Source organism: Apodemus sylvaticus, chromosome 10, assembly GCF_947179515.1.
Source record: "Apodemus sylvaticus chromosome 10, mApoSyl1.1, whole genome shotgun sequence".
Taxonomy (NCBI): Eukaryota; Metazoa; Chordata; class Mammalia; order Rodentia; family Muridae; genus Apodemus; species Apodemus sylvaticus.
This window is the reverse complement of record NC_067481.1, coordinates 50,988,333-51,060,421: the sequence shown is the minus strand read 5'-3', so window position 1 is coordinate 51,060,421 and position 72,089 is coordinate 50,988,333. Positions and strand designations below refer to the sequence as shown.

Sequence of the window (72,089 nt, the reverse complement as noted above, 5' to 3'; positions counted from 1 at the left end):
AGGGAACACAAAATAAGTGTTGGAGAGAGCTTACAATATCAACTATAATCTTATGATCCAATGGAAAAGCTGATACTTTGAAGTTTTCTAATATCTAAGGAGACTGCTTAGGATGATGGTGGGTGGCACTGTTAAAATTTTCCTAGCGAGGATAGAAGCTAGAAACAACTGAATATGGTACAAATCCAATTTCCTTTTCAACTTTGGCTGGAGGAAGAATTGAGCATGAAGTGGCAGTGAATTTTTTCTTATTCTCATCCTTGTGTGTCTTCATATGCTGAGGATTTCTCTTACCTGAAATATGTTCATGGGTAGCTTAGTTTCAGTGAAAGATTCTGCTACTCTTGAAATGTTTTTGAAACATGTGTCTTTTTTTGTGGTATTCAAAGACCACTGATAGCTTTTTGTAAAAAAGGTAAAGCCTATGCCTTAATATTTTTAAGATATTTTAGAGCCTTCACATTAAGCTCCTTATTTATTTTTAGGTTTCTCAAACAATTTCCCCAGATACAGGATCCAGCATACAGGACTATTGTTGATTCCCTAGACAGACAATGAGTAAGAATCTCTCAAGGAGTTGCTTGCTATCCCCATGGCCCCCCAAATACTGTACCACATTATCAGTGAGTAGTTAGTCACTGCTACAAGACTCCAGATTTTTCCTAGAGGTGTCTTGACTAATTAGTTTGTCTTATTTAATGAATTCCTCCTGGATCTAGACTCCTCTGGGATACAGAGCCCCTTAGGCCCCGGAATGAGCAGAATGAGAAATGTGAGGAGGGATGGAAGAAACTCAGGTGATGACTACAAAGGCTGTTTTTCCTCTACCTACACTGAATAGATGGGAACAGGATCTTGGACCATGCCACGAGAATCTCATAGACATTCTGGGTAAGTTGGCAGGAAGGTGAATGAGCTAGGGCCTTTGTTTCCCTAAATTTAATTGAAGACTTTAATTTCCCAGTCTTATGATACTCTGCAAGATTTTTTCCATACTTTTGGAAAAAAAGTACTTTGCCTCTCTGTGCTTCCAAGGCTCTTCCCACATTATATAGGTGTTCTGGTTAAACATTGCCACCTGTAACATTTTTAGTATAGCATTCTTTACTATTTCTAGGCAGTGTGTTATCACAAGATTGTATCATGCCAACAAAAGGGCATCCCTCAAGGAAAGCATTTTATACAAATGTTCTTGTTATATATTGGATTATTCAAGGAATTTATAAAGGCATAGATAATCCCCTCGAAGAGATTATAATCACAATTATTGGTGAGCAGTGTAAAATATATTATTTTAGAAAGTGTATGATTATCAAAGTGTGGTTCACAGATTGGCAGAATTAGCATCACCAAATGTACAGTTTGAATATTTAAAATATAGAATTTTGAGCCCACAGAAGACTTACTGATCAGAATCAGAATTTATTAGGATAACCAAGTGTTCTTTTGTCCAAACCTAAGCATTTTGTTATTTTTCTGTGCAGTTTGGACTGAGAACTGAACAGGTACAATATGAGAAAAATGAGGGACACCATTACGGAGCCATTAAAACCTGGGTGTTGATCAGAGGCACCATGTGCAAGTAGTGTCCTTGCTATTTGCTATTCTTCATGACAGCCTCAGTATCACAGGTGTATCCTGTTTATTCTCAGGAAAGCTTCATCCTAAGATAGGTGTATAAAATCTTATTGGTGCTTTTCCAAATGCAACACTGGAAGATCATGTCTAAATGTAAAAACTACTAGTATGGCAAGATTAAATAATGTTGGTAAGGTGAAAATTCCAGCAACTGGGCTTAGCTCTGCCTCTTTAAGGGAGGAACTTCTCATCTACCTTAATGGTCTTCTTTTCCCTTTTAGCTTTGAGGAAACTGACTTATGAATACATGGAAACAAACTGAAATGAAGCCCCCAAATCATTACTTATTTCTTTCTCTCCAAATCACTTATTAACTTACTAGTTCTCATCTAAGTACCAATGAATCATATGGACATTGTTACTCAAGAAACAAAATTCTCATAGCTTCACATAGCAGGTTGTCTGGTTGTCTATTTAGAATAAATTTAGTGTATTGGGTAGCCTAATATTTTCCCTGGGTCTGAAGTTACATTGGGAATTCTTTGACACTGTCAAAAGCTACATGGTTCCAGGCTAGTGAGTCTGAGAAAACTTACAGGTTGGTTCCCACCCATGGCTTAGCCCCCAAGTACAGCCCCCAAATATTCCTGAAACTCTACTTACATCCAGGCAGCATGCCTTGTAGCCCTACTGAAAGATGAAGAACAACACAGCTTTTCCTGTCTGAACACAATATGGCGAGAAGTCAGTTCACACCGGTGATCATGGCATTGAGGTTGTGGAGCAGAAGGAGGGTACAATGGAAACTAAGTGGTCTCACCTAGGAAGGAACCAAAAATTTAGTGGCTTAAGCCATATACTGTAGAGTAAGCCTGGTGAAATGGGAGCTATGAGAAGATGGCAGTAGACAGTAGGAATAGCAACTGTGATGGGCTGGTGTTAGGACATAATGGCCTTATAGTGTTGATAAAAGTAGGATATGAAGGTTACTGTGTGGTAGGAAAGGATAAGTTTCTTTTTGTGTGTGTTTTTAAAAGGAGTTTTGGATCTTGAAAAGAAAGAGACTCACCATCTACATTAGAAGAATGTAGATGAGTTTCATTTCAGATAGTCACAATGTGAGAAGTCTGAAATAGAGTGAGGAAGGAAAGAGATGAAATGTTCTAATAGGGCACTGAGGCCATCCAGAAGGGATACATTTGGCAGCTACAATGGCAATCAGAATTAGCATGGATGACTAAGAAAGAAATGAAGCAACAGAAGCTATGGAACTTTCTAGATTCAATGTTGATTGTCCTGGGAGTGAATGGATGAATAAAAAATTCCAACACCTTTTAGATGAGCCTGGATTTCTTCCCTTGAGATATGAGAACCTGGTGAAGAAGACTGGGAAAGGAATAGGATGAGTTTTACAGGTATTTGATGTCTACTGAGCTGAAGATAGGCATTACACCTGTGGAGAAATAAGCAATAAGCAGTTGGTGGCAGAGTATACAGGTAACAGTGGTTCAGCTAAGAATTTTAGGTGATCATGAATGCCATGGAAATAGGTAACCATTTGTAGGGTTATAGCCATAGAATTATAAGAGGAATGTTTAGTAGGAAGTTCCAGGAAACAGGTACAGTAAGAAAAAAACCAATTCCAATCATTGAGAGTAAATGGCCATTGATGAACAGCTGATCTGTGACTGTTTAAGGTAGGAAATAAGAGCCAATACTATCGTACTGTCTAATAACCAGTGACAATGACTGAGAAGTGGCTTAGATTTAGTCATGGAGATAAGTTTAAAACGTTTAAACCAGACATGGTAGAGTATGCCTTAAATCCCAGCACTCAGGAATCAGAGACCCTGTCACACCTGGTCTATATAGGGAGTTCCAGAACAGCCAAGGCTAAGAAGAGAGGCCCTGTGTCAAAACTGCATACAAATAAAAAAATTAACTTTCTTTATTTCAGTTGATGAGGGTGCAGTCAATAACTAAATAATTAGAAGATGGATATCATAGACACGTGTTCATTTTTATTTGTATTTAAGGGGACTATTAAATTTTCCTCTTAAAGATTCTGGTGACACAGCATGCCAGAAGGGAACCAAACTGGTATCTCCCAGTTTCTTCTCCTGGGCCTGCCCATCCCCCCAGAGCACCAGCACCTGTTCTATGCCCTGTTCCTGGCCATGTACCTCACCACTGTCCTGGGGAACCTCATCATCATCATCCTCATTCGACTGGACTCCCAGCTCCACACACCCATGTACTTGTTCCTCAGCAACTTGTCCTTCTCTGACCTCTGCTTTTCCTCTGTCACAATGCCCAAGTTGCTGCAGAACATGCAGAGCCAGGACACATCCATCCCCTATGCAGGCTGCCTGTCACAAATGTACTTTTTCTTACTTTTTGGAGACCTTGAGAGCTTCCTCCTGGTGGCCATGGCCTATGACCGCTATGTGGCCATCTGCTTCCCCCTTCATTACACCAGCATCATGAGCCCCAAGCTCTGTGTGAGTCTGGTGGTGCTGTCCTGGGTGCTGACCACCTTCCATGCCATGCTGCACACCCTGCTCATGGCCAGATTGTCATTCTGTGAGGACAATGTGATCCCCCACTTTTTCTGTGACATGTCTGCTTTGCTGAAGCTGTCCTGCTCTGACACACATGTTAATGAGTTGGTGATATTTGTCATGGGAGGCCTCATCCTTGTCATTCCATTTGTGCTTATTGTTGTGTCCTATGCACGAATTGTCTCCTCCATTCTCAAGGTCCCATCTGCTCGAGGCATCCGTAAAGCCTTCTCCACCTGTGGCTCCCACCTGTCTGTGGTGTCACTGTTCTATGGGACAGTCATTGGTCTGTACTTATGTCCATCAGCTAATAACTCTACTGTGAAAGAGACTGTCATGGCCATGATGTACACAGTGGTGACTCCCATGCTGAACCCCTTCATCTACAGCCTGAGGAACAGAGATATGAAGGGAGCACTGGGCAGAGTTATTAGTAAGAAGAAAGTTTTCTTCTGGCTATGATGGTAATGATTGAAATTATTTAATAGATAATTAATATCTGGAAATTATTACAGTATGACTTATTTATTCACTAGGGATTTTTTTATTAAAGTAATATATTGTATAATTGCCCCACATTAAAAAAGCAGAAGCAGAATTGTATAGTTGGTTAAGAAGGGCTCCCAGTTTGTTGATTCAAGGTGACCATGAGAAGGAATACATAAACTATTTTAATATATGCTGTGGGCCATCAGGGTTGTTCAATATGTAAGGACATTTGCTGCTGATCCTGATGACATTAGTTTAACCCCAAGAACCTATATGGTGGAGGGATAGAACCTACTTCCACTATTTGCCTTTTGACATTCATACATGTGCTATTGTGCATAGATATACACAAGCAAACAACAAATAGAGAAATTGTGTAAAAAGTAGTTGTTTCTGCCTGTTAAAATGTTAATGTTAAGTAATTAAAAAACTATAACTGATTTAAATCATACTCTGTTGTTTCACAGTGAGACTTTAGTATTACATGTCTCCTGTTTCTTAGTCTAAAATTGAGCTTTCATTCATAAATAAAAATTCTTTACTCTTCCAAAAAAGCTCTGATTATCCCCTCTCTTAATCTATATTAATTATGCCTTGCTTTGATGTGTATTATTGATATTTTTCATTGGTTTACATTTCAAATTTGGTTTCTGTTTTTTTGTTGTACATTTTAATTTGTATTTCACAAATTCTTATATATGCTCATTTTTACTTTGTGTTGTTTTTGATATTATTATATTTATAGACTTGCAAACAGGAGTACTCACCATGGTTGATGGTAACCACAGGGCTCTTATTGCATCCTGGGATAAAGCATTTTTAACTAAGTGATGACAAATGAAGAGACATATTTACAGTTTTCTATAGTCTTAGTATGATTCTTAAAAATAAAATAGAAAATTTAAGCATTTAACTTGAAATATAAGTGATAAATAGAAACAAAATTATACACATTTATTGTGTTCCATGTGATGTTTGTGCATGTATACCCCATATAATGGTTAAATCAGGTTAAATGTGTATGTGTGTGTGTGTGTGTGTGTGTGTGTGTATGCATGTGCATGTATAGGTATATGCGTGTGAATACCCATTAGCAGATGTTAAGTGTCCTGCTCTATCAGTCTCTACCTTGTTCTCTTGTGACAAGGTCTCTTACTGAACATGAAGTACACCAGCACCCAGAAAGCTCTGGTGATCCTCCTGTTTCTACCCTACATGTTGCTGGAGTTATAGGCACATGACCATGCCTTTTTTATGTGAGGGTTGGGGAAACACTCTGATCCACCTGGGTATGTAAATCTATTCTACATTCTGTTTATAGGAAGCTGATGGTGCAACTGCACACTGAAGCTACTCATGTCATTACAGGGTAGAGGCCACTTGTCAATTATCTCCCTGCTCCTCCCCTTTACTCTCTCTACCACCTACCAGCAAATAATTTTACATAGTTATAGAGTATAATGTGATATTTTAGTGTATGTTATATTATGCAGATGGCCATGAGGATTAGAGGTTGGGCAGGTTCCTGGAGAGACAGATAAGAAGAGGCTTCTATGACTAGGTCATAAAGATGGAGAACTTCCAAGACTGCTGGCTTCTTTCTCATCCTCCTGACTGGAGACAGAACATGGAGGTTTAAAAGAAAGGCCCCTTGGGTGTTTTCTCCTGTGAGTAGTCCTGCTGATGCACTGGCCCAACTAGTTCAAGTCCAGGACATGTTTACACAACAGTTGTGAGACAATCAGTCATCCTGTCTTTGTGACCAAACCTAAGTTAAGGGAGGAAGTCCCTTCAGAGACTTAGAAAAGTGCCAGCCCTCTAAAAGAGGCTATGCTTTGACTTCCTTTGTGAGGGTCTTTTTCTCATGTGTTTGCTGAAACAAAAAAAAATTTCTGTTTGCTTTATTAGTTTTTTATTGGATATTTTCTTTATTTACATTTCAAATGTTATCCCCTTTTCAGGTCTCCCCTCCAGAAACCGCTTATCCCATCTTCCCTTCCCCTGTGTCTATGAAGGTGCTACCCAACCCATCCATCCGTCCAACCTTCCAGCCCTGACATCCTCCTATACTGGGGCATCAAACCCTCTCATGCCAAAGGGCCTCTCCTCCCAATGATGTCCAACAAGGCTATCCTCTGCCACATATGCTTCTGGATCCATGGGTTCCTCCATATGTGCTATTTGCTTGATGGCCCAGTCCCCAGGAGCTTTGGGGCGGGGGTTGGCCAGTTGACCTGCCATGGGGCTGCAAAACCCCTTAGCTCCTGCAGCCCCTTCTCCAACTCCTCCATCGGGGACTGCTCACTCAGTTCAATGGTTGGCTGTGAGCATCCTTTGTATTTGTCAGGCTTGGGAGAGCATTTCAGGAGACAGCAATATCAGGCTCCCATCAGCAAGACTTCCTGGCACCCACAATAGCATCCAGGTTTGACAACTGTATATGGGATGGATCCCCATGTGGGGGCAGTCTCTGGATGGCCTTTCCTTCAGTATCTGCTCTACACTTTATCTCCATATTTCCTCTTGTGAGTATTTTGCTCCCTCTTTTAAGAAGCACTGAAGCATCCACAATTTGGTCTTCCTTCTTCTTGAGCTTCAAATGGTCTGTGAATTCTATCTTGGATATTCTGAACTTTTGGGCTAATATTCAATTATCAGTGTGTGCATACTGTGTGTATTCTATTGTGACTAGATAGTTCACTCAGGATGACATTTTCTTTTTTCTTTTCTTTTCTTTTCTTTTCTCTCTTTTCTTTTTTATTGGATATATTCTTTATTTATATTTCAAATGCTATCCCCTTTCCAGGTTCTCCCACTCCTGGAAATACCCTATCCCATCCTCCCTCCCCATGCTTCTATGAAGGTGTTCTTCCACCCACCCCACTCCCACCTCCCACCCTTGATTCCCCTACACAGGGGGCATCTATCAAGCCTTCATAGGACCAAGGACCTCTCCTCCTATTGATGTCTGATAAGGCAATCCTCTGCTACATATGCAACTGGAGCCATATGTACCCCTTGGTTGATGTCTTAGTCCCTAGGAACTCTGGGTGGTCTGGTTGGTTGATATAGTGGTTCTTCCTATGAGGTTGAAAACCCTTTCAGCTCCTTTACTTCTTTCTCTAACTCCTCCAATGGGGACCTCACACTTAGTCCAATGGTTAGCTTTGAGCATCTTCCTCTGTATTTGTAAAGCCCTGGCAGGGCCTCTCAGGAGACAGCCATATCAGGCTCCTTTCAGCAAGCATTTCTTGGCATCCACAATAGTGTAGGTGTTTGGTGATTGTATATGGAATGAACCCTAGGTGGGACAGTCTCTGGATGGCCTTTCCTTCAGTTTCTGCTCTACACTTTATCTACATATTTGCTACTGTATTTTATTCCCCTTCTCAGAAGAACCGAAGCACCCACACTTTGGTCTTCCTTCTTCTTGAGCTTCGTGTGGTCTGTGAATTGTATCTTGGGTATTCAAAGTTTTTGGGCTAATAAACACTTATCAGTGAGTGTATACCATGGGAGTTCTTTTGTGATTGGGTTACCCACTCAAGATGATATTTTTAAGTTCCACCCATTTGCCTGGGCATTTCATAAAGTCATTGTTTTTAATAGCTAAGTAGTATTTCATTGTGTAAATGTACTACATTTTCTGTATCCATTCCTCTGTTGAGGGACAAGTAGGTTGTTTCCAGCTTCTGGCTTTTATAAATACAGCTCCTATGAATGTAGTAGAGCATGTGTCCTTATTACATGTTGGAGCATCTTCTGGGTATATCCTCAGTATTTGTACAGTGACAGCAGGTAGATTAATGGCATAGAATTGAAGACCCAGAAATGAATCCACATAACTATGGTCACTTGACTTTTGACAAAGGAGCTAAAACCATCCAGTAGAAAAAAGACAGCATTTTCAACAAATGGTGCTGGTTCAGCTGGCAGTCAGCATGTAGAAGGATGCAAATTGATCCATTCTTATCTTCTTGTACAAAACTCAAGTCCAAGTGGACCAAGGACCTCCACATAAAACCAGATACACTGAAACCAATAGAAGAGAAAGTGGGGAAGAGCCTTGAGCACATGGGGCAGTGGAAAATTTCTCTACAGTACACCAATGGCTTATGTTCTAACATCAAGAATAAACAAATAGGATCTCATAAAATTGCAAATCTTCTGTAAGGCAAAGGACATTGTTAATAGGATAAAATGGCAACCAACAGATTGGGAAAAGATCTTTAGCAATCTTCCATCTGATAGAGGGCTAATATCCAATATATTCAAAGAGCTCAAGAAGTTAGAACCCACAGAACCAAAAAGCCATATTAAAAATGGGTATAGTGCTAAACAAAGAGTTCTCAACTGATGAATATTGAATGGCCGAGAAGCACTTAAGCAAATGTTCAACATCCTTAGTTACCAGGGAAATGCAAATCAAAACAACCTTGAGATTCTACCTCACACCAGTCAGAATGGCTAAAATGAAAAAACTCAGGTGAACAGCAGATGTTGGTGAGGATGTGGAGAAAGAGGAATACTCCTCCATTGTTGGTGGGATTGCAAACTGATATAACCACTTCTGGGATCAGTCTGGCAGTTTCTGAGAAAATTTGACATAGTTACTACCTGAGGATCCAGCTTACCACTCCTGGGCATGTACCCAAAAGATGCTCCAACATATAGCAAGGACACATGCTCCACTATGTTCATAGCAGCTGTATTTATAATAGAAGCTGGAGAGAACTCAAATGTCCTTCAACAGAGGAATGGATACAGAAAATGTGGTACATTTACACAGTGGAGTACTACACAGCTATTAAAAACAATGACTTCACAAAATTCATAGGCAAATGGATGGACCTAGAATATATCATTCTGAGTGAGATAACCCAACCACAAAAGAACAGACATAGTATGTACTCACTGATAAGTGTATATTAGCCCAAAAGCTCTGAATACCCAAGATACCATTCACAGACCATATGAAGCTCAAGAAGGAAGATCAAGGTGTGGATACTTCAGTCCTTCTTAGAAGGGGGAACAAAATACCCACAGGAGGAGAAACAGAGACAAAGTTTAGAGCAGAGACTGAAGGAAAGGCCATCCAGAGACTGCCACACTTGTGGATCCATCCCATATATAGTTACCAAACCCAGACCTTTTTGAGGATGCTATGAATTGCTTGAAGACAGGAGCATGCTGTAGCTGCCTCCTGAGAGTCTCTGTCAGTGCCTGATAAATACAGAGGGGGATTCTCACAGCCAGCCATTGGACTGAGCATGGGGTCCCCAATAGAGGAGTTAAAGTACTGGAGGAACTGAGGGGTTTGCAACCTTATAGGAAGAACAACAATATCAACCTACCAGAACCCCCCCCCCCCCCCAGATCTCCCAGAGACTAAAGCACCAATAAAAGAGTACACATGGAGGGACTCATGGCTCTATATGTAGTAGAGGATGGCCTTGTCAGACATCAATGGGAGGAGTGGCCCTTGATACTGTGAAGTATCAATGCCCCAGTGTATGGGAATGCCAGGGCTGGGACGTGGGCGTGGGTGGGTGGTTTAGCACCTTCATAGAAGCAGGGGTAAGGGGGATGGCATAGAGGGTTCCAGGAGGGAAAACCAAGAAGGGGAATATCATTTGAAATGTAAAGAAAATATCCAATAAAAGAAAAAATAAAAATGACCCCAAATACCACAGAAAATAATTCAAATAATTGGCAAATGGGGGTTACAGGAAAACAAGATGCTTCTGTAGTGCAAAGGAAATAGTGTTAGCACCAAGAGAAAGCCTACAGACTGGGAGAAAACAATTTCCATTCATATATCTGACTGGAGACTAATAGCTAGAACTTCAAAATTGCCCCAAATCTGAACCATTTAACAAATAGACAAGGCTATTGAATAGACAACTGTTCAAAAGGAAATATAGATGGTCAATAAATAAATGAAAAAATATTCAATTTAAAACACAGCCATTAGTTATTTCTGAAAATTTCAAGATAATTTTGGATCATAACTCATTGTCCATTGGTTAAACCATGGAAAATTGAAACATAACAAGGGAGACTACTGTATGTCTAGATTGATATCTTTAAAAATATAAAATGATGATTTAAGAATAGAATAAAAGATAGTGATACTTTTTTCTGCACTAGAATACACATGTGCATATGGCAGATTCTTTGTAAATTCATTTTGAGAGTTAACAACTTACATTCATAACCTAATGGGCATTATTGTATACAAATTGAATGCATGATAATAAAAATCTATTTGTAAAAGCACAGAAAGTGAAAAACAATGTCAGTTTTGGAAAAGAACAAAACAGGTGATCTCGGAGGCTCTGATTTTCAGTCTTGTGATTGGGGTTTAGGCTTTTGGTTCTAAAATAAACAAACACACTGAGAGTAGGGATATCCTTTTACTTGAGGTGAATGATACTGATTATCACAGGAAACTTGAATGTTCTGTCTTGTTAATATAATCATAGAATTCTATGTCTGAAATCTTGTGGAATTCTTAATATCTTTGTGCCTCCTAATTGTTAATTTAAATGATTACAACCAGATAACTTGACAAGGATGCATATTTCTAAGTAGCAAATAAACACCCACCATCAACTTCTACATTCCTACCATTTTCTATGTATAGTCATGTATGATCAGGGTCTATGATCAGAAATACAGGCCTCTGAGAGAATTGGTTCTAGATAGAACTTGGATAATTACTTTTTAAAAATTAGTTCCTTTAGGACATAGACTCCTCTGGGACTCAGGGCCCCTTAGGCCTAGGGATAAGCAGCATGAGCACTGTGGGCAGGTGTGGGACACACAGGTGATGCTGTTGAGACCATCCTTTCTATACTTACGATGCATAAATGGGAAAAGGATTTTAGATCAGGGTCCTGAATCTACCATGAGTTATTTCTGGGTAAGTTGGCCAGTGTGGTGGGTGGAGGGGATGAGTGATCTGATGCCTCACTGTCCTTACAACCTGAGAGTCTTGATTTTACTGGTTTATGGCATTCTATAGGATTTGTTTATGTAATTTATTAATGAAAACATTCATTAATGTATGTATTCTCACAAATGCATTCCCCCAAATTTATTCACTTCAGCATGATGGTATCTCTGTGAGAAAGACAGTGAATAGGTTTTTAGCCCCTGGCTATATTATTAAAATACTCATTTGTCCAGAATACTTCAGAATACATTGGACTGTCTCCCTCCAAGAGGTTATGGTCATCAAATTTATTGGGGAATTGTTTAAGTTTGTGCTAAAAAATTATATTATTTTATTCCCCTGAGTGTGGTTAACAAAACAGCAGAGCTATCATTAATTGTAAAATTTGAATTTCTAACATGTAGAATTAGGTTCTATCTAAAGCCTACAATGCTAAGATCAGCATTTAGCAATGAAACCAGCTTCTTTATATGTAAAATGGGTTTTTAGAAACCTCTGTGCTTCATTTGTTTTTCAGTGCTGGGGACTGAACTGAGTGTCTTGGGAATGCTAGGCAAGCACTCTACTACTGGGTTGTATCTCCAGCTTGAATCTCTTCTGTTTATGACTCTCATGTGTAGCCTTGACTGAGAACTACATAAGAAGCAGGTGAGGGAGATGAAAAGCACTGCCATGGAAATGGCTCAAACTTACACTCCTAATGAGTAGCGCTATCTTTTAGGTGCTATCCCTTGCTTGTGATTTATTATTACAGCTAGATGTCAAATCGAAATCTTCCCCATATTTTAGAAATAGAGTTCCTAACAAAGTCACATAAACAAAATTTTATTCATGCTTTTCCTTATTGTGGTAATAGCACACAATGTCTAAATATGCAAACATTATCAACATGCTAGAATAAACAGCACCACCAGGACAAAAATTCTTGCATTTGGATTCAATTATTTATCTTTAGAGGAAAAAAGTCCCATGTGTTTCATTATCCTGACATACCCAACATGTGCTTATTTCTGAAAACTAGCTGGAGCATGGTCTCAAGGGTAGAAATTGCACCCTCTCCTTCTTATCAAATAAGTAAATCTATCACATTACTTTCATTCTAATATCAACACGATGGACAAAATTTATGTGTATAATGTATAATAGACTCCCACGTCATTTAGAATGTGAAGGTAGTTTGTTTAGGCAGAATATTTTCCATGTTACTGAAGTTGTACCCAGGAATTATGTATTAAGATGCCCAAAGCTTCCTCTGAGAAGGTATAATAATTGTGATCAACTTAGATGAGTGTTTGTAACCCTTGAAGTTCAAGGAATCTGTGTCTTAGCCTGAGGCACAACTGAGAAAAATTTCTTAAACCATGCTAGGTGCTGTCCATGCCACAAGGTGGTGACACAGTCTTTCTTGCATGGAGTCTGCATGAAGTCAAACTCATGATCAGGGTCTTGAGTGCTGTGGGATAACATAGGGTGCTGTGGAATTATAAAGGGTGCTGTGGGAACATGGCAGCTAGTCTCACCTAGAAAGGCATGAAAAATTTAGCTCATTGAGTTACATGTAATATACAAGGAGGACAAAGTGAGGGTAAGTCAGGTGATGTGGAAGCACAGGGCAGACAAGCCCAGGCAGAAAGAACAGCAACTGAGAAGCTGGTGTAAAGAGACTGGCTGATAAGTTACATAGTGCTATGTAGGACATGTCAATGCAGTGGGCCACATGATAATGTGGAGGTAGGCCAGGGACAACTCCTGAGGAATATTTTGTCTTTTGTGCCCTTAAAATATTTTTACCTTCATCTTAAAAGTAATGAGCTGTTTTAACCATCCAGATATAATATTTGCCTGGTCCTAATTTGGGAAATGGGATAAGCATAGTTTGGTTAGAGAAACAAAGCTTGGCACAGCCTTACAGATAGTCCTAACATTCTGGAGGTGAAGACAGGAGACTGGTCACTTTGAAGCAAGCATGGGCCCACAAAGCAACTCATTTCCAAACAAGACATTCTTACTATCCTCTTGAAGGCTGCAGGAACATATTGGAGGAGAGGAAGAAAAGAATAAACAGAGAGAATATAGGGAAAAGGGCTGTGAAATTCCACCTTTTGGGCCATTGAAATCATGAACTCTCAACAATTACGAATGACTGCCCACCAACAGGCAAACCTGGATAGGGCTCTACCCTTCACCCCTGAATTACTCTGTACTTATAGATTCAGGGAAAGGGCCAACATTGACTTTGGTTGCCTACACACTGAAAATCCCACTACACACTTACGTATAGTTTCAATCCAGTGGTCACACAGATGGCCCTGGATAAATTATTAAGTCACAAAACAAAACAAAAAGTCATGAATCTGTGAGAGGGACAGCTAGGAATAGAAGAGATGGTTGATTGGAGTGGGAGGTACAAGGGAGAAAGTGGGGGTGGGAAAGAAGGTACCTAGTGTTGGTACTGGGACCTCTGACACCTGTGACATCACATAGGTGACAGTGTTACCTATACTCCTGTTGCCAAGGCAACAGCCGCCATGTACCCAGAGTCCATTGGGCTCACCTTTACGAGTGACCATGTTACCATCTGTATAAATCAGAGTACTGCCTCCCCCCTTCCCTCTTCTCTTTCCACTGCCACCTTTGCCCTTTCCTCAATAAACCCCACTCTTTGGCCTGGTGTGGACTCTCTGCTGCTGCTGCGGATGTTTGCCCACTCTGCCACTGCTGCCACAGTCACCTGCTGGTTGTAACAACTAGAATTCATTATATATATGAATCAAATTATCAAAGAATGAAGTAAATTAATAAAAAATAACAGAACATGAAGAGAAGAGAAGTGGGGAGGAAATAATGAATCAGGGATAGGAAAGATACAGGAAAAAAGCAGCACAGAATCTATTGAACTTTCTAGATTGCTAGAGAAACAAATACAAGAAGGAGAATTCTTAGGATTCTGACTTAAGACTAGATTGCTTTCATTTTGAGATATAAAAGGTGGAGGAGTGGGTTAGGAAAAGGTCAGTGGGAAATGAAGTCTGTTGATCTGAGGATGACCCTGATAAGTCTAGGAAGAGCTAATCACTAAGCACTTGGTGGATTAGTGAAGGAGGTAGGTGTGCCCTTGAAACTTAGGTGTCAACTGATGGCATGAGAGTAGCGTGAGGGCTGGAGCTACATTATTACAGAATACTTGGGAAAATGCTCCAGGACACAGTGGTATGGAACATATTGTTAGAATAATAGCCACTTGTAGTTGCTGAGAGAGAATGGCTGCAACATCGTCAGGAGAACTGAAGACCACAGAGCTAACCCATAAGTATGTTTTAGAAAGGAGTGAAGGAGTCAGTGTTGTTTCTAATGCAATTGGAAAGAAGTGTGCTAGGTGGCTGGAATTTAGTCATGGTTTATTTCTGATTGCAGATTTATCTTTTAATATGAAAATGAGATTAAATGTAGAACATGTTCACAGAAAATTTGTCAAGAACATATATTTGCTTTTATTTGGATATTGAAGGGTCTTTTATCTTCTCTTAATTATCTTAGATGCAGGGGAGCACAGAAAGGAATCAAACTGCTATCTCCCAGTTCCTTCTCTTGGGCCTGCCCATTTCTCCAGAGCACCAGCACCTGTTCTATGCCCTGTTCCTGGCCATGTACCTCACCACCATCCTGGGGAACCTTATCATCATCATCCTCATTCGACTGGATTCCCATCTCCACACACCCATGTATTCTTTTCTCAGCAACTTGTCCTTCTCTGACCTCTGCTTTTCCTCTGTCACAATGCCCAAGTTGCTGCAGAACATGCAGAGCCAGGATACATCCATCCCCTATGCAGGCTGCCTGACACAAATGTATTTTTTCTTATTTTTTGCAGACCTTGAGAGCTTCCTCCTGGTGGCCATGGCCTATGACCGCTATGTGGCCATCTACTTTCCCCTTCATTACACCAGCATCATGAGCCCCAAGCTCTGTGTGAGTCTGGTGGTGCTGTCCTGGGTGCTGACCACCTTCCATGCCATGCTGCACACCCTGCTCATGGCCAGATTGTCATTCTGTGAGGACAATGTGATCCCCCACTTTTTCTGTGACATGTCTGCTTTGCTGAAGCTGTCCTGCTCTGACACACATGTTAATGAGTTGGTGATATTTGTCATGGGAGGCCTCATCCTTGTCATTCCATTTGTGCTTATTGTTGTGTACTATGCACGAATTGTCTCCTCCATTCTCAAGGTCCCATCTGCTCGAGGCATCCGTAAAGCCTTCTCCACCTGTGGCTCCCACCTGTCTGTGGTGTCACTGTTCTATGGGACAGTCATTGGTCTGTACTTATGTCCATCAGCTAATAACTCTACTGTGAAAGAGACTGTCATGGCCATGATGTACACAGTGGTGACTCCTATGCTGAACCCCTTCATCTACAGCCTGAGGAACAGAGACATGAAGGGGGCCCTAATTAGAGTTCTTTGCAAGAAGGAAATTCTTTTCTGCCTATGATTGCCCCGACCTGCAGGACAGTCAACAGCGTCCCCGGAACTACCTAGGGAAAGGCAAGAGACAAGAGACACAAGAGACAGACAGCAAGTCTGATTCTGATCAAGCCGTCAAATTTTAATTTTTACACAAGGCAATATAAAGGCAAGCAAGCAGGTGTGGGGAGGGGGGAAGGGAGAGAGTCATTGTATTCAGGGAACAATCATGTCTCAGGAACAGTTTCTCAGAATTGTCTCTCAGAATCTCAGGGAAGAGTTGGCAGGTGCAGTACGAACTTGGCATCATATTTCGATCATGAGGAGGTGAGGTGGAAAGGAGTTGTTATGGTAACCCAACCACAGGTGAGCTTCGTTTGTTCGAGCCCACTCGGGTGAGCTCTGTATGTACTGACCATCTAGCTTACTTGGCTAATCTTTAAACTAGTATATTTCCTTCTAAAAGTAGCCTAGAGAAAGCAGGCTAAGAAATGGCCAAGAGAAGGGGGTTTCTAGATCTCTGTGAGAATGGCTCCTAGCATATGATCATAAATATTGGAATTTAAAAATAATGTATTCAGTAATATTTTAACCTTGATTCATGAGTATTATTGTATATTCTTTGTTCCCATCATAAAACTTGCTTCTAAAATGAAATAATTCAGGATTGTTCAGTACATAATGTGTCTCCAGAAAGAACCCTAGTGTATAGGATAACTGCATGTCACATAAGTTGCTATTAGAGGTTGAGTGTGCCAGATACAGTACCTCTGGCCATCCATTTCCCAACTGGACAGTGTTTTCAGGGCTCAGAAAAATCTCTGATTAGGGTTAGAGTATACCTATTAATTATAAACATTTATGATTTTTTTTTTTTAGCGTATGGTTTTGTGTATGACTCAGATCGTCTGAGGCCATAATCCCCACTACCACCTTGATCACAGATAATGCTCTGAATTAAGGTTTGCATCAAGTCTGTGCCAAACTTGCAGTCTAATATAATAGGACCATGGAAAGCCAGATTGTGACAACTTTAGGAAAATTCAACTCCATATATGACATGAAAGATTTAGTCTTTTGATGGTTAGTGCAAATTCCAGATAGGGTTAGATGTTAATTTATATATCCCCTCAAGAACTGTACACTAAGTACTCCTGTGTAGCTGATGGACATATGACTCCCAATAACTTTCTGGGGAAGTTTTTCATACCCTGGTTAGCATAATGTAAAATTGTTTAATTTAATTTCTTTTTCGATCATCATAATACAGGCATTAATGATGCCTTATTTTCCCATGTCAAAACTAACTTGACTTAAATACTCATGTCTTGTGTTCACTCTTCTTAAAATATTAAAAAGTAAATTATCAAATAAAGTAGCCTAAATAATATTTGAGCCAATGACTCTGAGAATCAGTCCATAAGAGCTCATATCTGCAATGCACTGACTCATATGCACAGTCACATATAACAATTTATGCTCATTTCCCTAAACAAAACCTGGCTGTTGAAAAAAGCTTTACTTACCACTTCTGAGAAAACATCCTTACTTTTCATTCCTTTACTTTTGTTTCCATTCCTGATTTGTCTATTTTCTTTCACCTGGTCTCTACTTAGAGTGAACTGTTTACATTGTGGTAACAGTTTGATTTATGCTTGCCCAGGAGCTGATTTATTCCAGGGCCTTACATGTCTATTTCTGGCCACAAAACAAAGAAGTTGGAGTCCATTTACCATTCTGGGAGATTTTCTTTCCTACCTTATTATTTCAAACTTATTGATAAGCTTAGCAGAAATGCCTTGTAGTAGTCTGATGTTTACATGGAGGAAAGAGAATCTTTGCAGAAGATCAAAACAAGTGTAATTGGAGTTTAGCAGCATTCTGGTGTGAGTTAGTAGTGAATCAATTTAAAAGCTCAAATTATTCAAATCTGGAGATTTCTCCAAACTTCCCATAGCCTGAAGAATAGGGCGAATGGCCATTCATTATTTAGTCTTAGCTGCATAAACATCATTGTTTAAGTCTCCTTGGTCCATTTATTTTCTTGTTGTTGCCTCTAAGTAATGACATCCAAACCATCATTTCATTTTGCTGTAATAGTTCACATTGCTACAATCCAGACCCACTCCTCTCCCCACTTTAACTGTCTTCACTGATGCTTTATGGCAACAAGGAGTGGAGCTCTTCATTATCTACCCCTTTGTTCTTTGTTCTACATTCCACTTCTCAGTTCTCATGGTCCACTATGCATTTGCCCTAGAAACTGTATACTTCTGTATTCATATATATGTGTGATATGTGAATATACACACGTATTAAAAATGGGTTAAAATTCACAGCCACATGAAATAAGCAAAGTTGGACTTGTATTTTACAACATGAACTAATATTTTCCTTGAATAAGTTAAAGACTATGTGATTGACATTTGAGCACATATGAAAGACTGAAATGTGGCCTGATTTGAGGAACTGCTGGTATAGAAAAAGAAGAGAATTTGAGAATAAGATGACAGATTTTGCTTTGAATGTGATGGATTTCATAACATATATTTTCAATTTCATGCTGGTTCTGCAAAAATACATATACAGCCACAAAAGTTAGGACAATAAAACTCTTAGAATACATTAAAGGTGTAAATTTTTATGACCTTTGGTTACTTAATGATTAATAAAGACCATTTTAAATCCTAACTGCATGCATGTCATCTAACTTTCCATTCTTGATTCATTCAATTTTGTTTGTCATCTTTTCTAATAGTTATTGTTACTGTGCATTAGGATGTGACACAAAACAAAGCAACAGAAAACCTCACAAGAATCAGAAAGAAGACTATAGCAATGAACATTGTTTGTGCAACAATGGACTCTTTACATTCCAGTCATTGTCCTTCCTTAGTCTCCCCTCCTCCTCCATCCCATTCCTCCTCCCCCTTGCCTCCAACAGGGTGATCTCACTTGACCAGACTTACCCCTTCCCTGGGGCCTCAAGGCTCTCAAGGATTAAGTACATCTCCCACTGAGGCCAGACTAAGCAGACCTCTGCTACACATGTGCTAGGGACCTAGACCTGCCTGTGTATTCTCCTGGTTGGTGGCTCCATCTCTGGGAGCTCCCTGGGGTCTGGGTTCGTTGAGATAGCTGTTCTTCCTATGGGGTTGCTCTCCCTTTCAGATTCTTCAATCCTTCCCCTAATTCATCCATAAGGGCCCCCAACTTCAGTCCAATGGTTGGGAGTAAGTATCTGCTTCTGTCTCAGTCAGCTGTGAGTAGAGCCTCTCTGAGGGCAGCCATGCCAGGATCCCATCTATAAGTACATCATAGCATAGTAGTGTCAGAACTTGGTTTCCCTCCATGAGATGGATCCCAAGTTGGGTGGGTCATTGGACCTCCTTTGCTCCAGTCTCTTCTTCATTTTTGTCCCTGCAGTTCTTTGATACAGGAACAATTCTGGGTCAGGAATTTTGACTGTGGGTTAGTAACCCTGTCCCTCCACTTGAAGGTCTATCTACTAACAGTGAACTCTTCACATTCCCTTTCCACAATGTAGGGCATTTTGGTTTAGGTCATCTCCACTGTGTTCTGAAAGAGTCTCAATTCCCAGGTCTCTGGTACTCTGTAGAGTATCCCACAACCTCCCACTCCCTGAGGCTGCTTATTTCCATTTATTCTCTTGGCCCTCTAGGCTTCTCTCCTGTCCCCTCCCTCCATATCTGATTTTGTTTCCCTCTTTTCCCTCCCTTTCCCATGTCCCACCCAGGCCCTTCCCTCCCTCTGCTTCCCATGATTATTTCCTTCCCCCTTCTACATGAGTTTGAAGTCTCCTTACTTGGGCATTTCTGCTTGTTTTTATAGTCTGTAGGTTGTATCCTATGTATTCTGTACTTTTTGGCTAATATCCACTTATCATTAAGTACATACCATTCATGTCCTTTTGGGTCTGAGTTACCTCACTCAGGATGATATTTTCTAGTTCCATACAGTTGCCTACAAAATTCATAATGTTCTTAATAGCTGAATAGTATTCCATTGTGTAAATGAACCACATTTTTCTGTATACATTCTATGATTGAGGGATATCTGGGTTGTGTCCAGCTTCTGGCTATTAAAAATAAGGGTTCTATGAACATGGTGGAGCATTGCACATGTACTTGTGGTATGGTGGTGGGCTTTTGGTATAGCTGAGTCTTCAGGAAGAACTATTTCTTATTTATTTATTTATTTATTTATTTATTTATTTATTTATATTTTATTGAATATATTCTTCATTTACATTTCAAATGCTATACCCCTTCCTGGTTTCAACCCTCCCAGAAAACCCCGAACCCATCCTCCCACCTGCTGCCTCCAAGAATATGCTCCTCCACACAACCCACTCACAAAATTTATGTAACACAATGAAAGCAATGCTAAGAGGAAAACTCACAGCTCTGAGTGCCTTCAAAAAGAGAATGGAGAGAGCTTACACTAACAGCTTGACAGGGCACTTGAAAGCTCTAGTACAAAAGGAAGCAAATACCCCCAAGAGGAGTAGACAGCAGGAAATAATCAAACTTAGAGCCGAAATCAACCAAGCAGAAACAAAAAGAGCTATACAAAGAATCAACAAAACAAGGAGCTAGTTCTTTGAAAAAATCAACAAGATAGATAAATCCTTAGCCAGACTAACCAGAGGGCACAGAGACAGTATCCAAATTAATAAAATCAGAAATGAAATGGGAGACATAACAACAAAAACTGTGGAAATTCAAAAAAATCATCAGATCCTACTACAAGAGTTTATACTCAACAAGGTTTGAAAACCTGGATGAAATGGACAACTTTCTAGATACATACCAGGTGCCAACATTAAAACAGGATCAGATAAATCATCTAAATAGCCCCATAAATCCTGAGGAAATAGAAGCAGTCATTAATAGTCTCCCATAAAAAAAAGTCCAGGATCAGGTGTGTTTAGCAGGGAATTCTATCAGATCTTCAAAGAAGAGTTAATACCATACTCTTCAAACTTTTCCATGAAATAGAAACTCAAGGAACACTACCCAACTCATTCTATGAAGCCATAATAATGCTTATACCTAAACCAAACAAAGACCAAACAAGGAGGGAGAACTTCAGACCAATCTCCCTCAAGAACATTAATGCAAAAATACTGAACAAAATCCTGGCCAAGATTGAAGTCCTAACCAGAGCAATCAGGCAGCAAAAGGAAGTCAAAGGTATACAAATTGGAAAGGAAGAAGTCAAAATATCACTATTTGCAGATGATATGATAGTATATTTTAGCGACCCCAAGACTTCCACCAGCGAATCCAAGAATGCATCAAAGCTATAATTCACTATGATCAGGTAGGCTTCATCCCAGGTATGCAGGGATGGTTCAATACATGGTAATCTGTCAATATAATCTACTACATAAACAAACTAAAGGAAAAAAAAAACACATGGTCATCTCATTAGATGCTGAAAAGGCTTTTGACAAAATCCAGCATCCCTTCATGATAAAAGTCTTGGAGAGATAGGGAATCCAAGGCCCATATCTAAAAATAGTGAAAGCAATATACTGCAAACTGGTAGCCAACATCAAGTTAAATGGAAAGAAACTTGAAGCAATCCCACTAAAATCGGGGACCAGACAAGGCTGCCAACTCTCTTCCTATCTATTCAATATAGTACTTGAAGTCCTAGCCAGAGTAACCAGGCAGCAAAAGGAGGTCAAAGGTATACAAATTGGAAAGGAAGAAGTCAAAATATCACTATTTGCAGATGATAGAACAGTATACTTAAGCGACCCCAAGACTTCCACCAGAGAACTCCTAAAGCTGATAAACAACTTTAGCAAAGTGGCTGGATATAATATTAACTCAAGCAAATCAGTAGCCTTCCTCTACTCAATGGATAAACAAGAGGAGAAAAAAATTAGGGAAATGACACCCTTCACAATAGTCCCAAATAATATTTCATACCAAGGTGTGACCCTAACAAAGCAAGTGAAAGATCTATATGACAAGAACTTTAAGCCTCTGAAGAAAGAAATCGAAGAAAGTCTCAGAAGGTGGAAAGATCTCCATGTTCATGGATTGGCAGGATTAATATAGTAAAGACGGCCATCTTGCCAAAAGCAATCTTCAGATTCAATGCAATCCCTATCAAAATCCCAAATCAATTCTTCATAGATCTAGAAAGAGCAATTCTCAAATTCATCTGGAATAACAAAAAAACCCAGAATAGCAAAAACTATTCTTCACAACAAAAGATCTTCTGGGGGAATCAACATCCCTGACTTCAAGCTCTACTACAGAGCAATAGTGATAAAAACTGTTTGGTATTGGTATGCAGACAGGCAGAAAGATCAATGGAAAAGAATTGAAGATCAAGAAAAGAACCCACACACATATGGTCACTTGATATTTGACAAAGGAGCTAAAAACATCCAGTAGAAAAGAGACAGCATTTTTAACAAATGGTGCTGGATCAACTGGAGATCTGCATGCAGAAAAATGCAAATCTACCTATTCTTATCTACTTGTACAAAGCTCAAGTCCAAGTGGATCAAGGATCTACACATAAAACCAAACATGCTGAAACTTATAGAGGAGAAAGTGGGGACGAATCTTGAACACATGGGCACAGGGGAAAAGTTTCTGAACAGAGCACCAATGGTCTATCCTCTAAGAACAAGAATCAACAAATGGGACCTCAGAAAACTTCAAAGCTTCTGTAAGGCAAAGGATGAAGTCAATAGGACAACACAGCAACCAACAAATTGGGAAAAGATCTTTACTAACCCTACATCCGATAGAGGGCTAATATCCAATGTATACAAAGAACTCAAGAAGTTAGTCTCCAGCGAGTCAAATAACCCTATTAAAAATGGGGTACAGAGTTAAACAGGGAATTCTCAACTGAGGAAACTCAGGCTGTAAAGCACCTAAAGAAATGTTCAGCATATTTAGTTATCAGTGAAATGCAAATCAAAACAACCCCAGAGATTCCACCTTCCACAGGTCAGAATGGCTAAGATGAAAAACTCAGAGGATAGCAGATGCTGGAAATGATGTGGGGAAAAAGGAACACTTCTCCATTGTTGGTGGGATTGCAAGCTGGTAAAACCACTCTGGAAATCAGTTTGGTGATTCCTCAGAAAATTAGACATAGTACTACCTGCGGACTAAGCTATACCACTCCTGGGCATATACCCAGAAGATGCTCCTACATGTAATAAGGACACATGATCCACTATGTTCATAGCTGCCTTATTTATAATAGCCAGAAGATGGAAAGAACCCAGATGTCCCTCAACAGAGGAATGGATACAGAAACGGTGGTATATATACACAATGGAGTACTATTCAGCTATTATAAACAATGAATTCATGAAATTCTTAGGCAAATGGATGGAACTAGAAAGTGTCATCCTGAGTGAGGCAACACAATCACAAAAGAACACACATGGTATGCACTCACTAATAAGTGGATGTTAGCCTAAAAGCTCAAAATAAACAAGTTACAATTCATCAGCACAGGAAGCTCAAGAAGAAAGAGGACTTAAGTGAGGGTGGCTTGGTTCCTCCAAGGGAACAAAATACTCACAGGAGCAATAAGGGAGACAATGTGTGGAGCAGAGACTGAAGTAAAGGCCACCCAGAGACTGCCCTACCAGGGGATTCATCCTATAAACAGCCAACAAACCCCGACACTACTATGGATGACAAGATGTGTATACCAAAAGGAGCATGCCATGGTTGTCTTGGGAGGGTCCTTGCCAGAGCCTTACAAATACAGAGGCAGATGCTAGCAACCAACTATTGGACTGAGCAAGGGGTCCCCAATGGAGGAGCTATAGGGTGGTTCAGAGGAGCTGAAGGGGTTTACAGCCTCATGGGTAGAACAATGATTTCAGCCACCAAGATGCCCCAAGACTCCCAGGGACTGAACCATCAACCAAGGGGCACAAATGGTTCCAGCCAAAAATGTGGCAGAGGAAGGCCTTGTTGGGCATCAGTGGGAGGAATGGTCCTTGGTCAGGTAAAGGCTCAACAGAGGCCCCAACAAAGGGAAACCGATGGGGGGGAAGGTGAGAGTGTGTCGGGTGGAGGGGCATATACATGGAGGCAGGGGGAGGGAGGATGGGTTGGGAGTCCTCGGGGAGGGAGGAAATCAGGAAAGGTTTTACCATTGGCAATATAAATGGAGACAATATTCAATAAAAAAGAAAAAAATTAAGGGTTCTGTGAACATGGTGGAGCATTGCACGTGTCCTTGTGTATGGTGGGACATCTTTTGGTATAGCTGAATCTTCAGGAGGAACTATTTTATTGACTATATTCTTCATTTACATTTCAAATGCTATACCCCTTCCTGGTTTCAACTCTCCCAGAAAACCCCAACCCATCCTCCCACCCCCTGCCTCCAAGAATATGCTCCTCCATACAACCCACTCTCATGACCCCCCCGCCCCCAGATTTCCCCACACTGGGGCATCTATTGAGCCTTCACAGGACCAAGGTCCTCTCCTCCCACTGAGGCCCAAAAAGACATTCCTTTGCCACTCTTTTGGCTGGAACCATGTGTACCCCTTGGTTGATTGCTCAGTCCCTGGGAGATCTGGGGTGTCATTCTTCCCATGGGGTTGCAACCCCTCCAAATCTCCTCCAGTCTGTCCTCCAAATCCTACATTGGGAACCCCTTGCTCAGTCCAGTGATTGGCTGCTAGCTAGTATCCGCCTCTGTAACTGTAAGGCTCTGTCAGGGTTCCTCCAAAAGATAACCAAAACAGGCTCCTTTCAGTAAGTACTTCTTGTCATAGGATTTATGTTCATTGTACAGAGCCATATTGGGGCAGTCTTGCACTTGGTCAGAGTTTGACTTTGGTCAAGGTTAACTTCTCCCAGTTAGCCAGGATTCTGCTCCACCTAGGGTGGAGTGCACGTAGTATAGGTTAAGTTCATTGTTCTTCCTGGTATAGGGATTCCTGAATTAAACAGGTGACCCACCCAGCTGCCGGAGCAGTCAAGACGAAGACCTCCAAGAGAAGCTAGACAACTTCCACCGGAACTCAGCCTGGAGTCTGGGGGGAGGGTTTGCCCAAACTGTTAAAAGGTCCGGCGCCATTAAAGTTTACGGCTTTGATCAGTGAACATTGACTTAGCCGTTCTTTTCGCCGCTCTTCCCTATGACCCCAAAATTCTCTCAACAGGTAACCCAGTTTACATGTAGCTGCTGGCGGCTACAGTTCATAAATAGGATGAATCCCCAGGTAGCACAGTCTCTGGGTCGCCTTTCCTTCAGTCTCTGCTCCACATTTTGTCTCCATAGTTGTTCCTGTTATTATTTTGTTCCCTTTCTCAGAGGAACCAAAGCACCCCCACTTTGGACTTCCTTCTTGAGATTCCTGTTGTCTGTGAATTGTAACTTGTTTATTTTTAGCTTTTGGGCTAATATCCACTTATCAGTGAGTACAAACCATCTGTGTTCTTTTGTGATGGGCTATCTCACTCAGGATGACACTTTCTAGTCTTTAATTTCTTTATTTCTTCCTTCACCAAGCTATCATTGAGTAGAGCATTGCTCAACGTCCATGTGTATGTGTGCTTTCTGTTGTTTTTGTTTGAACTTAAGATGAGCCTTAGGCTGTGGTGATCTGATAGGGTGCGTGGAATTATTTCAATATTCCTGTATCTGTTGAGGCCTGTTTTGCAATAATTATATGGTCAATTTTGGAGAAGGTACCATGAGGTGCTGAGAAGAAGGTATATTCTCATGCTTGAGGATGGAATGTTCTATAAATATCTGTTAGATCCATTTGGTCATAACTTTAGTTAGTTTCACTGTGTCTCTGTTTTGTTTCTGTTTCCATGATTTGTCCATTGTTGAGAGTGGGGTGTTGAAGTCTTCCACTGTAATTGTGTGGGGTGCAATGTGTGCTTTTATTGATGTGTGTGCCATTACATTTGGACCATAGATGTTCAAAATTGATAGTTCATGTTGGTAGATTTTTCCTTTGACAATTATGAAGTGTCCCTCCTTATCTTTTTTGGCAACTTTTGGTTGAAAGTCAACTTTTCTGATATAAGTATGACCACTCTAGCCTGTTTCTCAGGACCATCTGCTTGGAAAATTTTTTTCCAACCTTTTACTCTGAGGTAGTGAGTATCTTTGTCACTGAGGTGGGTTTCTTGTATGCAGCAAAATGTTGGGTCCTGTTTACATATCCAGTCTGTTAGTGTATGTCTTTTTATTGGGGAATTGAGATCATTGATGTTAAGATATATTAAGGAAAAGTGATTGCTGCTTCCTGTTATTTTCGTTGTTAAAGGTGGAATTTTGGGATTCATTTGGGTTTGTTGAAAGAAGATTACTTTATTGCTTTATCTAGGGTGTAGTTTTCCTCCTTGTGTTGGTATTTTCCATCCATTATCATTTGAAGACCTGGGTTTGTGGAAAGATATTGTATAAATTTGGTTTTTGTCATGGAATGTCTTGTTTTCTCTGTCTATTGTAATTGAGAGTTTTGCTGGGTATAGTAGTCTGGGCTGACATTTATATTCTCTCAGGGTCTGTATGATATCTACCCAGGATCTTCTAGCTTTCATAGTTGCTGGTGAGAAGTCTGGTGTAATTCTGATATATCTGCCTTTATATGTTACTTGACCATTTTCCCTTACTGCTTTTAATATTCTTTCTTTGTTTAGTGCATTTGGTGTTTTGATTATTATGTGTTGGGAGGAATTTCTGTTCTGGGCCAGTCTGTTTGGAGTTCTGTAGGCTTTTTGTGTGTTCATGGGCATCTCTTTCTTTAGGTTAGGAAAGTTTTCTTCTATAATTTAGTTGAAGATATTTGCTGTCCCTTTAAGTTGTAAATCTTTGCTTTCTTCTATATCTATAATCCTTAGGTTTTGTCCTCTCATTGTGTCCTGGATTTCCTGGATGTTTTGGGTTACAAGCTTTTTGCATTTTGCATTTTCTTTGACTGTTGAGTTCATGTTTTCTATGGTATCTTCAGCACCTGAGATTCTTTATTTTATCTCTTGTATTCTGCTGTTGATGCTGGCATCTATGACTCCTGAATTATTTCCAAGGTTTTCTATCTGCAGAGATGCCTCACTTTGTATTTCTTTATTGTTTCTACTTCCATTATAAGATTCTGGGTAGTTTTGTTCAGTTCCTTCACTTGTTTGTTTGTGTTTTCTTGAAATTCTTTAAGGGATTTTTTTTGTTTCCTCTTTAAGGGATTCTACCTGTTGACCCATGTTCTCCTGTGTTTCTTTAAGGTTTTTTTTTTTTTTTTTTTTTTTGTGTGTGTGTGTGTGTGTGTGTTTCCTCTTTAAGGGCTTCTGCCTATTGACCCATGCTCTCCAGTATTTCTTTAAGGGACTTTTGTGTTTCCTCTTTAAGGACTTCTACCTGTTGACCCATGTTCTCTTGTATTTCTTTAAAGGAGTTATTTATACCCTTCTTGAAGTCCTCTATCAGCATCATGAGATGTGATTTTAAACCTAGCTCTTGTTTTCCGATGTGTTGAGGTATCGAGGATTTGCTATTGTGGGAGAACTTGGTTCTGATGGTGCCATGTTGCCTTGGTTTCTGTTCCATTAGATTGAGTATATCTGGTTTTATGTTGAGGTCCTTGATCCACTTGGACTTGAGCTTTGTGCAAGGTGACAAATATTGTTCTATTTTCATTTTTCTACATACAGACATCCAGTTAGACCAGAACCATTTATTGAAGATGTTTTTTTCCATTGTATATGTTTGACCTCTTTGTCAAAGATCAAGTGTCTGTAAGTGTGGTTTTATTTGTGGGTTTTCAATTTTATTCCATTGATCAACATGTCTGTATCTGTACCAGTACTATGTGGTTTTTATCACTATTGCTCTGTAGTAAAGTTAGAGGTTAGGGATGGTGATTCCCCCTGAAGTTCTTTTATTGTTAAGAATTGTTTTCACTCTTCTGTTTTTTTGCCTTTCCAGATTAATTTGAGAATTGGTCTTTCCATGGTATTGTTGAAGAATTGTGTTGGGATTTTGATGGTGATTGCATTGAATCTACAGATTGCCTTTCTTAGGATGGCCATTTTGTACTATGTTAATTCTGCCAATCCATGAGCATGGGCAAGCTCTCCAGTTTCTGAGATCTTCTTTGATTTCTTTCTTGAGAGACTTGAAGTTATTGTCATACAGGCCTTTTACTTGTTTGGTTAGAGTTACCCCAAGATATTTTGTATTATTTTTGGCTATTGTGAAGGGAGTTGTTTCCTTAATTTCCTTCTCAGCGTTGTTTACCATTTTTATAAAGGAAGGCAACTGATTGAGTTAATTTTTTTTTTATCCAGCCTCTTTGTTGAAGTTATCAGCTGGAGAAGTTCTCTGTTAGAATTTTTGGGGTCCTTTATGTATACGATCATATCACCTGCAAATAGTGATACCTTCATTTCTTCTTTGCCAGTTTGAATCCCTTTGATCTCTTTTTGTTGTCTTATTGTTCTAGCTAGCACTTCCAGTACTATATTGAATAGATATGGAAGAGTGGGCATCATTGTCTTGTCCCCAATTTCAGTGGGATTGCCTCAAGTATCTCCCCATTTAATTTGATATTGGCTGTTGGTTTGCAGTAAATTGCTTTTATTATGTTTAGGTATGGGCCTTGAATTTCTGATCTCTCCAATATTTTACTATGACGGGGTGTTATATTTTGTCAGTAGCTTTTTCTACATCTAAGGAGAGGATCATGTTATTTTTTCTTTGATTTTGTTTACACAGTGGGTTATGTTAATGGACTTTTGTATATCGAACCAACATTGCATCCCTGGGATGACGCTTACTTGATTGTGGTGAATGATGGTTTTGATGTGTTCTTGGATTCAGTTTGCAAGAATTTTATTGAATATTCTTGCATAAATATTCATAAGCTAGATTGGTCTGCAGTTCTCTGTTTTGGTTGAGACTTTGTGGGTTTAGGTGTCAGAATAATTGTGGCTTCATAGAATGAATTAGGTAGTGTTCCTTCTGTTTTTATTTAATGGAATAATTTGAGGAATATTGATATTAGGTCTTCTATGAAGGTCTGGTAACATTCTGCACTAAAGTAATCTGGCCCTGGGCTTTTTTTGGTTGGGAAGTTTTTTAATGACTTCTTCTATTTTATTATTGGATATGAGCCTGTTTAGATAGTTTACCTGCTTTTGATTTAACTTTGGTATGTTGTATCTGTCTATAAAACCATACATTTCATCTGGATTTTTCAGTTTTGTTGAGTATAGGCTTTTTTAGTAGGATCTGAATTTTCTCCATTTCTGTTGTTATGTTTCCCTTTTCTTTTTTGATTTTGTTAATTTGGATACTGCCTTGTGCACTTTAGTTAGTTTGGCTAGTGGTTTATCTATCTTGTTGATTCTCTCAAAGAACCAGCTTTTGGTTTTGTTGATTCTTTGTATTGTCCTCTTTGTTTCTATTTAATTGAGTTTGTCCCTGAGTTTGACTATTTCATGTGATCTACTCCTCTTGGATATGTTTTGTTCTTTTTGTTCTAGCGCTTTCAGGTATGCTGTTAAGTTGCTGGTGTAGGATGTTTCTATTTTTTTTAAACTAAGGCACTTTAGTGCTATGAATTTTCCTCTTTGCACTGCTTTCATTGTGTCCCATAAGTTTGGGTATGATGTGTCGACATTTTCATTAAATTTCTTTCCTCCAAAGAACTCAAGAAGCAAATGACCAAAAATCCAAACAACCCAATCAAAAAATGGGGTATAGGACTAAACTGAGAATTCACAACAGACAATTCTTGAATGGCTGAAAAGCACCTAAAGAAATGTTCAAGGTCCTTAGTGATCAGAGAAATACATATCAAAATGACCCTGAGATTCCACCTTTTACCAATGAGAATGGCTAAGATCAAAACCTCAGATGACAGCACATATTGGCGAGGATGTGGAGAAAGAGAAACATTCCTCAATTGCTGATGGGGTTGCAAACTGGTACAAGCATCCTGGAAATCAATCCAGAGGTTCCTCAGAAAGTTGGAAATATATCTACCTGAAGAATCAGTGACATCACTCTCAGGAATATACCCAAAAGATGCCCCACCAGGCTACATAGGCACATATTCTACTTTGTTCATTGTGGCTCTTTTGTGATAGCCAGAAGCCACAAACAACCCAGATGTGCAAAGATAGAAGAATGGATACAGAAAATGTGGTTCATTTACACAATAGAATAGTATTCAGCCATTAAGAATAAGGACATCCTGAGTTTTTCAGGCAAATGGATGGAACTAGAAAATATCCTGAGTGAGATAACTCAGACCCCAAAATATGTGCATGGTATGTACTCACTAATAAGTGGATATTAGCCAAAAACGTACAGAATACCCAAGATACAAGTCCACAGAACTCAACAAGGTCAACAAGCTGAAGAGCAAAACTGAGGATGGCTCATTCTATGTGGGATGGAGAAGAAAGCAATCACAAGGGGGAGGGAGGGAAGAATCCGGAAGGGAAAGGGGATGGGGATGGGAGGGAGAAGAGGGGAACCCGATCTGGTATTAGGTAAGGGAAAAGGACTGAAGCTCTGAGGGCCAGCAGAAAGAATGGGAACTGGCAACCTCTGGAGGTAGGAGGGTGGGGGGCAGCCCCCAGATATACGAGAGACTTGGGAAGTAAGAGACTCTCAAGACTCAAAGGGAGGGACCTTAGATGAAATGCCCTACAGTGGGGAGAGGGAACTTATAAAGCTCACCTCCAGCAGAAAGTGAGGAATGGGGTTGTCATCCCACAGTCAATACTCTGACACATAATTGTTCCTGTCTGAAAGAACTGCAGGGATGGAAACGTAGAGGATCTTGAGGAAAAGCAACTACAGTAACAGGCCCAAAGTGGGATCCACCTCAAGGGGAGGACCCAAGGCCTGACACTATTACTAAATCTATGGAGTGCTCACAAAAAGAGGCCTCATGACTGCCATCTGAAAGACCCAACTAGCAGCTGAAAGAGTCAGATGCAGATATTTTCACCCAACCAATAGACAGAAGCTGCTGTCCTTTGTCGTTGAATTTTGGGAAAAGCTGGAAGAAGCTGAGGAGGAGGATGATCCTGTAGGAGGACCAGCAGTTTCAATTAACCTGGACCCCCAAGATCTCTCAAACACTGGACCACCAACCAGGCAGCGTATACTAGCTGATATGAAGTCCCCAACACATACACAGCAAAGGATTTCTGGGTCTTGGTTCAGTCAGACAAGATGCACCTAACCTTCAAGAGACTGGAGGCCCTAGGGATTTTAGAGGTCTGCTGGGGTGAAAGGTGGGTAGTGAGGACATCATCATGGAGACAGGTGGGGAGGAGATTGGGATGTGGAAAAATTGGAGGGTAGACTGGGAGGGGAATAAAATCTTGAATGTAAATAAATAAATAAATAGATTAGATTAAAAAATGTTATGCTAACAAATAAAAATAAGTAATAAATGCAAACAAGATTCCTTGTAATTAATAACAAAGTTGAATTTAAGAAATGTAGCAAAACTCCATATATATATATATATATATATATATATATATATATATATATATAAAAGAAATGAAAGGTGGCCTCATAGAAGTAGATTATCATAATGGTTCCTACATGCCAGGAAGAATGTGGGAAAGGAAGGATGTAAGGAGTGATAAATAGGTATAGGTGTGCAGCTGGGTAAGTGGATGCCTTTCAGATGCTGTATAGCACAGTTAGCGTACTATTGTTGGCAAGAATTCATTGCTTATTTTAAAATGACTGGAAGAGAGACATTTGAATGTTACCTATACAAAGATGCTAAACTCCCAAGAGTACAGGGTACATCAGCTATGCTGACTTGATCATTACACAATGTGTGCTTGGAATTTCATTCTCTGCCTCAACACTATATATTTATTCTGTGACTATTTAAAAGAGAATCTTTTAGAGTAGGAACAAGTTAGGAGAGAACTTTGATATGCTAATACATCTAGAAAAGGAATGAATGATGGGAACATTTGCTGTAGATGACATATGTCAATGGAATAAGATATCCTCAGAAAGACTTATACAATGAAAATGTTAAGACACTGAAAAAAGGAATTAAGAATACCAAAAAACTGAGAAACCTCCAATGCTTATGGACTTGTAGGATTAATTTCATGACCATGGGCATCTTATCAAAAGCAATCTATAGACTCAATATAACACTCATAAAGTTCTAATGGAATTCTGCACAGAACCTGAAAAAATGTTAAATTTCATATAGAAATGCACATGCTAATCTGATCCCAAACAGCAAAAGAATGAATTAATGGAGGTATTACCTTCCTGGATTTCATATTATGCCACAAAGTTATAGTAATGAAACCAGCTAGGTATTTATATAAGAACATACACTGATTAATGAAATAGAACTCAGGAATACATTATAGAGACATCTGTTTTTTTGTAAAGAGGCTAATAATACACATTGGAGAAAAGACAGCATCTTCAACAAATGCTGCTGTTCAAACTTTATAGTATGTGTAGAAGAACTAAGCTATATCCTTAACTCTCAACCTGCATAAACTCTCAACCAAATGGATCAAGGACCCTAATGTAAGAACAAAATGTGAAACAGGTGAGTAATTTCTTTAAAAATACAACATGCATCAGCCTCTAGCTTATTTCCAGTATCCTAGGGAAATAAACACTAGTTTCTGGCTATCAGTTAGTTCCAGGCAAAGGCAGAACTGTACAGATGACATTGTTATATAAAATGTCAGAAAGTCTCATGGATCTACTTGGAAGTGGAGCTGGAGAAATTGCAAGAGCTATAGGTTGTGCAAGGACCCTTGGAAACAGCATCTTCCAGACACAACAGTATTGGTGCATATATGAGCTCACAGAGACTATAGCAGCATACATAATACTCCCACAGATTCAAACCAGACAAAATAGCAGTACTAAGAAGAGAAAGTGAACACAAAGTCCAGCCCCTATCCAAGAATCTACTTGCAACTGACTCCTGTTGGGGAAGGGAAATCAATTTTCTCCTGTAGAATGCCAGTGGGTTTATCAACCATATTCCTAGGTAAGCTCCATGCCCAGTTATTGACCAAGCCAAAACAGACTCCATTTTGTTGTTGTTGTTTGAGTGTGTGTGTATATGCCTTTGCTGTTGGCTTTGCTTTGGTGTTTTTTTATTTTATAGATTTTCTTCTTTTTTAGTTGTTTGTTTTGAATTTTGTCTTTTTTGTGTCTGTTGTTTTATATATATATATGTGTGTGTGTGTGTGTGTGTGTGTGTGTGTGTGTGTGTAAGAGGGTGGGGGATATAAAGTTGTGTTTGGATGGGTGGGGATGTGGGTTGGATCTGGGAGGAATTGGGAGATGGCTGAGAATATGATTAAAACATGCTGTACAAATAAAAAATAAAAATAATTACAAAATTATGTTTACGATCAGAAGAGTTAAGAAAAAAACAAAAATATACATGAAAACAAAAAAAGTTATGGGGTAATTAAATAAAATGAATAAGGTGCTGGAGAAATAGTCCAGGGTAATAATACTAGCTGCTCTTCCAGAAGACACAGATTTCATTCCAAGCACCCACATGATGGTTTATAAACTATAGGCCTAGGAGATCATATGCTCTCTTCTGCCCTTGCACTGCATGAACAATGTACAGATATGCATGCAGGCAAAATACCTTTATACACAAAATAATGGTAAAAGTTAAAAAAATTTAAGAAGGAATAAAATCCAAGATTTGTCCAGAAACAGCACATAGAAGATGTTAGAGGAGGAAGGATGAGAGGCTTGGCGGTTTTCATTGACTTAGGATTTTGGAGGACAATTTAAAAATGAGACCATAGTTAAAGCAGAACTCAGGACAAACTGATAAAATTCTGGGGTGACTTAAGATGTAAGTCACTTAAATGGAGGTCACTAAAATAGTAGCTCTAATATATACTTTACTAGGATCACTTGACAAAAGCAAAATAGAAAAACTGTCATGTTCTCAAACATAATTTCTGCCTTCAACTGCACAGATTTCTCTTTTACATGCTGAATAATGATTGCTCTATACTTTTAACAGAATCTCAAATGCCAATGAGAAAATCTGGTATAGCATCACCACATTTGTACAGTCAATTGAGTGAAAAATTTCAATATTATCAAGTGCAACTATCACAGACAGAAGGTAATTTTCTTCTTACAAAGGACTCTTGCCAGGGCTCCCTTCATGTCTCTGTTCCTCAGACTGTAGATGAAGGGGTTCAGCATGGGAGTTACCACTGTGTACATCATGGCCATGACAGTCTCCTTCACAGTAGTGTTATTAGCTGTTGGGCATAAATAGAGACCGATGATTGTCCCATAGAACAGTGACACCACAGACAGGTGGGACCCACAAGTGGAGAAGACCTTGTGGATGCCTCGTACAGAAGGGACCTTAAGAATGGAGGTGACAACTCGTGCATAGGACACAATGATGAGTAGGAATGGAATGACAATAACAAGCCCTCCCATGATAAATATCACCAACTCATTAATGTGCGTGTCAGAGCAGGACAGCTTCAGCAAAGGAGATATGTCACAGAAAAAGTGGGGGATCACATTGTCCTCACAGAACGACAGTCTGGCCACGAGCAGGGTGTGCAGCATGGCATGGAAGGTGGTCAGCACCCAGGACAGCACCGCCAGACTCACACAGAGCTTGGGGCTCATGATGCTGGTGTAATGAAGGGGGAAGCAGATGGCCACATAGCGGTCATAGGCCATGGCCACCAGGAGGAAGCTCTCAAGGTCTGCAAAATACAGGTAAAAGTAAAGTTGTGTCAGGCATCCTGCATAGGGAATGGATGGAACTTTGCTTTGCATGTTTTGCAACAGCTTGGGCATCGTGACTGAGGAAAAGCAGAGGTCAGAGAAGGACAAGTTGCTGAGAAAGAAGTACATGGGTGTGTGGAGATGGGAATCCAGTAGAATGAGGATGATGATGATGAGGTTCCCCAGGACGGTGGTGAGGTACATGGCCAGGAACAGGGTGTAGAACAGGTGCTGGTGCTCTGGGGGGATGGGCAGGCCCAGGAGGAGGAACTGGCTGATCACAGTTTGGTTCTCTTCTGTCATAATCTTTCTCCTGCACCTCTAGAGGAAAATGGCATAGATCCTTGGAAATACAAATAAAAATAAACAGACTTTTAGGCACGTTGTCTATTATTCATTTTAAACCATTTGACCTCATAACCATAATTATACATTTAAGATCTCTGTAATCACCAATGACCTCTTTTTTTTAACCTTCTTATATGTTTCTGTATTATGCACCATTTCCCAAATACATTTAGCTATTTGCTTCTCAGATCAAAGTCCATTACTTTTTTCTTTTTATCTTACCTGGCCATCCTAGGCAGCTGTAAGTAGCTCATTTATCTTAGTGTCTCTTAGTCATCAGTCGTCCTAAGGATTATGAAACTTTATATTTTAATAATTACACACACACACACACACACACACACACACACACACACACACACCAGTGATTTAAATTGCCATCTGAAATCCAGCTGTGAAAGTCTGTGTAACTTTTTGAACTCTACCTTGTGTCTTATTAGTTATTAATTAGTAGTTATTGTCTCTTAGCTATGTCTCAGGCATGCTAAGTCCAGCAGATCCAAGTGAGACCCATGATTCCTCTCTGCTCTTTCCCAATGCGCCCTCACTCTGCTCTCACTTTTATAAGGTGGCGTTTAGGAACTGATAAATTCAATATCTACAAGATCTGGACCAAATCAGAAATCTGTCAATGTTATTTTCTTCCTAGCATAGTCAGTCTAGAAACCCTGTAGCTGTGCTCCACCTTTCCACATCATCCAGTCATTGCCTCCACATTACACTCCAAGACTAGGATGGCAGCTAGATGCTACCAAGAATATATTTATAAGATTACAAGCTGTTTGGGAGCCTCTAGCATGTGGGAGCTTCCAGCCTGTGGTGATCCCCAGGACCTAACATTTCAGTATTATCTTAAGGGCTATTTCACCTGGAACAGGCTTTTTAGGCTGATGAGCCTTCAGCAGATGTCTACAACTTCCACATGATGGTCTTCCTGCCTGTGCTGCTGGCAGCCCTCTGTGTCTGGTGTTAGTCCATTCCCTGATATGCTTCTTCTGAACTGAACGGAAGAGCAATATAAACTGCCTGTGGCCAGTTGCATGCAAGAACACAGATAATTATATTATCTGCTACTACTGGCTTTGGAAATGTCAACCTTGGCTACACCCAGAATATGGGCTGCTCCCAGACCTGTCCCCGTGAAAACATCAACATCAACCTTGGTGTGGCATCTGTGAATAGCTTCTGCTGCCAATGCTCCTTCTGCAATTTCAGCACAAGTGGCCTTGGACTTTTGTGCCAGTGCCCAACTACTGGGCCTTGGACTCCTGCTCAGCTTGCTGATTCTGCTGCAGTTGAGCCCCTGAATGCTCCCATGTGTTCCCCATATCCCCCCAGCTCAGGAAGAAAAACCCAGCTCCTTTCAGATCCCAGGGGACCCCAGTTGCCTTCAGCTACTCTGTCCAACAATGATGATGACTCACAATAAAAATCTTATGCTTTATTTTGCTATAATTTACATCATGATTAACTTATATATGAACTGGACTAGGCTCTGGTGTTGATTTTGGTGAAATACTAATTCTAATGTTGCAAAGAATGTAGCATTCAATGTCATTAGCATTTGGAATGGCAGACTTGAAGTAGAGAAAAATACCCTCTGTAATGTGATGAACCTCATGCAGTCAGTTGAAGAGAAGAGAAAAAAATGAAGTCTCATGAGTAAAAATTCTGCCCCCAGATTTCCTGTCCTTGAGTATGCAACCTCTACTCAGCCTAGGACTCATCTGCTGGCTTGTCTCACAGATGCTTTTCAATTCTCATTATCATGCTGTCTTAAAACAACTTTCCAATTCAAGAAACATACAGACACAGACACACACTGTGTACACACACACACACACACACACACTCTGCACCCCCACCTCTGTTTTCTTCGAGACAATACCAACAAACTCCAGTATGTTTTGAAGTTGAGAAAGAAAGTAGAGAAAGAGCTCTAGGGAATGTTGGAAACTTTTTCTGGAAGTGCTATCACTGATTATTTAATGAAGCCAAATTCACAGTTGGTACATGTTGGCACTGTTACATTGGCAATATAGAGAGAAGAAACATGTAGAGAAAAATCATGCTTTGTTATATAAAGTTTCATGTTATGATTAACTAGTGCTGGTAATGAGTCTGGTAAAATACAATTCTAATGGTGCTCCAAATGTAGTTTTCAATGTCATTAGCATTTAGAACAGTAGACTTGACATAAAGTAAAAAAATAGTTTCTTAAAGTTCTCCCCTTGCAGTATAGGACCCACATAGTATAGGAATATATGAAGAGGTCACCAACCAGGAACCTCACCTGTGGGTGCTGCCCCCAGTGATCCAGTGAGCTTTGTATCTTCTTCAGCCATTAAGTCAGCAATTCTCAATGAGGACAGCACATACATATCCCCTAGGAGACAGCGTGGTTTGCATTAAATAGAAACTACATGGAAATCTGTGAAAACACAGATTGTAGTTCTATCGATCAGATTCTACATTGTAAATGAAAAACCAGGCAATGAAACCTTGGTGCTGGAGTATTCTTACACTATTACTAAAAAAAGAATAAATTGGTGAGACCCCTCAGATGAACATGAAGTCTTTGATTGGAGCCCTGATTAAGGTTTATTAATGCTCCACAGCAAAATTAAAAGAAATAATCATTGTCACAGGATGCATGTTTATAGGGAGTAATATTAGGAGAATAATTACACAGTCATTAAAAAAGAACCACACCATGAATAAATAATTCAAATGGTACTACTAATTCAAATATGTCCAGGATGTGGCAAAGTCTCTGAAGATAGAGAGATGACAAGGAAGGAAATGTCTATACCTGAAAAATCTTTCTACAGAATATCATATGCTGCAGAATATTGAAACTCTTGGATTGGAAGGACAGTAAGATAGCAGCTCATTTGCCCATCTGCCAGCTCATCTGGAATATTTGAGGCTGACACACAATTCTTGTTATAATATCATGTTTCCCTTTTTTCACGATGGCCACAGGAAATGACAGTCTCTAGTCAACACCTAGATCTGCACCACCTTTTTTTCTGTCTCTTATTCTAGTATCACTGGGCTTCAGAGACTCTGTATCCCAGAGGAATCCAGATCCTGAACAACTCATTAATGTAATTATCCAGGACCTTTCTAGGACCAGTTCTTTCAGAGTCCTGTAGTTGTGACTGATTACAGTCTTTGACTATGTGCTACTACCCTTGGAGGTAAGTTGAAGAAGAATAGGGATACATAGGGTAAAGTATTCTGAAAACTTATCCAGGAATAAGTTGCATACCCATGTTTCTAGAGTCTGTATTTTGAGGAATATTAGGGACTAAACTTAATAATGTGAAAGATCCTATGCATATGAAAATGCACAGAAGCCTTAGTAGCTGTTGGGAGAACATAACCGTGAAAAACATGTACTTTGAAAATGGTCCTAAATTCCATTCTCCGAGTAAAACATAAGTCTGTATAAACAGCCCTCAAGATATATAAACATGATGTTAGCAAGGATCAGAATTTATGACTCAACTTCCTATAAAGTCAATATATATTACAGGGCATCTGTTGCTCTTTTTTGGACTTTTCACACAACACACACACACACACACACACACACACATTTAGATGTCTTAGTTTTAAATTTAGCAATTTTGGAAAATGGCTATGGTAGTTGTTCACTAAATAGGGGAGTTTTTACCTTTAAGGTAAAGGCTAAAGGAATCGTTTTTTATAATCATTTTATTGATTCTTTGTGAATTTTACATCATGCACTCCAAACCCAGTCATCTCCCTGTTCCTTTGTGCCTGCTCTCCTTCCTCACAACTTCTCCACCAAAAGAAAACAACAAACAAAACAAAACCAAGACATCTCTTTGTGGAATCTGCATGTGTGCCACATAGCACTCCCCTTATCACAAACAAATTTGCAACTTGCAAACTTTCAATGAGTCATTTGTCTGGTTTGAGGTCTCTGGCTTCTGCTACACTCTCAATACTGGATCTTCACTGGGACTCCTTTTGGATAGCCTGTTGTTGCCTGTGTCATGGGGATCCTGCAGCTTTGGAGCTGCAGGACCCATCATTTCATGTGCTCAAGTAGTTCCTATAAGGGGTCGGTGTTGTGGTGGGCCAACTGAAAGCAATGTCTGGGCTTGGGTGGTAGCTAAGGTGGTCAGCCCAGCAGTTTTCTGCCACCTACACCACCAGACCTAGCTCTCCAGCACTGGCCTGGCTAACTCAACCAATGTTTTAGCTTGGAAGGCCCAGGGCTACCTCTCCTACTTTCATGCCCTCGGGGCTAGCGCTGCTGTGCAAGGCTAGCTTTCCTGAGTACCAAATCCAGTGAGGGGTGGGGCCAGTTCTGCACAGCCCTTGGACATTGACATGGTCCCAGACCAGGGATGCCCACATGGCCTTTGGTGGCAACGTGGCACATGTGCATTTATGCAGATCCCTGATGTTGCATGGTCACTCATCCAGATATGATGGTCAGTGCCATCATGGGCCAGGCCTTTACCATGGTCCTCCACAGTTCCTGCCAACAATTTGTAAGACTTTCTCTTCTCTTCTCTTCTCTTCTCTTCTCTTCTCTTCTCTTCTCTTCTCTTCTCTTCTCTTCTCTTCTCTTCTCTTCTCTTCTCTCATTCATTCTTTCTTTCTTTTAACAACCTTACAAGCATTAGATATATTTAGTCCTTTTTACAAGAGATCTCATAATATCAGTATTGGGAATATGGCTAAACAAACTTCAGCCTTTACTTAAAATGTAAAAGCTGTTTTAGAAAGACACCCAGAGGCCCACCTGTCACATCATTTGCTCACAGTAAGATCCACTACAATGTGAAAATATGTTATGGAGATATGGGAGATGAGAGAGAGAGAGAGAGAGAGAGAGAGAGAGAGAGAGAGAGAGAGAGAGAGAGAGAGAGAGGAGGATGAGGAGAATGGTTTGAACACTATGAAGAGAGGCAGGATTGGAGGATTGGAGATGCAGGGGGTGGTGAGAAACAGCCTGATGTGAGTAGCTTTCCTTGCCATCTAAGTCCATGGTAAAGCAGCAGCAGCAGTAGCAGCAGCAGCAGTAGCAGCAGCAGCAGCAGCAGCAGCAACAACAACAACAATAACAACAGCCAGGCAGGATAGAAAGTTCAGGAATTTGGATATTGCTGCTATTGAGTATATTACAAGGACTACTTAGAAAAGATAGATAGATGCCAGGAGCCATCTAAGAGAAGTTAAAATCTAGGAGGTGATCTTGCTGAGATGGTTTGGCTATGGACTGTAAATCTATAACAATGTTGCTCCTTTAGGGAAGGCTGAGGAGATTACATTTTAGGAAAGATTCCTGCTATTATGATTTTCCTGTTATTATTAAATATATATATATAATAATCATTATGTATTAGCCCATCCTTTTGAACAGATTTCTGCAGAACAACAAAGAACTGTCTTGTAGACATGCTATATAGGCCAATAAATGAATGGCCAATAAATGATCTTAATTTTAATGATGATTCTATAAGAATTCCTAAAATCATATTAGTAATTATTAAGATCTTTTATAGTAGGATTGCTATTAAGTCCTTTCTGATGTCAAAAATGCAATGAAATCTCTGCCAGTCTTCCATTTAATTGCTTCTGAGGTAGAAAGCAGGCATTTACAACTTAGCACACATTCCAAGAGGTTGTAAAAGGGAGCAAGAATAAGAGAAGAGAACAGAAAGAACTTTTTTTTTTGGAGATGTTTTTCTTCTTTTTAATTCTTTAATTTCTTTTTACCGTGAAGACTTCATCCCCCTCCCAGTCTGTCCACCTGACCTCTCCCCTTCTCATTCATCATCCCCTCCCCCATTTCCAAGGATGTACCCCCTTCACCAGACCTCCCCACTCTCTAGGGCCTCAAGTCTCTCCAGGGTTAGGTGCATCTTCTCTCACTGAGGCCAGACCAGGTAGTCTTCTGATGTATATGTGTTGGAGACCTCATATCAGCTGGTATATGCTGCCTGGTTAGTGGCTTAGTGTCTGAGAGATCCCAGGGGTACAGGTTGAGACTGCTCTTCCTGTGGGTCACCCTCCTTCTCAGCTTCTTCCAACTTTCCCCTAATTCAACGACAGGGCTCATCAATTTCTGTCCATTGGTTGGGTGTAAATATCTGCATTTGACTCTTTTAGCTGCTTGTTGAACTTCTTGGAGGGCAGTAATGATAGGCCAATGTGTGTAAGCACACCATTGCATCAGTAATGTCATAGTGTCAGGCCTTGGGGCTTCCACTTAAACTGGATTCCAATTTGGGTCTGTCACTGGACCTCCTTTCATGCTCTTCTCTATTTTTGTCCTTGCAGTTCCTTCAGACAGGAACAATTCTTAGAGAACTTTTTAGATATAGAACCTAGAAAAACCAGTTTTCAAAGTGTCCCTTTTTCTTCCTGTGACTTCAATTAGCAGGCTGTGAGTTAGAGCCACACAGTTCCTGCAGAGATTGAACAAAGTCTACTTAATCCCACACTGTTTTACTATGAGGTGCAAAACACCAGCGACTGCAGTTTTCCGGTCATAGAGGAACTCAGACAAGCAAGTCAGCTACCATAGCAAAGTGATTTACACATGAGATAGGTACATGTTTTATTACTAAACAGCAATCCTAAGTATCTCACAAAACCAAGTCTTGCCCACGCCTACTCTCTTCCCTCTCTGTTACCTTAAAGAGAGAGCCAGAAAGAAGAACTGCTAGGGCTGGTCTCCAGTAGATGGAGATAGATAGAAAACAAAAATTTGGACAAATGGTAAAATCTGAAAGTAGGTTCATATCCGAAGAAACAGGAATAGGAGTCCAGCATAGTAGTACATCTACATTACAATTTTCTAGGAAAAAAGACAGGCAACACAAAGAGAGAGAGAGGAGAATCAAGTTCCTCAGACCCACCTTCCTTGTTAAACTACTAACCTAACTTTTTAATGTAGTGGGCAATTAGTATGACTGGTGGGATTGCATGGTGGAAAAATTCTACAAAATATTCACATTAATATGTTTATAGAATGAATTATATTAAAATTTCAAGTTTTATCATTATAGGTTTAGTTGAATTTTCCTTTTGCAAAAGATTCTTTCAAGAGCGCCCTTTATGTCTCTATTCCTCAGGCTGTAGATAAAGGGGTTCAGCATGGGAGTCACCACTGTGTACATCAAAGACATGACAGTTTCCTTCACAGTAGAATTATTACTGGAAGGACATAAATAGAGACCAATCACTGTCCCATAGAACAGTGACACTACAGACAGGTGGGATCCACATGTGGAGAAGGCTTTGTAGATACCTTGAGAAGAAGGGACCTTGAGAATGGAAGACACAATTCTTACATAGGACAAGATAATAAGTGCAAATGGAAGGACAAGAAAGATGCTGACCACAATAAATATCACCACCTCATTAACACGGGTGTCAGAGCAGGCCAGCTTTAGCAGAGCAGACATATCACAGAAAAAGTGGGGGATCACATTGTGCTCACAGAACGACAATCTGGCCATGAGCAGGGCGTGCAACAAGGCATGGAAGGTGGTCAGCACCCAGGACAGCACTACCAGACTCACACAGAGCTTGGGGCTCATGATGCTGGTGTAATGAAGGGGAAAGCAGATGGCCACATAGCGGTCATAGGCCATGGCCACCAGGAGGAAGTTTCCAAGGTCTCCAAAATAGAGAAAGAAGTATATTTGTGCCAGACAGCCTGCATAGGAGATGGATGGAACTTGACTCTGCATGTTCTGTAGCAACTTGGGCATTGTGACTGAGGAAAAGCAGAGGTCAGAGAAGGACAGGTTGCTGAGAAACAAGTACATGGGTGTGTGGAGGTGGGAGTCCAGAAGAATGAGGATGATGATGATGAGGTTCCCCAGGACAGTGGTGAGGTACATGGCCAGGAACAGGGCATAGAACAGTTGCTGGTGCTCTGGAGAGATGGGCAGGCCCAGGAGGAGGAACTGGGAGATGACAGTTTGGTTCCTTTCTGTCATGATGTCTATGGTACATTTAAGAGAAAATATGACATCAGGTTTTAAAATTGATGTGATCATGTATTCTTGTTAATCATCTGTTATGTGGTCAACAATATCAGTTCCACATTCATCACAATAATTACATACATACTCCAAATGTTTGTTTTCTCTATAATGCTGATAATTGAATATCTTCCTATTATGCTTCAGTGTTCATTACTTCCTAAACATTTTGTATGTGTGTTTCTTAGACACAGTTCATCATTTTTTCTCTTACCTGCCTGATTTTTCACCATTATTCTATGAATATTAAATAACAGTAGTTTGACCCCCCTTTTTTACCAGTATCTCACAAGTGTTGTCCTGAAAGATGTTTTCTGAGCCACATCCTTTCAAAATTGTACATATAAATTAATGCCAATAACAATAGTCTCCTTTTGAAAGAGGAACACTCCTCCACTGCTGGTGGGGTCGCAAATTGGTACAACCACTCTGGAAATCAGTCTGGCGGTTCCTCCGAAAACTGGGCACCTCACTTCCAGAAGATCCTGCTATACCACTCCTGGGCATATACCCAAAATATTCCCCAGCATGTAATAAGGATACATGCTCCACTATGTTCATAGCAGCCCTATTTATAATTGACAGAAGCTGGAAAGAACCCAGGTATCCCTCAACAGAAGAGTGGATGCAAAAAATGTGGTATATCTACACAATGGAGTACTATTCAGCCATTAGAAACAATGAATTCATGAAATTCTTAGGCAAATGAATGGAGCTGGAGAACATCATACTAAGTGAGGTAACCCAGTCTCAAAAGATGAATCATGGTATGCACTCACTAATAAGTGGATATTAACCTAGAAAACTGGAATACCCAAAACATAATCCACACATCAAATGAGGCACAAGAAGAACAGAGGAGTCGCTCCTTGTTCTGGAAAGACTCGTGAAGCAGTGTAGGGCAAAATCAGAATGGGGAAGTGGGAAGGGGCAGGTGGGAGGACAGGGGGAGAGAGGGAGGGAGTGGGGGGCTAGAAAAGTGGAAACCATTGGAAATGTAAATAAAAAATATATCGAATAAAAAAAATTCAGTTTAGTCAGAAAATGTTAAACAAACAAACAAACAAACAAACAAAAAACAATAGTCTCCTTTTACCTGTAGATTCTGCTTTGTACTGTTAACTAATTACCTTATCTGAAGTTCAAGAGATTCCAAATATATCTTAAGGGTGTTGTTCAGCTCTCCCCTGGCTGCCTACCCCCCACTTCTTTTATAGTTGAGCAAAAGGACTTCCAAGTCACACCAACAACCTGAATTTTAGTGAATTCACTTGTTTTTGTACCTGCAGTCTAGGACATCTGATAGGTTTGTCTGTGTGTTCCCTTGCCCCTCCTTCATGCCTTACCAAAAGACTGTATTCACGGAGCAATGTGGCATCTTCTGTCTCCTGGAATATAAAAGCAGATGTTTCCTTTGTGTTAAGGAAAACCTGTGCTAGCAAACCATTCTTCAACATGTTTTATCCACTCATTTGTGTTCTAAGATGCTAATCTGATGTTTTATTCTGAATATTACTTCATTGGGATTATCATTGCTCTAAGAAAAAGGCATATACTTTAGCCTGTTATAACTTCACATTTTTATTCTACTCTGCAGTAAAGCCTTTTTTGGAAGTTACAGTATGTTGTCTCCAGTTTTCAAAATTTGTTACTCCTTATTACTATCATTTTCTATCATCTGTGATTTCTTCATCTGAAGTATCCTTGATGATTTAATGTTTATTTAATGTTAATGATTTGATGTTTCATGTAACACTAAAGACATAACGTTTCATTTCAAGTAGAATAAATATTCTTTTAAAATATTTTTCAGGATATAAACTTAGTATATAATAAGTTAAAACCTGATATTTTGTAATGAATTTCAGGCAGGAAATTTTGTATATACAGAAAATATGTGGATAGGTCAGATATACATTTTTTTTCCTGTAATGTTGGTGACTGAAAATGAAATCTTTATGTTCTAATTTTGAGAGTGTCATTGAAATTGATGTAGAAAAATGAATGTGATGATAATTTTTATAAGTTATTGAAATTATAAAAAGAAGGATGTACTTGGTTCAAAATATCTGGGGTTTTCCCCTCCACAACTACCCAATTTTGTCTAGCTCATTAGATGCTTAAACTTTGGTTCTAATAGTGATTTTGAGATATATAAGTTTTAATGTTTTTCTGAGGTTTCATTTCAACATTGTCTTATTTAAATTGACTTGTTTAAATAAATCAATTACCATTCATACTGTAATGAGACTCATATAATATGTTAAAAGATATCAGAAGAAAGTGCATTCTCATGAAGAATTTTGCCTCCAGAGTGGACTTAAAACTTCAACCTCTAATATTTTCAAGAGAGTCCATTCTGATAACTGGCCCTTCAGTTATTGGCTTGATCCAATCAGCAACACCTCCCCAATTACATTTCTTCTGGAAACATTTTTAAAATAATACTCAATTTGTCTCTATTCTGATGAAGGGAGCAGAAAAGGATTCTTAAGAAATGTGGGAGGGCTGGGAATGTACCTCCATGGTATGGCTCTTGCCTAGCATGTCCAAAGTACTGTATTTGACAGCTAGCATCAAGCAAAGAAAGAGCATCATCTCCCCAAACAAGTAACAGTGAGAGAGAAAGAGAAAGACTGAGGAAGACAGGGAAATACAGAGGGAGAGACATTGAGAGACAAAGACAGAGAGACAGAGACAGGGATTATATGAGACAAAATCAAATGCTTCATTCTCTTCATGATGCTTATGATGTTCACTCTTTGCATATCTGAGTGCTACCAAGTGAAGAGATATATAGGAAATTCACATAGTTTCTGCAGTTCTGCTTGCTCTGTGAATGACTGGGACTTATTTCTTGCGTAGGATGATTTGGAGTAATCAGAAACTAGAGACCTCACCTGGACTTCCTATCTTTTTCAGCTGTCAAACATGCAAGCTCATATCTGGACAGCGCATGAGAGTTTCTCATGAAGTGTTTCTAATATTAAGTATGCAGGAAGCCCTTCATGCAATAGCATAGACATGAAAGGAAAAATCACCAGAGATTTTGAGACAAGTACATTTCTTTTTATGTTTACAATGATATATAAAATAATCATATTTGTTTTCCCACATCAACTTCAGTGACACTCTCTGAAATGAAGCATAAGGAAATTACTTTTACTCACCAATATTATAGAACACTGCACATCTGACCCACTCATGTATTTTTCATAAATCTAAAATTTCTTGTCTGAAATTGAACACAGACCAGATTATGCCTCTGTAGTTGAGATTCTACTTGATAAATGCACACACAGATGATGCCAACAACATGCTCAGGGGACTATATTTAGAAACAATTGCATCTATTACTATTAAGCACATAGGTTTTTGAGCTCTGTCAGATAAATTATGATCTTTGATCTTTCAACTTGTTCATAGTTTATTACATCTCCATAGGTGAAGGTACATTAAAGAAGAATTAAGAACCATAGACGGTATATTTAATTTGATTTAAGAACTTGCAGGTTGGGCACAGCATTACATAATTGTAACCTGAGCTGAGTTACATCTGAGGGCATAAAACCATCTTGAATTTAAAGTACCCTTAGGCAACAAAGTGACTCTCATGCTCAAAAACCCAGACAAACAATTGTGTTGCAATAATATGATCTTTGAGAACTTTGCATAAGAAGTAAATGTGAAAAAAATCTGTCATTATTAATTATAACTGATGTCCACTATATATGGTGTCCATGAAACAAAATACTTCAATAATAGCAGTCTTCAGGGGGAAGAAATAGCAATGAGTAATGTTATCATACCTGAAAATTTGTCCTGTGTAATATCTAGACAATACTCTCAGGCTAGAAAAACTTAAGGAAACAGTTCATCTTTGCTCGGAGTGCATTGAGTGACTTCTAAGCCCTGATGAAAGGTATTGCTCGCCTTTATTCACTGTAGACGTAGGTCATAACAAGTCCTATAATCATTCCCTAACTATGCTCCTCTGTTTCTCTCATATTCTGTTCTAGCCATCTCTGTGCCTAAGAGGCTCTTGCATCCCAGAGGAGTCCAGTAACTCATTAAAGGCAGTAATTACCAGGGACCTCTGTAGGACCAGCTTTTTGAGTCTTACAGTGATAACTGATTATCACCACCAATAATATTACTATACTTGAGGGATGGTGGAGTTTGAGAGAAACTCATGAATGGATACTTTATTCCTTTACTTTTTCGTGTGGCTAAAGCCAACTCTTGTGGAATGGGGAGGGGGCCTGAGGAAAGGTGTTTGTAAAATCTCTAGAATAATCAGAGCCAACATTCATGGATAGAAAATACATTATAGACCTTTATGTATTCAAGAAACCACAGTGGCTTTTAAAGACACATAGTTTGGAAACATTCCCAGGTTTTTATGAGAAACATTCATGTTGCTAGGGTGGATCAGACTTCTGTGACCAACTTCCTCTGTTTGCCAAAATGTTGAACACAGGAAAAGACGAAAGCTGAATTGGCTCTGGCCATGTTTAATTCTTATTATAATTAATATATAAGTTAAAAACCCGGATTCCCACTTCATTTGGTTACTCATGTTTTATTTTTATCTCTTTGGGAAAGTATCAGTAACACTATATCAAAATCCTCCTCACCATCCTTTGGAAGCTTCTCCTTATGCCCCAATGACACATCTTATGGTCTTGTCTATGACCCAGAAGCCATAGGTTGCTTTTAGTTTCTTACTCCTGGACCAGTCCCATGTACATGGCAGTTATCAGCTAGATGAACTTCTTTATTCAGTGATACACTTTCAGTCGAGGGGATCATAATTCTTTCACACTGCATTTGTGTTTATTTGTTGTTAGAGATGATAGCAATGCTTATTTTTGGACATTGCAATTTAATATTGGTTTTTTAGTCGATATATTCTTTATTTACATTTCAAATGATATCCCCTTTCCTGGATCACACCTCCCCGAAAGTTCCATAAGCCCTCTTCCCTCCCCCTGTTTCCCAATCACCCCCTTCCCGTTTCCCTATCCTGGTATTCCCCTACACTGCTGCACTGAGCCTTTCCATGACCAGTGGCCTTTCCTTCCTTATTCTTGGACATCACTTGATATGTGAATTGTTTCTTGGGTATTCTGAGCTTCTGGGCTAATATCTGCTTATCAGTGAGTGAATATCATGTGTGTTCTTTTGTGATTGGGTCACCTCACTCAGGATGACATTCTCCAGTTCTACCCACTTGCCTAAAAATTTCATGAATTCTTTGTTTTTAATAGCTGAGTAGTATTCCATAGTGTAAACATACCACATTTTCTGTATTCATTCCTCCGTTGAGGGATAACTGGGTTCTTTAACAACCCTACATCTGAAAGAAGGCTCCAAGATATACAAAGAAATCAAGAAGGTAGACTTCAGAGAGCCAAATAACCCTATTAAAATGGGGTACAGAGCTAAACAAAGAATTTTCACTTAAGGAATAGCGAATGACTGAGAAGCACCTAAAGAAATGTTCAACATTCTTAGTCATCAGGGAAATGCAAATCCAAACAACCCTGAGATTTCATCTCACACCAGTCAGAATGGCTGAGATGCAAAACTCAGGAGAAAACAGGTGCTGGTGAGGATGTGGAGAAAGAGGAACACTCCTCCACTGCTGATGGGATTGCAAGCTGGTACAACCACTCTGGAAATCAGTCTTGTAGATCCTCAGAAAACTGTGCATAATACTACTGGAGGACACCACTATACCACTCCTGGGCATGTACCCAGAGAATCCCCCAGCATGTAATAAGGACACATGCTCCACTATGTTCATAGCAACCCTATTTATAATAGCCAGAAGTTAGCAATCTAATTTTGTATAAAGAATCCCACAGGACTTAAATGATCCCATCACACATCTACATTTAAAAGATTTTAAGACTCTATCTCAAATCTCTTAGATCTCACAAACATTTTCCACAAAGCAGAACAGTGGAAAAATCAAGACACAAAACCTAATAGCTTTTCTGCTTACCAATTGTCTAAGCTCAGGTTTTACTGCTATGAACAGACACCATGACCAGGGAAACTCTTATAAGAACAATATTTAAATGGGGCTGGCTTACTGGTTCAGAGGTTCAGTCCATTATCAAGGCGGGAGCATGGTAGCATCTAGGCAGGCATGGTGCAGGAGTTGCTGATAGTTCTACATCTTCATCTGAAGACTACTAGCAGAATGCTAGCTTCCACACAGCTAGGATGACAGCTTTAAAGCCCATACCCATAGTGAAATACCTACCATAACAAGGTTACACCTACTCCAATAGGGCCACACCTTCTAATAGTGCCACTCGCTGGGCGGAGCATATACAGACCATCACACCAACATTAAATTCATGGAGTAGAAAATTAGAAAATAAAATATCATTTACAACAGCTTCAAAAACTATATAGGTTGTGAAAGACTTCAAAAATGAGAAATTTGGAAACAATGAAGAAACAAGGCTAGAGTAACCAACATCTTTCTAATTTTACTTAAGTTCTGCTCAATGGGAAATAATTAGCGCCTGGTACTCTAAAAATTAACCATCCTTCTATGGCAGGTGAGATCATGGATACTAGAGGAGGGCCTACTACTTCAATTTCTTAAACTAGTAAAATTTCTAACTGCATTTAAAAATACATATCCTTATATCCTATAGATAAGTGTAGCTGATGAACCTCATCAAAAAAGTTTAAAAATGCAGCAGGCAGAGAATATTATAGAAACATATAATGCCAAAATGCAGAGAACATGACCATGTCATACTCAAACTCTCTATATAAATTCACAGTAGAATACTTATATCTCAGGTTCAGAAAGTATTGTAGTAAGGTGGTTGGAAAGATGGTAAGAGTTAGAGGACCAAGACATCTGCCACAAGATAGTGTTTTCCACATATGACCGAAATGCTGTACCTGGGAAATCTCAAATATATGACCTAAATAAGACCAGCAAAATGACAGCAGTAGCTTACCTGCTAATATGAATGGGCAGGGGTTGTATCTGATAAGGTCTCACACCAGATGAAATGCTATAAGCAATTAATGGCTGATGAGAGAAGGAGCGTCATTCTTTCCCAGGTATGAGCCCCTGATAAGTTGGTTATTCAGTCCAAAGTTGTCAGCCCTAAATATAAACATGTTTGAGCAACTTTAAATGGACCCAGCAGTATCTATGTATCTATGTATCTATGTATCTATGTATCTATCTATGTATCTATCTATCTATCTTTCTATCTACATATATATACATAAAATATAGAAGAGCTTATGTATTTGAGATGAATTAGATAAATTTGGAGGAGTTGGAAAGAGAGAAGGGCTAAAATTATGTAAAATTGTATTAATGTATGAAGATTTCACAAAATATTTTAATCAAAATTAATAAAAATAAATATTTTAAAAAGTAAAGTAAAAAGTAAAGTAAGCAATACTTAATAAAATAAATATTGCATGTTTTCTCAATTGTAGATCTGATATTTTAAAATTTTATTTTATTATTATTAATTATGCATATGTGCATCTGGGTTCATATGTGCCACATGTGTGGGCACCCTTATCTTCAGAGGCATTAGATGCCCCTGGAGCTGGAGTTACAGGCTTTTCCAGCATCATTATGTCTATGCTTGGAACCAAACACAGGCTCTCTGCAAGAGAATACATGCTTTTAGCTGCTGATCCATTTCTCCAGCCCTGATCTTAGATTATGTATGTATGTATGTATGTATCTATTATCTATCTATCTATCTATCTATCTATCTATCTATCTATCATCTTATCATCTATCTGTCTCTCAGTCTGTGTATCTATCTGTCTTTCTACTATCTGTCACTAAACTTTGAAACTGCTATAGGGAATCAAATAAAACACTTCAAGTTATAAATAAGCACAGGTTGGGACTTTCTGAAAAGGATTACCACAATGCAGGAAATAATTGCAAGAATTTATAAGTGTGATATATGAAATTCAAAAACTTCTTTACAACAAAAGAAAAAAGTCTGCAGAGTAAAGAGGTAAATCTACAGAATGGGTGAATCATTTCCAACTGCATAGCATGCATATGTGACTATCTAGGCTATATAAATAACTGAAAGTAATCAAAAAAATCACAAACCCAAAATAATCTAATTGACAACTGGCCAATGAATGGATAGGCAAGTCTCAGCAGAAAAACACAAAATTGAGAATAAATAGCTGAAAAAGATGTTTTTCTGAGTCTGGGTTACTTCACTCAGAATGATTGTTCAAATTCTGTGCATTTACCTGCAAGGTACATGATTTCATTTTTTTCTTAACAGCTGAATAATAGTCCTTTATGTAAATATACCACATTTTTATTATTCACTCATCAGTTTATGTGCATCTAGGATGTTTCCATTTCCTGGCTATTGTACAGCAACAATAAACATAGGTGAACAAGTATGTCTGTGGTAGAATATAGAGTTCTTTGGGAATATGCCCAAGAAAGATACAAATAGGCAGTATCTATATTATATTATATTATATTATATTATATTATATTATATTATATTATATTATATTATATTATATTATATTATATTATATTATATTATATATATTTATTATACTATACTATTATTTTATTGATTCTTTGTGACTTTCATATAGTGCATCCCTACCCTACTCATCTCCCCATCCCTTCACATCTATCCTCTGCCCATGCAAACTCTACCCACAAAAGAAAATAGAGAAAAAAAGAATTAAAATAATACAAACACCACTCTGTGGAAGTTGTAGTTTGTCACACAGTGTACCCTTTTTTTACACACATTTTTGCTTTCACATGTTTATTGGAATGAATCATTGATCTGTTTTGAGGCCTCTGGCTTCTGCTACACTATCAATAATGGGTCTTACATGGACTCCTCCTGGATATCTCCTTGTTTTTCTGGTTCATGGAAATTCTCCAGCCTTGGATCTGAAAGGCCAGCCCATTCACATTCTCTCACAGTTCAAAGATGGATTAGATATTGGGGTGGGCCTACTCAAAGCCCTGGATCTTAGCCTGTCTTATAGCTAAATTGAAGTCCACCAGCTCTGTTGCATCTACCCCATCAGGGTGAGCTCTTAGCACTCTTCCAGATAGTTCACCAAATGCCACAACCAACAAAGGGCAGGGAGAGTGTTCCAGCTCTCACATCCTTGGGGCCAGCTGATTGGTGCCATGTTCTACTGTGCTACCCAGATGAGATGCATGTTCCCTCTCTCATGAATCCTGCAGCCACTGAGGGGCAGAGCCAGCTCTCATACTCTCAGGACCTTGGGGCCAGCTTTGTAGCTTCAGGTAGTGAGGAGTAGGGGTGCATCTTTCCCTAGCCCATCCCTATACCACCGTATGGCAAAGGGATGACAGGACCAGTTCTCCTGTACTCATGTGCTCAGAGCCTGCTCACCTGTGTCTTCACCACCAGACTCAGGTTTATTGGATGGCATGGTGCAGAGCCTTTTTTTCTGAGTGCTGCAGCCACTGAGGGGTAGGAGTAGTTTTCCAGAGTGCTGAAGGCAGTGAGGATGGGGCCATCTTTGCCACTTGAACATCACCGTTCAGGTAGCAGCCCAGACCAGGAATGTTTGAAATGGCCTCTGTTGGTAATATGAGTCACAAACATTGTCACAGACCCACTGCTGCTACATGGCTACAGACCTAGACATGGACTTCAGTGGCAGCACAGACTGGAGCTTCACTATGGTCTCAGGTGACAGGGCAGGCTATTCCTCTTCACCCTCAAGTCTCCAGCTCCTTCTTTCTTTATAATGCTCAATTCATTTAGCTTTTCTTTCTTTCATCTTTCCACTACATATTTATACATTGTGGTGGCTCCTGCTTCAGATGGGTCCATACAAAAGACATGCCTTGGGCATCTTCTGTACACCTTTAGTGCATGGCATGGTGGTGGTTGGCTCTCTCCTATTATTATTTCATTATTATCAAATTGTTTAATTTTAAATTTGTTATTAAAAAGTAAATACATAATTTCCCCTTTCTTTTCTTACCTCCAATCCACTCTCAAAGTAATAGCTGCTTTTTCTTTTTTCTTGTTATCTATCATCTATCTATTATATATCTATTTGTCTGTCTATCAAAACTATATATAAGCACAACCTGATGAGCGCATGTTTCTTGTTTGGGTAGATATGGTTTCTATGGCTAACCACTTGTATCAAATAGCCCAGGGCTCATTCCTGGGAGAACCTAATTCTCTCTTTCTTAGTAGTCATTATCTGCCTGAGGTTTTTTGTCTGGGGTTGGGACACTGTGAGACTTTTACTCACATCTGTATTAGCGTGTCTACTGATATTACCATTGTTCAGGCCTTGTTAAGTAAACATTTCTAAGAAAGGCAATCACAAACTAGACCTTCTGCTATTCTGATTCTCATTATCTTTCCACTCCTTCTCCTGGACATACAGTAGCTTTGCTGCTGATGTAGCCATCAAGACAGGGCTCCCCACAATGTATTGATTGTGTGAAGTTGTGGCTTTCTTTAATGGTCACTATGAATTATTTTTTAGATAATTTTCTGATAGTCTCACACATATACACAACTCTCATCTCTTTCTTTTCTACCATCCCTTTCCAGAAGTTGCTTTTCACATTTATGACTATTCATTTTGTTTTATGACCTATTGAAAGTAACCAGTTCAGTTCATATAAACATGGGTTTAAGTCTATCTGCTGGATCCTGGTGAGATCAGCTATAAAGATAGTGGCTACCCACTCCCAGAGTCTGTGAACAGTTAATAACTATTAAAAAAATGGCAGGACTCCATGAATCCTCTATCTTTATCTTTTTTCTCATTTTAAAAATACTAATTTTCATGAATTTTATAAGCTTATGGGCATCATTGAGAATAGTCAACAAACATTTATGCTAGAAAAACAACACAGACAACAAAATAAACACACAGTATAAGGAATTAAGTAATGCAGATATTTAATGACAAATTGTAGAAAGAACATGTATAAGATTGGAAAAGGGCTGGTAAGTTGAGATACTTGAGTATTATTAAATATTGATCTAAGATTATAGAGTACAGTTTTATAACCACACAGTCAAAATAGACATTTGGACAAAATGATAAAATGGAGTAAATTAAGATAGAAAATCATGTGGATTAGAGATATGACTCTAAGCCTACACTACTATTTCCAGGATCACCTGGACAAAATAAAGTGTGTATATTCAGATCCCCTAAACTTATTTCCCAAGTTTAACTACTCATATAAACTTCTTTTTTGTTTGGTGAAAAGTCATGTTGCAGGACCTTTAAACAGAGGGATTCTTGATGAGGAAAAATTCTGTAGCAACATCACAATATTAACATTTTCTACAAGAAATTATATGAAAATCTGAAGTATTATGATCAGAGGAAGGAGGGAATTTGCTTTCTGTACATTATTTTTTCCAATGCATCTTTTATGTCTCTGTTCCTCAGGCTGTAAATGAAGGGGTTCAGCATGGGAGTCACCATTGTGTACATCAAAGACATGACGGTCTCCTTCACAGTAGAGTTATTAGCTGATGGACATAAGTACAGACCAATGACTGTCCCATAGAACAGTGATACCACAGACAGGTGGGACCCACAGGTAGAAAAGGCTTTACGAATACCTTGAGAAGAAGGGACCTTGAAGATGGAGGAAACAATTCTTGCATAAGAAACAAGAATGAGAAGGAAAGGGAGTACAACAATAGGACCCCCTAAGATAAATATTGCTAATTCATTATCATGGGTGTCAGAACAAGCCACTTTCAGCAAAGTAGACATATCACAGAAATAGTGAGGGATCACAGTGTCCTCACAGAATGACAATCTGGCCATGAGCAGGGTGTGCAGCATGGCATGGAAGGTGGTCAGCACCCAGGACAGCACCACCAGACTCACACAGAGCTTGGGGCTCATGATGCTGGTGTAATGAAGGGGGAAGCAGATGGCCACATAGCGGTCATAGGCCATGGCCACCAGGAGGAAGTTTCCAAGGTCTCCAAAATAGAGAAAGAAGTATATTTGTGCCAGGCAGCCTGCATAGGGGATGGATGGAACTTGACTCTGCATATTCTGCAGCAACTTGGGCATTGTGACAGAGGAAAAACAGAAGTCAGCAAAGGATAAATTACTGAGAAATAAGTACATGGGTGTGTGAAGATGGGAGTCCAGAAGAATGAGGATGATGATGATGAGGTTCCCCAGGACTGTGGTGAGGTACATGGCCAGGAACAGGGCATAGAACAAGTGCTGGTGCTCTGGGGGGATGGGCAGGCCCAGGAGGAGAAACTGTGAGATGACAGTTTGGTTTCTTCTAGTCATTTGTTTACACAAATGCCTTTTCAGAAAAAAAGAGTAGCACTTAACATTCCCAATGAAGGTGAATGTATTTCAAATTCATCAGACATTGAGAAGATGTATTATATTTACATGCTTTACAATAATATCACCACAAGTAGTATACTGTTCAGATCAATGTATCTTTATCAATAATTATTAAGGACTTTTAGCATAGTTCATCAGACAGTTATTTCTTAAGCATTTTTCTATTTAGTCTTGGCATGAAATTGATTTGTTTTTTTTTTTTTTTTGGATTTACCTGGTTAGTCATCTTAGATGAAATGAATTGCCTTGTGATTTATCATTTTCTCATGTGTGATGGTTCTAAAGAAGTTTTCCATGCTTTATCTGTCTATCCATCTATCTAATCTATCTAATCTATCTAATCTATCTATCTATCTATCTATCTATCTATCTATCTATCTATCTATCTATCTATCTACCTGTCTGTCTCTCTGTCTGTCTATCTATTAAAATATACATACTTCTTTAAGCTTTGCAAAATGCGCACTTACTCTACTTGACCACTCTAAAACTTGACACTATGTGATCAAGTTCAGAGAGGCAATTTTGTATTTATTAAACACTGAAGGCTTGAATATATGATTGATTTAGTAATTATTATAACTAAAAGCACCTACAGAGGATATCACTGATATTGATGTAGGAAAATCAATGCAATGATACTTTTATAATTTATTGAAAATATAAGAACAAGCAGAAGGTATGGACATAATGCAGAATTTATCCTGAGTTATCCCTTATCCATGCATACCATTAAGGAAAGAATATTATTTAAGGCCCTAATAACAAGTTTTGACAAGTGGCAATCAATTTTTAATGATATTAGGAAAGTATTTTCAATATTGTCAATGTTGAAGTCAATAGACCTAGCAAATCACTTTTTATAACATGGCAATTTCTATGAAATAAGTTAAAGGATATACAAGAAAATGTGAAGTCTTTAAAAGAAAAATTCTGTCTCTAGACTCAAGACTTTAGCCTCTACTCTTCCTAGACACTCTTGAGGCTGACTGGGAAGATATGAGACCCTCAGTTGCTAACATTGTATAGGCTGTATCCTTTTATCCTTTCTGTTTTGTTTTCTGTTTTCTTCTAGACAGTCCTGACTAATGAATTCTAGCATGTTTTAAGATGGCAAAGAAATCAGAAAAAGAGCATTAATAGACATGTGAGGCTAGGTATGTATTCCAATTGTATAGTGTTTGGCCAGCCTGCCCAGTGTTCAATGAAACCACACCACTGACTCAGGATTAAGAGACCTTCATTCTGTTGATGGATATTTAATGCAGCTTCATTCAGTGACACATACTTCAGAATCATGTTTCAATATTATAGAGGAATGAGGCAATATAGGGGAAACTATAACCCAGTTTTCCAAACTCTGTTTCCCCTGTGAATGATACTATGAGTATGGTAGCATCTATCTGTAATCCCCGTGCTCCTAAGGAAGATGAAAGGTGAAGATAAGAGAATCCTTGGAAGACTGGAGGTCAGGTAGGCTGGCATAACTAGAGCAAACAATAAGACCTTATATATTGTGAAATCTACATGACTTTTAATTTCCTCTGAAATCTACTTAGACAGAGAGATACAGAGAGAGAGATATACAGATAGAGACATAAAGACAGAGATAGAGACAGAGGCACACAGAGTGACAGACAGAAAGGAGACAGAGAGGAAGAAACTTAAAAACAGAAGGACTACATAGCTCATCATGTATAGTAGTCCAGACATATGTCCCAGTACTTGGAAGGCTGAGGCTGGAGATCACTATGAGTTTGAGATCAACCTGGGATACAGTGAATCTCTCTCCATAGAAATCCAAATAAAATTACACAATTCAACTCAATTTCCTGTTATTAGCTTGAAATGATATGGTTTAGGAGATTAAGTGAAGAAAGAGTAAGGAACCACATAGATACTAAAATGTTTATTAATAATTATCACAAATACTTCAACTATATGACAATAATACAATTCAAAGAGATGACAAAGATGTATATTATCATACCCAAAAGAGTGTCCTGTGAATATGCAATTGGGAATATTCAAGTTCGAAGGACAGCAACGGAATAGCTCACTATCCAGATAATTTACCTTGGATGGCTAAGGATGATTCCTAAATCCTGATAAAAGATTGTGTGTTTTTTTTTTTTCAGTGTGGGCACAGAAGTCAGCAGGTCTGTAGCTCTCTGCAGTGTCTACTTCACATTTCACAACTCCCCTGCAATGAGTCTCTATAATAAGAGGCTGTGAGTCCCAGAGGAGTCCAGGTGCTCCAGTAGCTCATTAAAGACAGTAATTATCTAGGACCTCTATAGGGCCAGTTCTCTCAGTGACCTACAGAGGTGACTGGTAATAGTCAATGATCACAGATGACTGTACTTTGAGGGTAGTGAAGTGGAAGAGAAACTCATAGGTGAACATAAACTTGTTTGTTTGGTGTAGCTTATTTGTGGGGCTAAGAGGAGTGTTTGAACAGTTAGAAAAGTAAGCAGAGACTACATGCTGAACAAAATATTTCTTAGAAGATAATTTTTAAGTGACTTTAAGGACACATCATTTGGAAAGGTTTCGGCTTGACAGTGTGTTAATATGTTGTTACTCCAGGAAATAAGCCCTTTGAGGAATGAATGTGTTACTGGCCTAGATCAGACTTTTATGATCCAACTTTCTAAAGCTGCTAATAATGTTAAGGATAGAAATATGTGCAAGTTACACTTCCTAGGATCATGTTTAATTGTTAAGAAAACGAAGCACACATTCCTATTTAATCAATTACTTTTGGCTTCTTGGCTTTAAGAAAAATCTCAATGGCACCCACCACCACCACCACTTGCCCAGCTACTGTCTATATTTGTTATATTACTGCCTAATGCCAAAGTCTATGGCTCTGCTATTTTGCAGCAAGAGCTGAGATCCACAATTCCATTATTTTTACAAACCCTTTCTTGTCTTTGGCTTTTTGCAACTGATGTTGGAAGAAATCTTTGATGTTGTGTTATGTCATATTTTTTCTTTTTTTGCATTCTTTTTTAAAATTAGATATATTCTTCTTTTTATTTTCTATATTCTTTGTTTACATTCCAAATGCTTTCCCCTTTCCCGGTTGCCCCCTCCACATATGTCCCATAAGCCCTTTTCTCTTCATCTATTCTCCAATCACCCCCTCCCTTTTCTCTGTCCTGGTACTCTCCTACAATGCGGGAATCAAGCCTTTCCAGGATCAGGGCCCTCTCCTTCCTTCTTCATGGGAATCATTTGATATGTTAATTGTGTTTTAGTATTCAGAGCTTCTGGGCTAATTAATATCCATTTATCAGTGACTGCATTCCATGTGTATTCTTTTGTGATTGGGTTACCTCACTTAGGATGATATTTTCCAGTTCCAACCATTTGCCTAAAAATTTCATGAACTCATTGTTTTTACTTGCTGAGTAGTATTCCATTGTGTAAATATACCACATTTTCTGTATCCATTCCTCCACTGAGGGACATCTGGAATCTTTCCAGCTTCTGGCTATTATAAATAAGGCTGCTATGAACATAGTGGAACATGTGTCCTTATTACATGCCGGGGAATCCTCTGGGTATATGCCCAGGAGTGGTATAGCCAGGTCCTCCAGAAGTGTCATGCCCAGTTTTCTGAGGAACCGCTAGACTGATTTCCAGAGGGGTTGTACCTTCTTACAATCCCACCAGCAGTGGAGGAGTGTTTTTCTTTCTCCGCAAACTTGCCAGCGCCTGCTGTCTCCTGAGTTTTTAACCTTAGCCATTCTGACTGGTGTGAGGTGAAATCTCAGGGTTGTTTTGATTTGCATTTCCCTAATGACTAATGATGTTGAACATTTCTTAAGGTGCTTCTTGGCCATCTGAATTTCTTCAGGTGAAAATTCTTTGTTTAGCTCTGTACCCATTTTTTAACAGGGTTATTTGGTTCCCTGGGGTCTAACTTTTTGAGTTCTTTGTATATATTGGATATTAGCCCTCTGTCAGATGTAGGGTTGGTGAAGATCTTTCCCACTTTGTTGGCTGATGTTTTGAACTTTTGATGTTGTCCTTTGCCTTACAGAAGCTTTGTAATTTTATGAGGTCCCACTTGTCAATTCTTGATCTTGATCTTAAGCTATTGGTGTTCTGTTCAGGAACTTTCCCCCTGTGCTATGTCCTCAAGGGTCTTCCCCAGTTTCTTTTCTATTAGCTTCAGTGTGTCTAGTTTTACATGGAGGTCCTTGATCCACTTGGAGTTGAGCTTAGTACAAGGAGATAAGAATGGATCAATTCACATTCTTCTGCATGACGACTTCTAATTGAACCAGCACCATTTGTTGAAAAGGCTATCTTTTTTCCACTGGATGTCTTCTGATCCTTTGTAGAAGATCAAGTGACAATAAGTGTGTGGGTTCATTTCTGGGTCTTCAATCCTATTCCACTGGTCCACTTGCCTTTCACTGTACCAATACCATGCAGTTTTTAACACTATTGCTCTGTAGTATTGCTTGAGGTTTGGGATACTGATTCCCCAGAAATTCTTTTAATGTTGAGAATAGTTTTAGCTATCCTGGGTTTTTTGTTATTCCATATGAATTTGAGAATTGCTTTTTCTAACTCTGTGAAGACCTGAGTTGGGATTTTGATGGGGGTCCCATTGAATCTGTAGATTGCTTTTGGCAAGATGGCCATTTTAACTATATTAATCCTGCCAATTCACAAACTTGGAAGATTTTTCCATTTTCTGAGGTCTTCTTCAATTTCCTTCTTCAGAGACCTGAAGTTCTTCTCATACAGAACTCTTATTTGTTTGGTTAGAGTCACACCAAGATACTTTATGTTGTTTTTGGCTATTGTGAAGGGTGTCGTTTCCCTTACTTCTTTCTCAGCCTGATTATCCTTTGAGTATAGGAAGGCAACTGATTTGCTTGAGTTGATTTTATAACCAGCAACTTTGCTGAAGTTGTTTATCAGCTGTAGGAGTTCTCTGGTGGAGGTTTTTGGGCCACTTAAGTAGACTATCCTATCATCTGGAAATAGTGATAGTTTGACTTCTTCCTTTCCAATTTGTATCCCTTTGACCTCCTTATGTTTTCTAATTGCTATGGCTAGAACTTCAAGTACTATATTGAAAAGATATGAAGAGAGGGGGCAGACTTGTCTAGTCCCTGATTTTAGTGGAATCGCTTCAATTTTCTCTCCATTTAGTTTGATGTTGGCTACCGGTTTGCTGTATATTGATTTAACTATGTTTAGGTATGGGCCTTGAATTTTTGTTCTTTCCAAGACTTTCAGCATGAAAGGGTGCTGAATTTTGTCAAATACTTTTTCAGCATCTAATGAAATGTTCATGTGTTTTTTTTCTTTGAGTTTGTTTATGTAGTGGATTGCATTGATGGGTTTTCTTATATTGAACCATCCCTGCATCCCTGGGATGAAGCTTACTTGATCATGGTGGATGATCGTTTTGATGTGTTCTTGGATTTGGTTAGCAAGAATTTTATTGAGTATTTTTGCATCGATGTTCATAAGGGAAATTGGCCTGAAGTTATCTTTCTTTGTCGGATCTTTGTGTGGTTTTGGTATCAGTATAATTGTGGCTTCATAGAACGAGTTGGGTAGTGTTCCTTCTGTTTCTATTTTGTGGAATAGTTTGAAGAGTATTGGTGTTAAGTCTTCTTTGAAGGTATGATAAAATTCTGCACTAAAGCCATCTGGTCCCATGCTTTTTTTGGTTGGGAGACTTTCTATGGCCCCTTTTATTTCTTTAGTGGTTATGGGACTGTTTAGATGATCTATTTTATCCTGATTTTATTTTGGTGTTTGGTATCTGTCTAGGAAATTGTCCATTTCCTCCAGATTCTCCAGTTGTGCTGAGTGTAGGCTTTTGTAGTCAGATCTGATGAATTTTTGAAGTTCCTCAGTTTCTGTTGTTATATCTTCCTTTTCATTTCTAATTTTGTTAATTTGGATACTGTCTCTGTACCCTTTGGGTATTCTGACTAAGGGTTTATCTATCTTGTTGATTTTGTCAAAGAACCAGCTCCTGGTTTTGTTGATTCTTTGTATTGTTCTCTTTGCTTCTACTTGATTGATTTCAGCCCTAAGTTTGATGATTTCCTGTCTTCCACTCCTCCTGTGTGAATTAGCTTCTTTTTGTTCCAGGGCTTTCAGGTATGTCCTTAAGCTGCTAGTGTATGCTAGTTTCTTTTTGGAGACACTCAGGGCTATCAATTTTCCTCTTAGCACTCTTTCATTGTGTCCCATAGATTTGGGTATGTTGTGTCTTCATTTTCATTACATTCTAAAAGGTCTTTTCTTTCTTTCTTTCTTTCTTTCTTTCTTTCTTTCTTTCTTTCTTTCTTTCTTTCTTTCTTTCTTTCTTTCTTTCTTTCTTTCTTTCTTTCTTTCTTCCTTGACCAAGGTATCATCGAGTAGCGTATTGTTCAGTTTCCATGTGTATGTGGGCTTTCTGTTGTTTTTATTGCTATTGAAGACCACTTTTATTCCATAGTCATCTGATAGGATGCATGGGATTAGTTTGATCTTCTTATATTTGTTGAGGTCTGTCTTGTGACCAATTATATGATTGATTTTGAAGAAGGTACTATGAGGTGCTGAGAAAAAGATATATTTTTTTCTTTAGAATGAAATGTTCTCTATATATCTGTTTAATCTAATTGGTCCAAAGCTTCAATTAGTTTCACTGTGTCCCTGTTTAGTTTCTGTTTTCCTGATTGGTCCACTGAGGAGAGTGAAGTGTTGAAGTCACCCACAATTATTGTGTTAGGTGCAATGTGTGCGTTGAGCTTTAGTAAAGTTTCTTTCATGAATGAGGGTACCCTTGCATTTGGAGCATAGATGTTCAGGATTGAGAGTTCTTCTTGGTGTATTTTTTCCTTTGACCAGCAAGAAGTGTCCATTCGTGTCTCTTTTGATGACTTTAGGTTGAAAGTCAATTTTATCTGATATTAGAGTGGCTACTCCAGCTTGTTTCATGAGACCATTTGCTTGTAAAATTGACTTTCAGTCTTTTACTCTAAGGTAGTATTTGTCTTTGACACTGAGTTATGTTTCCTGTATGCAGCAAAATGTAGGATCCAGTTTATGGATACAAAATGTTTATGTATCCAGTTTGTTAATATCTTTTTATTGAGGACTTGAGTCCATTGATGTTCATAGCAGCCTTATTTATAATAGCCAGAAGCTGAAAAGAACCCAGATGTCCCTCAGTGGAGGAATGGATACAGAAAATGTGGCATATTTACAGAATGGAATACTACTCAGCAAGTAAAAACAATGAATACATGAAATTTTTAGGCAAATGGTTGGAACTGGAGAATATCATCCTAAGTGAGGTAACCCAATTACAAAAGAATACACATGGAATGCAGTCACTGATTAGTGAATATTAATTAGCACAGAAGCTCTGAATATTCAAGACACAATTAACATATCAAATGATTCCCAAGAAGAAAGAAGGAGAGGACCCTGGTCCTAGAAAGGCTTGATCCAGCATTGTAGGGGATTACCAGGACAGAGAATTGGGAGAGGGGAGATTGGGGAATGGGCAGAGGGAAGAGGCTTATGGGACATATGGGGAGGGGGGAACCAGGAAAGGGGAAAGCATTTGGAATGTAAACAAAGAATATAGAAAAAACAGATCATCCATCTTGGTCAAGTAGGCTTCATCCCAGAGACCCAGGGTTTAGCTTACAAAAATCAGCCAAGGTAATCCACCATATAAATAAAGTGAAAGAAAACCCCCATAGAATCTCATTAGATGCCAAAAGAGTCTTTTCTAAGTCCTGGATAGATTAGTGGAATATATTTAAATATAATAAACTAAATTTACAGTGAGCCTATAGCCAACCTCAAATTAAATCCCAAAAGCTAAAATCAGGACCAAGACAAGAGTGTCCACTTTCTTCACAACTATTCAATATAGCCCTTGAAGTTCTAGCTAGAGGAGTATGACAACTGAAAGAGATCAAGGGGATAAATTTGGAAAAGGTGAAGTCAAAGTATCAGTATTTGCAGATGATATGATAGTATAAGTAAGTGATAGTCAAAACTCTGCCTGGGAACTCTGCTAAAAACACCCTTAGTGATGTGGCTGGATACAATATTAACTAAAAATAATCAATATCCCTCCTATATATAAATGATAAATTAATCGAGGAAGAAATCAGGGAAACAACACTCCTTACAATAGCTACAAACAATATAAAACATCTTGGGGTAACCACAATCAAGCAAGTTGAAGAATTGTAAGACCAACCTTTCATGTCTTTGAAGAAAGAACTTGAAGCAGATATCAACAGATGGAAAGATCTCCCATGTCCATGGATCAGTAGGATTAAGAGTAAAAATGACCATTCTATCAAGAGCAATATACAGATTCAGTATAATCTCCATCAAAATAACAACACAATGCTTTATAAAGCTTGGAAGAACAAAACTCAATTTCATATGGAAAAACAAAAACTAAGGCTAGCCAAAACAGTCATGTAAAATTGTAGTGGCTTGAGTTCTCATGCTAATTGTGTTACACCAAAAATCTACTTGCAGTGTTCCACACACAGGCTAAAGGAAGACTGCCCCCAGTTGACCATGATTGGGAAATAATTTGTCAATTAATAATTAATAATAATGGCTGGGTAGGGAGACAGACGTAAGACTTTTAGGATTCTTGTGCAAGAAATGCAGGGAGGAGAAGGGATTCCACCATGAGAGTGGCATAGGACGGACCATGCCATGAAGGAGTAGGAGTGTGAGATGTAGGCACAAAGGGAAAGCAACCCCATGGGAGGGCTGCAGAAGGAAACATGGCAACACAGATAAAATATAGATTTAACAAGTATTAACTCAGGAATATTAGAGGGAGAGTGTGTTAGCCACACGAAGGTTCAGAAGTGGCCCAGCCATTGAGTTAGTAAGGCACATTAAAAATAACACTGCACATTTGTGTCTTTCATTGGGGAAATTCAAAACATTTAGGTGAGTATAGAGGAGATGTGTACACCTGCTGGGAGCTCAGAGTAGTTTAACTTTTTACCACTACAAACAATAAAATATCTATTGAAGGTCTCACCATTCCTGACTTCAAGAAGTTCTACAGAGAAATAGTAATAAGAACTGCACAGTGGTGGCATAAAAGAGGCTTGGAGACTCAGACACAAATCCACATATATATGGACCCCCAAGTTCTGATAAAGAAGCCAGAAATACATAATGGAAAAATGAAAGCATTTTCAATAAGTGGTGTTGGTCTAATTTGATGTCTGTATACAGAATAATGCAAATAGATCCATACTTATCAGCCAGCATATGACTCAAGTTTAGGATGATCGAAGACCTCAAAATTAAACCTGATATATTCCACTTGATAGCAGAATAAATGGGGGAATATCCTTGAACACATCAGTACAGGAGACAAAGTTCACAACAGGCCAGAAATCACATAGATACTAACAGTGACAATGAATAAATGGAACCACGTGAAACTGAAAAGCTTCTGTTTTAGTCGGGGTTTCTATTCCTTCACAAAACATTATAACCAAGAAGCAAGTTGGGGAGGAAAGGGTTTATTCAGCTTATACTTCCACATTGCTGTTCATCACCAAAGGAAGTCTGGAGAGGTACTCACATAGGACAGGAACTTGGGGAGAGGAGCTGGTGCAGAGGCCACGGAGGGACACTGCTTACTGGAATGCTTCCCCTCGTTTGCTCAGCTTGCTTTTTTATAGAACCCAGGACTGCTGGCCCAGGGATGGCACCACCCACAATGGACCCTCCTACTCTTGATCACTAACTGGGAAAATGCCTTATAGCTGGATATCATGGAAGCATTTCCTCAAGGGAGGCTCCTTTCTCTGTGATAACTCCAGCTTGTGTCAAGTTGATACACAAAATCAACCAGTACAGCTTCTCTAAGGCAAAGAACACAGCCAATAGGACCAAGTAGCAGCCTAAAGAAGGGAAAAATATTTCCATGAACTCCATATCAAACAGAGGGCAAATATCCAAAATTTAGAAAGAACTCAAGAAATGAATCATCAACAAATAAAATAATCTACTTAAAGGTACAGATCTCAACAGAATATTCTCAACAGAGGAATTTCAAATGGCCAAGAAGCACTTCAAGAAATATTCAGCTCCTTAGCCATCAGGTATTGGACCATGAAAAGCAGACTGTGTTCTGGTTGAGCTAGGTTTAAACCCTGGCGACTCAGTAGAGATTAATCTGCAAGGGACAGAAGGTCTGTTTGCCTATGCTCCCAGACACTAGGCTCCTGACACCGTGAGGTCCTCACTTCCATAATTCTGTGGCTATCAGTCATGTAGGGCCACATCCTAAGCCCCTAGTATTCTGGCTGGACTCCACCCCCACAGTTACCTGGCTACAGTCAGGTTTGACCTGCCCTACAGTTAGTTACCTAGCAACAGCCAGGTAGCCTAGCCTGCCATAAAATGAGCTGTTTGCCCCTCCCCTCTCTCTTACTCTCTCTTACCTTTTCTCCTCCTTTGTTCTGCCTCCTGACCCCTGCTCCCCCTCTCTGCCCATTCTCTTCCCCCTCTCTCCATGTGGCTATGGTGGGCTTCTACTTCTCTACCTTCTCCCTCTCACTCTACTAAAACACTAAAACCAATGGGCTACCTCTTCTAACCTGGATTCCTGTGCTGGAACAATAGGATAGACCTTTCTGCTACAGAACAGCTTCTGATCTCCCACAGGAAAAACCTCTCAGCGTTCCAGACATGGTGGCCACCAACCCAAGCCGCCTGCAGACCAGATGGAGGACTTTCCCATGTGGAACCCCACCCCAGCACTCTTCTCCTTCCCCCTTTCTCCTTTGGCCATCCGAGCTGCCCCCAGGGCCTCAGTGTTGTCCCTGGCCTCCATGAGGCCTAGAGACCCTGAGACTGTGTGCTTTCCTCACCACTGTGTAGCGGTTCTGTGACCTCTTAAGGCCCATGCCCATCCCACAGCAGCCTGTGGGGTTACTTGGTAGTTTCCCTTGTCTGCCCTGCCAGAGCCAGTAAGTTCTGGCTGTCAAGATGCAGTTTTTCTCCCACTCCCCTTTTCCCTGAGCCACACTCCCAACAAGCCTCTGAGGTGCCCTACAATCAGGGAAATGCAAATTAAACCTTCTTTGAGATTCCATCTTTTACCTGTCAGAATGGCTAAGATCAATAATATCAGTGGCAGTTCATGTTGACAAGGATGTGGAGTGAGAGGACCATTTCTCCATTGCTGGTGGGACTGCACAGTTGGACAGTGTCTTAGGGGTTCTATTCCTGCACAAACATCATGACCAAGAAGCAAGTTGGGGAGGAAAGGGTTTATTGAGCTTACACTTCCATGTTGCAGCTCATCACTAAAGGAAGTCAGGACATGAACTCAAGCAGGTCAGGAAGCAGGAGCTGATGCAGAGGCCATGGAGGGATGTTTCTTACTGGCTTGCTTCCCCTGGCTTGCTCAGCCTGCTCTCTTATAGAACTCAAGAACACCAGCCCAAAGGTGGTACCACCCACAAGGGGCCCTCCCCACTTGATCACTAATTGAGAAGATGCCCCACAGCTGGATCTCATGGAGGCACTTCCCCAAATAAAGCTCCTTTCTCTGTGATAATTCCAGCCTGTGTCAAGTTGACACACAAAACTAACCAGTACAGACAGCTATTATGGAAATCAGTATGATGGTTCCTCAGAAAATTTGGAATTGATATATTTCAAGACCCAGTTATAAGACTCCTGGGCATATATCCAAAGGACTTTCCATTCTCCCACAAGGACACTTACTAACTATTCACAGCAGCTTTATTCATAATGTCCAGAAACTGGAAACAACCTAGATGTGCCTCAACTAAAGAACAGATAAAGAGAGTGTGGTACATTTATCCAATGGAGTACTATTCAGCTGCTAAAAACTGACATCATGAAATTTTTGGGTAAATGGCTGTAACTAGAAAAAATTATCATGAGCAAGGCAACACAGATTCAGAAAGACAAATATGGTATGTACTCACATATAAGTGAATATTAGTTGTGAGGTAAAGGATAACCACACTACAATCTATAGGCTAAGTAAGGAGGGCTTTAGGGGAAACACTTGTAAAGGGAAAATAGAACAGATTTTGCAGGTGGGTTGGGGGTTGATGGAGAAGGAAACATGAGTGATCAGGTGGGTGAGGGAGTGATGTTGGAAGAGAGTAAGCTGGAAGACAGTTAGAATTCTGGGCTATGTAGGGAATGATTTTGGAATCTGCTGCAAAGGAAACTTCCTGGAATCTATGAGGGTGACCCTAGTGATGACTCCTAGTAATAGAGGATACTAACTTCAACTGGTCATCTTCTGTAACCAGGCAAGGCTTCTAGTAGTGGGATTGGGACACCAACCAAGTCACCAAATCCACATGAGTCCTGCCTACAAGACATGCTGAGGCAATGGTGATTCAGAGTTTGTGGGTATGGCAAACCAATGGCTTATTCAGCATTAGCCCCTAGCAACTGAGAAGAAACCCGTTCTGGACACTCCCTGCATGATCAGGAGCCAGAAGCTGGATAACTCAGAGGCCTATGGTAGAAGCAAATACAACTGACTGAAAAAAGTCAATGAAATTATTCCTAATGATAGTCTGCTATACTGATAGATCAGGGACTAGCCCGATCACCATCAGAGAGGCTTTCTCTGGCAGCTGATGGGAGCAGATGCAGATAAGGTAGGGCTTATGGAACACTTTGGAACAGGGGGAGGAAAGGTTGTGGGAGCCAGAAGGATAGAAAACATGAGGAGAACATGGCACCCAGAAACAACTACGCAAGTCTACAGGGATTCCCAGAAACTGAAGCAGCAATCACAGAGCCTGCATGGGCCAGCAATAGGCTCCCTGCATACATGCTATGATTGTTTAGTTTGGAGATTCTGGAGGTCTTCTAACAGTGTGAATGGGGGTATCTTTGACTCCCTTGCTTGCCTTTGGGACCCTTTTTATTTTTCTTGAGCTGTCTCACCCAGCCTTGATAAAAGATATTGTGTCTAGTTTTATTGAGTTTTATTGCATCTTGTTATGCTGTGTTTGGTTTGTTTCCATGATGGGAAACAGAAGATCAATGGATATGTGAGAGAGGGGAGATTGGTACAAGGCTGAAAGAGTAGAAGGAGGGGAGACTGCACTTGGGATATATTGTATGAGAGAAGAACAAATAAAGAGAAAAGAGAAAATAAAGAAAACGTTTACTGAACATTAACATAGGATCATGCTATATCATTTATTCATATTTAAAAAGCATTCTTCAGTCAACAGAGAAAGTTGTCTAACACCACAAAATATTGGTACAACAAGAATGCAAGGAATGTAAATCTGATAAAACAGTCGCTGTTACCTAATGATTTTCTAGAATCAAACTCCTGTTTGCAAGTAGCAGTATTATGTAGGAAGTTCTTTAATTTGGGTCTCATTATTATTTTATAATAACATATTGTCTTCTCCATTCTAAAGATTTCTTCTACTAATTCTCTCATTATTATTTTATAATAATAGTATCAATATATTTGCTGGTTAAATTTAAGTAAAAATCCCAGTGGAATCATTACAAAGAGATTTTCTTCTTGCAAAAGACTCTGATCAGGGTCTCTTTCATATCTCTGTTCCTCAGGCTGTAGATGAAGGTATTCAGCATGGGAGTCACTACTGTGTACATCATGGCCATGACAGTCTCCTTCACAGTAGAGTTATTAGCTGATGGACATAAGTAGAGACCAAAAGTTGTTCCATAGAACAGTGAGACCACAGACAGGTGGGATCCACAAGTAGAGAAAATCTTTTGTATAACCCTAGTAGAAGAAATCTTTAGAATGGAGAAGACAATATGTGCATAGGACACAACAATGAGTAAGAATGGGATGACCATAAGGGGCCCTCCCAAGAAAAATATCACAAGTTCATTTATATAAATATCAGAGCAGGCCAACTTGAGCAGGGCAGATGTTTCACAGAAAAAGTGGCAGATCACATTGTCTTCACAGAATGACAATCTAGCCAAGAGTAGGGTGTGCAACATGGAATACAGCATCTTAAATACCCAGGACAGCAACACCAGACACACACACACAGTGTAGGGCTCATGATGCTGGTGTAATGCAGAGGGAAGCAGATGGCTACATAGTGGTCATAGGCCATGACCAAAAGAAGAAAGCTTTCCAGGTCTCCAATAAAAAGTACATTTGTGTTAGACAACTGTAATAGGAGACAGATGTGTCCTTGCTCTGCATGTTCTACAGCAATTTGGGCATTGTGACAGATGAAAAGCAGAGGTCAGAGGACAAGTTGCTGAGGAACAAGTACATGGGTGTGTGGAGATGGGTGTCCAGTAGAATGAGGATGATGATGACGAGGTTCCCCAGGACTGTGGTGAGGTACATGGCCAGGAACAGGGCATAGAACAGGTGCTGGTGCTCTGGGGGCCATGGGCAGGCCCAGGAGAAGGAACTGAGACATGACAGTTTTGTTGTTCATTATCATTCTTCATCTCCAGTATTCTAACAAGTGAATATCGTTGTCCTTTAAAATTCAAAATAAAAATGAACATTTATCTATGACAGGTTTTACAACAATGCATCTGCCAGTCATCATAGCAATTATATTTTTCTACATTAATTAATTTATTCATTCATTTTATATTCAGTTCACTGACACCCTCTGGGTACCCACCTTACACAGTCCCTTTTACTCTCCCCCATTTCCCCTCCCTATCTTCTCTGAGAGGGTGGAGCCCCTCACAAGTATCAGCCAACCTGGCACTTGAAATCTTTGCAGGACTTTCCTGCCTCACACTGGATTTTCATGTGGATACACAGCAAGACACCTGCTTACTTTCCTGAATGTGCTCGCTCTGCTGAGGCCAAGTCAAAGGTTCTGGTTGATGATCCTGCTCACCTTCATTTTATTTGTAGACACAGGAATAATAACCTCATTACTCATCACCTATTTGCATCATCCTTACCCACACCCCTTGCTGCCATCCCTGGGCCTTATGGATCCTACATCCCACTAGATTCCAGATCCAGTATAATGAATTAAAGACAAAATAATTACCCAAGGCTTTTCTAGGTCCAATTTACCTTAGTAATCTATAGTTATAATCACTTATCCTTCCCTCCTGCACTTAGGGGAAGGTAGACTTTAAAGAACACCAACAAAGAAAACTAACAAAACTAATAAATAGTAGCACCAAGAGAAATAAAAGCATGAAAAGATAATTTCTCATTGTCTGCCTGGGTGATGAACAGGCCCTCTTCTTGACTGGAGCCCACTTTATTAGGGGTGAGGAGTGAAGAAGGGTAACTGAAAACCACTTCAGCTTATGAGCCATTATTCTGATTGTTAATAATTTAATGTGTCTCAATCAAGAAAAAATTACACAAACACATCAGTAGTTTTTATAGTTTTGCTTTTGAACCTAGCCTTTAACTGCTGAGCCATCTCTGCAGCCCAACTAATAGTAGTTTTTAAGCAGAACGAGACCATAGAAAACCACACACCCTGGGAAGGCTTCCAAGCACAGCATCTCAGTTCTACATGACAGAGGATTTAGAGCAGCTATATCACCTATAAAAATTGTAACTTCATCCTCCAACATTCTATGTATGACAATATGTGAAAAAGACAGCAATATGGCAAGCAGATGGCATGTTTAAGGCTTCCTCCAGCCAATAGGAAAGCAGTCCATGTTTCTATGTCTGTTCATTCATTTTGTCTTCTTATCTCTCTACAAAAATGTTAATTGTATCTATGACTACCATTATCCAATCTCTCTCCACATATGTGAGATGAATTTATAAATCCATGCTGTGTGACTTTACCATTGTTCACAGGGCCATAGGTGGTATTTATAATTCATTCCTTCAGGATAATTTCTTGAACTTGGCAGTCACATTTTGGAAACTGTTCTGTCCATGATAATAAAACTCAAGCTTTCAAATCTCTAGAATTTTGGACATTATTGTTATAACTTTTACTGGGTTCTTAAAGATGACTAACTTTTCAGTCTGAGATTGGCCCATGGTCCCCCATCCCACAGCTCCTCCTGCCTCCTCAGAGGTTACTGTTCTAACCTGGAACACACAGGTGAGATTCCCCCACCCCAATCCCCCCACCCAATCCCGCCACCTTCTGGAACTCCAGCAAACATAGCAGTCATGGCTCTGCCCCAGGTCAGAGCTCTATTTTCCTTCCAGTCCACACCTATACCACCTTTAGTCTAGAATAGCATCCCCAGCTCCACATGCCTCCCAGGAGTCCTGCTCTGATCTGGGATATACAGCTCTCATTGTCTCTGGGCAGGCCTGCTCCAACCTGGGATATTCAGGCCAGCCAACACCAGAGACAACTAGATGACAAAAGCCAAGTACAAGAACATAATCAACAGAAGCCAATGTAATATGGCACCATCAGAACCCAGC

At 39.5% G+C, this 72,089-nt stretch overlaps 5 protein-coding genes and 2 pseudogenes across 6 annotated transcripts; 3 read left to right on the top strand and 4 right to left on the bottom strand.

The window, feature by feature from the left end:
• Positions 1-3,656: 3,656 nt before the first annotated feature.
• On the top strand, positions 3,657-4,601 carry LOC127693972 (olfactory receptor 1468-like). The gene has a single exon (XM_052195292.1). It carries the CDS (start codon positions 3,657-3,659, stop codon positions 4,599-4,601), a length of 945 nt encoding a protein of 314 aa, XP_052051252.1.
• An 8,184-nt stretch (positions 4,602-12,785) lies between these two features.
• On the top strand, positions 12,786-16,077 carry LOC127694073 (olfactory receptor 1468-like). 2 transcript variants are annotated; one of them, XM_052195459.1, is made up of 2 exons: positions 12,786-12,796; positions 15,144-16,077. In XM_052195459.1, exons 1-2 carry the CDS (start codon positions 12,786-12,788, stop codon positions 16,075-16,077), a joined length of 945 nt encoding a protein of 314 aa, XP_052051419.1. The 2 variants fall into 2 exon arrangements, with proteins under 2 accessions (XP_052051419.1, XP_052051420.1); XM_052195460.1 differs by lacking the exon at positions 12,786-12,796 and having other exon boundaries at positions 15,121-16,077.
• Positions 16,078-34,208: 18,131 nt separating this feature from the next.
• On the bottom strand, positions 34,209-35,153 carry LOC127694003 (olfactory receptor 1468). Its single transcript, XM_052195353.1, has one exon. The coding sequence runs from the start codon at positions 35,151-35,153 to the stop codon at positions 34,209-34,211; it is 945 nt and encodes a 314-aa protein (XP_052051313.1).
• Positions 35,154-36,120: 967 nt separating this feature from the next.
• On the top strand, positions 36,121-36,505 carry LOC127695522 (lymphocyte antigen 6E-like; annotated as a pseudogene).
• A 5,745-nt stretch (positions 36,506-42,250) lies between these two features.
• On the bottom strand, positions 42,251-43,198 carry LOC127694137 (olfactory receptor 1). Its single transcript, XM_052195563.1, has one exon. The coding sequence runs from the start codon at positions 43,193-43,195 to the stop codon at positions 42,251-42,253; it is 945 nt and encodes a 314-aa protein (XP_052051523.1). The 5' UTR covers positions 43,196-43,198.
• Positions 43,199-54,643: 11,445 nt separating this feature from the next.
• On the bottom strand, positions 54,644-55,588 carry LOC127694165 (olfactory receptor-like protein I9). Its single transcript, XM_052195607.1, has one exon. The coding sequence runs from the start codon at positions 55,586-55,588 to the stop codon at positions 54,644-54,646; it is 945 nt and encodes a 314-aa protein (XP_052051567.1).
• A 13,629-nt stretch (positions 55,589-69,217) lies between these two features.
• Positions 69,218-70,149, bottom strand: LOC127694957 (olfactory receptor 1468-like; annotated as a pseudogene).
• Between the last annotated feature and the right edge of the window lie 1,940 nt (positions 70,150-72,089).

Coding starts and splice junctions, on each gene's coding strand:
- LOC127693972 (XM_052195292.1), top strand. CDS start 3,657: ATGCCAGAAGGGAACCAAACTGGTATCTCCCAGTTTCTTCTCCTGGGC.
- LOC127694073 (XM_052195460.1), top strand. CDS start 15,124: ATGCAGGGGAGCACAGAAAGGAATCAAACTGCTATCTCCCAGTTCCTT.
- LOC127694003 (XM_052195353.1), bottom strand. CDS start 35,153: ATGACAGAAGAGAACCAAACTGTGATCAGCCAGTTCCTCCTCCTGGGC.
- LOC127694137 (XM_052195563.1), bottom strand. CDS start 43,195: ATGACAGAAAGGAACCAAACTGTCATCTCCCAGTTCCTCCTCCTGGGC.
- LOC127694165 (XM_052195607.1), bottom strand. CDS start 55,588: ATGACTAGAAGAAACCAAACTGTCATCTCACAGTTTCTCCTCCTGGGC.